Source organism: Rutidosis leptorrhynchoides, chromosome 3, assembly GCF_046630445.1.
Source record: "Rutidosis leptorrhynchoides isolate AG116_Rl617_1_P2 chromosome 3, CSIRO_AGI_Rlap_v1, whole genome shotgun sequence".
Lineage (NCBI taxonomy): Eukaryota > Viridiplantae > Streptophyta > Magnoliopsida > Asterales > Asteraceae > Rutidosis > Rutidosis leptorrhynchoides.
Window position 1 is genome coordinate 146,205,978 of NC_092335.1, and position 72,089 is coordinate 146,278,066.

Here is a 72,089-nt window from a genome sequence, read left to right on the forward strand (position 1 = left end):
CCTTTAGGTTAACGATCTTGTTGAATGTTGTTAACCCATTGTTTATTATAACAAATGAGATGTTAAATTGTTATATTATCATGATATTATGATATATAATATATCTTAGTATGATATATATACAGTTAAATGTCGTTACAACGATAATCGTTACATATATGTCTTGTTTCGAAATCATTAAGTTAGTAGTCTTATTTTTACATATGTATTTCATTGTTAATACACTTAATAATATATTTACTTATCAATTAACATAATTAACCAAGTGTATCAATATCTTAATATGATTCATATGTACCTAGTAAGACGTTGTTATAACGATAATCGTTATATATATCGTTTTCGAGTTTCTTAAATTAATAGTCTCATTTTTATGTATATAACTCATTGTTAAAATACCTAATGAGATACATACTTATAATAAAATCATGTTAACTATATATATAACCATATATATGTCATCGTATAGTTTTTACAAGTTTTAACGTTCGTGAATCACCGGTCAACTTGGGTGGTCAATTGTCTATATGAAACCTATTTCAATTAATCAAGTCTTAACAAGTTTGATTGCTTAACATGTTGGAAACACTTAATCATGTAAGTAACAATTTCATTTAATATATATATAAACATGGAAAAGTTCGGGTCACTACAGTACCTACCCGTTAAATAAATTTCGTCCCAAAATTTTAAGCAGTTGGAGGTGTTGACGTATCTTCTGAAAATATATGCGGGTATTTCTTCTTCATCTGATCTTCACGCTCCCAGGTGAACTCGGGTCCTCTACGAGCATTCCATCGAACCTTAACAATCGGTATCTTGTTTTGTTTAAGTCTCTTAACCTCACGATCCATTTTCGACGGGTTCTTCAATGAATTGAAGTTTTTCATTGATTTGGATTTCGTCCAACGGAATAGTGAGATCTTCTTTAGCAAAACATTTCTTCAAATTTGAGACGTGGAAAGTGTTATGTACAGCCGCGAGTTGTTGAGGTAGCTCCAGTTGGTAAGCTACTGGTCCGACACGATCTATAATCTTGAATGGTCCAATGTACCTTGGATTTAGTTTCCCCCGTTTACCGAATCGAACAACGCCTTTCCAAGGTGAAACCTTAAGCATGACCATTTCTCCAATTTCAAACTCTATATCTTTTCTTTTACTGTCCGCGTAGCTCTTTTGTCGACTCTGGGCGGTTTTCAATCTTTGTTGAATTTGGATGATTTTATCGGTAGTTTCTTGTATTATCTCCGAACCCGTAATCTGTCTATCCCCCACTTCACTCCAACAAATCGGAGACCTGCACTTTCTACCATAAAGTGCTTCAAACGGTGCCATCTCAATGCTTGAACGGTAGATGTCGATCCCAACTGTTTCCGAAATCAATAACACAAGCTCGTAGCATGTCTTCAAGCGTTTGTATCGTCCTTTTGCTCTGCCCATCAGTTTGTGGATGATAGGCAGTACTCATGTCTAGACGAGTTCCCAATGCTTGCTGTAATGTTTGCCAGAATCTTGAAATAAACCTGCCATCCCTATCAGAGATAATAGAGATTGGTATTCCATGTCTGGAGACGACTTCCTTCAAATACAGTCGTGCTAACTTCTCCATCTTGTCATCTTCTCTTATTGGCAGGAAGTGTGCTGACTTGGTGAGACGATCAACTATTACTCAAATAGTATCATAACCACTTGCAGTCATTGGCAATTTAGTAATGAAATCCATGGTAATGTTTTCCCATTTCTATTCCAGGATTTCAGGTTGTTGTAGTAGACCTGATGGTTTCTGATGTTCAGCTTTGACCTTAGAACAAGTCAAACATTCTCCTACATATTTAGCAATATCGGCTTTCATACCTGGCCACCAAAAATGTTTCTTAAGATCCTTGTACATCTTTCCCGTTCCAGGATGTATTGAGTATCTGGTTTTATGAGCTTCTTTAAGTACCATTTCTCTCATATCTCCAAATTTTGGTACCCAAATTCTTTCAGCCCTATACCGGGTTCCGTCTTCCCAAATATTAAGATGCTTCTCCGATCCTTTGGGTATTTCATCCTTTAAATTTCCCTCTTTTAAAACTCCTTGTTGCGCCTCCTTTATTTGAGTAGTAAGGTTAGTGTGAATCATTATATTCATAGATTTTACTCGAATGGGTTCTCTGTCCTTTCTGCTCAAGGCGTCGGCTACCACATTTGCCTTCCCCGGGTGGTAACGAATCTCAAAGTCGTAATCATTCAACAATTCAATCCACCTACGCTGCCTCATATTCAGTTGTTTCTGATTAAATATGTGTTGAAGACTTTTGTGGTCGGTATATATAATACTTTTGACCCCATATAAGTAGTGCCTCCAAGTCTTTAATGCAAAAACAACCGCGCCTAATTCCAAATCATGCATCGTATAATTTTACTCGTGAATCTTCAATTGTCTAGATGCATAAGCAATCACCTTCGTCCGTTGCATTAATACACAACCGAGACCTTGCTTTGATGCGTCACAATAAATCACAAAATCATCATTCCCTTCAGGCAATGACAATATAGGTGCCGTAGTTAGCTTTTTCTTCAATAATTGAAACGCCTTCTCTTGTTCATCCTTCCATTAAAATTTCTTCCCTTTATGTGTTAATGCAGTCAAGGGTTTTGCTATTTTGGAGAAATCTTGGATGAATCTTCTGTAGTAACCAGCCAATCCTAAAAATTAACGTATATGCTTCGGAGTTTTTGGGGTTTCCCACTTTTCAACGGTTTCGATCTTTGCCGAGTCCACCTGGATACCTTCTTTGTTCACTATGTGACCGAGGAATTGAACTTCTTCCAACCAAAATGCACACTTTGAAAACTTAGCGTACAGTTTTTCTTTCCTCAATACTTCTAGCACATTTCTCAAATGTTCTTCGTGCTCTTGATCATTCTTTGAGTAAATAAGTATGTCATCGATGAAAACAATGACAAACTTGTCAAGATATGGCCCACACACTCGGTTTATAAGGTCCATGAACACAGCTGGTGCGTTAGTCAATCCAAACGGCATAACCATAAACTCGTAATGACCATAACGCGTCCTAAAAGCAGTTTTTGGAATATCATCCTCCTTTACTCGCATTTGATGATATCCAGAACGTAAATCAATCTTCGAATAAACCGACGAGCCTTGTAGTTGATCAAATAAGTCGTCAATTCTCGGCAGTGGATAACGGTTTTTGATGTTAAGTTTGTTCAACTCTCTGTAGTCAATACACAACCTAAATGTACCATCCTTCTTCTTGACAAACAAAACAGGAGCTCCCCATGGTGATGTGCTTGGTCGAATGAAACCACGTTCTAATAGTTCTTGCAGTTGGCTTTGCAGTTCTTTCATCTCGCTGGGTGCGAGTCTATAAGGAGCACGAGCTATTGGTGCAGCTCCTGGTACAAGATCTATTTGAAATTCAACAGATCGATGTGGAGGTAGTCCCGGTAATTCTTTCAGAAATACATCGGGAAATTCTTTTGCGACGGGAACATCATTGATGCTCTTTTCTTCAGTTTGTACTTTCTCGACGTGTGCTAGAACAGCATAGCAACCTTTTCTTATTAGTTTTTGTGCCTTCAAATTACTAATAAGATGTAGCTTCATGTTGCCCTTTTCTCCGTACACCATTAAGGGTTCTCCTTCTTCTCGTACAATGCGAATTGCATTTTTATAACATACGATCTCTGCTTTCACCTTCTTCAGCCAGTCCATGCCAACTATTACATCAAAACTCCCTAACTCTACTGGTATCAAATCAATCTTAAATATTTCGCTACCCAATTTAATTTCTCAATTTCGGCATATATTATCTGCTGAAATTAATTTACCGTTTTCTAATTTGAGTAAAAATTTACTATCCAACGGCGTCAATGGACAACTTAATTTAGCACAAAAATCTCTACTCATATAGCTTCTATCCGCACCCGAATCAAATAAAACGTAAGCAGATTTATTGTCAATAAGAAACGTACCCGTAACAAGCTCCGGGTCTTCCTGTGCCTCTGCCGCATTAATATTGAAAACTCTTCCGCAGCCTTGTCCATTCGTGTTCTCCTGGTTTGGGCAATTTCTAATAATGTGGCCCGGTTTTCCACATTTATAACAAACTACATTGGCATAACTTGCTCCAACACTACTTGCTCCGCCATTACTCGTTCCGACACCATTTGTTCCTTTCGTTCTGTTAACTCCTGGTCCGTAGACCTCACACTTTGCTGCGCTATGACCATTTCTTTTACACTTGTTGCAAAATTTGGTGCAGAACCCCGAGTGATACTTTTCACACCTTTGGCATAGCTGCTTCTGATTGTTGTTGTTGTTGCGGTTGTTATTGTTGTTGGGATGATTGTTGTAGTTGTTGTTGTTGTTGTTGTTGTTGTTGTTGTTGTTGTTGTTGTTGTTGGGCCGTTTGTTGTAGTTGCGATTGATGTTGCGATTGTTGGGATAATTGTTGCGATTATTATTGTAATTGCTGTTGTTGTATTGGTGATTCTTATCACCGTTTTCCTCCCACTTTCTTTTGAATTGCTTCACATTGGCCTCTTCAGCCGTCTGTTCTTTAATTCTTTCCTCAATCTGGTTCACTAGTTTGTGAGCCATTCTACATGCCTGTTGTATGGAGGCGGGCTCGTGTGAACTTATATCTTCTTGGATTCTTTCCGGTAATCCTTTCACAAACGCGTCGATCTTCTCTTCCTCATCTTCGAACGCTCCCGGACACAATAGGCACAATTCTGTGAATCGTCTTTCGTACGTGGTAATATCAAATCCTTGGGTTCGTAACCCTCTAAGTTCTGTCTTGAGCTTATTGACCTCGGTTCTGGGACGGTAATTCTCGTTCATCAAGTGCTTGAATGCTGACCACGGTAGTGCGTAAGCATCATCTTGTCCCACTTGCTCTAGATAGGTATTCCACCATGTTAACGCAGAACCTGTGAAGGTATGCGTAGCGTACTTCACTTTGTCCTCTTCAGTACACTTACTTATGGCAAATACCGATTCGACCTTCTCGGTCCACCGTTTCAATCCGATCGGTCCTTCGGTTCCATCAAATTCCAAAGGTTTGCAGGCAGTGAATTCTTTGTAGGTGCATCCTACACGATTTCCTGTACTGCGAGATCCAAGGTTATTGTTGGTATGTAGTGCAGCCTGTACTGTGGCTATGTTTGAAGCTAGAAAAGTACGGAATTCCTCTTCATTCATATTCACGGTGTGTCGAGTAGTCAGTGCCATTTCCTTAAAAATAGTCAAATGGAACAAGTTAATCATACAGAATATTAAGAGTAGTTAATAGTATTTCGTAGCATAATATGAACTCATTTATAAAAGCTTTTTCTTCATATTAGCGTTTTATAAGTTTAAATTCGGGTAGTACCTACCCGTTAAGTTCATACTTAGTAGCTAATATACAATTCAACTACTACAATTCTATATGAAAAACTGATTATAATAATATTTCGCGTTCAAACTTTTATACAATATTTTACAAACTTACAATACCGCTTATTTTACATAAAGCATGAAATATAGCACACAATAACTTTGATACAAGATAGTTGTGAAGATAATTCTAGCTAGTACACAAGTCGTTCTGCAAAGGCAATAAAGACACGTAATTCATACGTCCAGAAACAAGTCATGCATTCTGGTTTTACTAGGACTACTTCCCATCCTTGGTCTTGTGGAACATAACCGTTATGGCCGTTGATAAGACAGCGTGTTGTAATGTCGTCAAAGGGACAAGGGTTACGTAATGACCAACAGTCTCGTAATAACCTAAAAACCTCATTTCTTACCCCAATTACCGACTCCGTCACTTGTGGGAACATTTTGTTTAATAGTTGTAGCCCGATGTTCTTTTTCTCACTTTGGTGAGAAGCGAACATTACTAACCCGAAAGCATAGCATGCTTCTTTATGTTGCATGTTAGCCGCTTTTTCTAAATCATGAAGTCCTATATTCGGATACATTGAGTCAAAATAATTTCTTAACCCGTTGCGTAAAATAGCATTTGGGTTCCCCGCAATATATGCGTCAAAGTAAACACATCGTAACTTATGGGTTTCCCAATGTGATATCCCCCATCTTTCAAACGAAAGTCTCTTATAAACCAAGACATTCTTGGAACGTTCTTCGAATGTCTTACAAACTGATTTCGCCGTAAATAGTTGTGCCGAAAAATTCTGACCGACTCTAGACAAGATTTCATCAATCATGTCTCCGAGTAGGTCTCTTAAAATATTGGGTTGTCTATCCATTTTGTGTTTTTATACTGTAAAATAGACAAGAGTTAGATTTATAAAAAAAATACTTATTAATACAAGCAATTTTTACATATATCATAAAGCATAAGCACACTATATTACATATATTACACCACACGAATACAACTATCTTATTCCGACTCGCTCGTTTCTTCTTCTTCGGTTTTGGTTCGTTTTGCCAAGTTTCTAGGGATATATGATGTTCCCCTAATACGAGCTGTCATTTTCCACAACGGTTTAGAAAAACCTGGTGGTTTAGAGGTTCCCGGGTCATTGTTACAACTTAAGGGCTTCGGGGGTTGACGATACATATAAAGTTCATCGGGGTTGGAATTAGATTTCTATATTTTTATGCCCTTTCCCTTATTATTTTCTTTTGCCTTTTTAAATTCAGTTGGGGTAATTTCTATAACATCATCGGAATTCTCGTCGGAATCCGATTCATCGGAGAATTGGTAATCCTACCAATATTTTGCTTCCTTGGCGGAAACACCATTGACCATAATTAACCTTGGTCGGTTTGTTGAGGATTTTCTTTTACTTAACCGTTTTATTATTTCCCCCACCGGTTCTATTTCCTCCTCCGGTTCCTCCTCTTCTGGTTCTGATTCTTCTTCCGGTTCTGATTCTTCTTCCGGTTCTTCTTCGGGAACTTGTGAATCAGTCCAATATATATTCGACTCTTCGTTATTATTAGGTGAGTCAATGGGATTTGTACTACAGTTAGACATCTATCACACAATATCAAACATGTTAAGAGATTAATATATCACATAATATATACATGTTAATAATATATAGTTTCCAACAAAAATGTTAAGCAATCATTTTTAAAGAAAACACGGTCGAAGTCCAGACTCACTAATGCATCCTAACAAACTCGATAAGACACACTAATGCAAATTTCTGGTTCTCTAAGACCAATGCTCGGATACCAACTGACATGTCCCGTTCTTATTGATTAAAAACGTTCCAGATTAATTGATTTCGTTGCGAGGTTTTGACCTCTATATGAGACGTTTTTCAAAGAATGCATTCATTTTTAAAACAAACCATAACCTTTATTTCATAAATAAAGGTTTAAAAAGCTTTACGTAGATTATCAAATAATGATAATCTAAAATATCCTGTTTACACACGACCATTACATAATGGTTTACAATACAAATATGTTACATCGAAATCAGTTTCTTGAATGCAGTTTTTACACAATATCATACAAACATGGACTCCAAATCTTGTCCTTATTTTAGTATGCAACAGCGGAAGCTCTTAGTATTCACCTGAGAATAAACATGCTTTAAACGTCAACAAAAATGTTGGTGAGTTATAGGTTTAACCTATATATATCAAATCGTAACAATAGACCACAAGATTTCATATTTCAATACACATCCCATACATAGAGATAAAAATCATTCATATGGTGAACACCTGGTAACCGACATTAACAAGATGCATATATAAGAATATCCCCATCATTCCGGGACACCCTTCGGATATGATATAAATTTCGAAGTACTAAAGCATCCGGTACTTTGGATGGGGTTTGTTAGGCCCAATAGATCTATCTTTAGGATTCGCGTCAATTAGGGTGTCTGTTCCCTAATTCTTAGATTACCAGACTTAATAAAATGGGGCATATTCGATTTCGATAATTCAACCATAGAATGTAGTTTCACGTACTTGTGTCTATTTTGTAAATCATTTATAAAACCTGCATGTATTCTCATCCCAAAAATATTAGATTTTAAAAGTGGGACTATAACTCACTTTCACATATTTTTACTTCATCGGGAAGTAACACTTAGCCACTGGTTGATTCACAAACCTATAACAATATATACATATATATCAAAGTATGTTCAAAATATATTTACAACACTTTTAATATATTTTGATGTTTTAAGTTTATTAAGTCAGCTGTCCTCGTTAGTAACCTACAACTAGTTGTCCACAGTTAGATGTACAGAAATAAATCGATAAATATTATCTTGAATCAATCCACGACCCAATGTATACGTATCTCAGTATTGATCACAACTCAAACTATATATATTTTGGAATCAACCTCAACCCTGTATAGCTAACTCCAACATTCACATATAGAGTGTCTATGGTTGTTCCGAAATATATATAGATGTGTCGACATGATAGGTCGAAACATTGTATACGTGTCTATGGTATCTCAAGATTACATAATATACAATACAAGTTGATTAAGTTATGGTTGGAATAGATTTGTTGCCAATTTTCACGTAGCTAAAATGAGAAAAATTATCCAATCTTGTTTTACCCATAACTTCTTCATTTTAAATCCGTTTTGAGTGAATCAAATTGCTATGGTTTCATATTGAACTCTATTTTATGAATATAAACAGAAAAAGTATAGGTTTATAGTCGGAAAAACAAGTTATAAGTCATTTTTGTAAAGGTAGTCATTTCAGTCGAAAGAACGACGTCTAGATGACCATTTTAGAAAACATACTTTCACTTTGAGTTTAACCATAATTTTTGGATATAGTTTCATGTTCATAATAAAAATCATTTTCCCAGAATAACAACTTTTAAATCAAAGTTTATCATAGTTTTTAATTAACTAACCCAAAACAGCCCGCGGTGTTACTACGACGGCGTAAATCCGGTTTTACGGTGTTTTTCGTGTTTCCAGGTTTTAAATCATTAAGTTAGCATATCATATAGATATAGAACATGTGTTTAGTTGATTTTAAAAGTCAAGTTAGAAGGATTAACTTTTATTTGCGAACAAGTTTAGAATTAACTAAACTATGTTCTAGTGATTACAAGTTTAAACCTTCGAATAAGATAGCTTTATATGTATGAATCGAATGATGTTATGAACATCATTACTACCTCAAGTTCCTTGGATAAACCTACTAGAAATGAGAAAAATAAATCTAGCTTCAAAGGATCCTTGGATGGCTTGAAAGTTCTTGAAGCAGAATCATGACACGAAAACAATTTCAAGTAAGATTTCCACTCGAAATAAGATTGTTATAGTTATAGAAATTGAATTAAATTTTGAATATGATTATTACCTTGTATTAGAAAGATAACCTACTGTAATTAACAAAGGTTTCTTGATCTTGGATGATTACTTGGAATGGATTTAGAAAACTTGGAAGTAAACTTGCAATCTTGGAAGTATTCTTGATTTTATGAAACTAGAACTTTTGGAATTTATGAAGAACACTTAGAAATTGAAGATAGAACTTGAGAGAGATCAATTAGATGAAGAAAATTGAAGAATGAAAGTGTTTGTAGGTGTTTTTGGTCGTTGGTGTATGGATTAGATATAAAGGATATGTAATTTTGTTTTCATGTAAATAAGTCATGAATGATTACTCATATTTTTGTAATTTTATGAGATATTTCATGCTATTTGCCAAATGATGGTTCCCACATGTGTTAGGTGACTCACATGGGCTGCTAAGAGCTGATCATTGGAGTGTATATACCAATAGTACATACATCTAAAAGCTGTGTATTGTACGAGTACGAATACGGGTGCATACGAGTAGAATTGTTGATGAAACTGAACAAGGATGTAATTGTAAGCATTTTTGTTAAGTAGAAGTATTTTGATAAGTGTCTTGAAGTCTTTCAAAAGTGTATGAATACATATTAAAACACTACATGTATATACATTTTAACTGAGTCGTTAAGTCATCGTTAGTCGTTACATGTAAATGTTGTTTTGAAACCTTTAGGTTAACGATCTTGTTGAATGTTGTTAACCCATTGTTTATTATAACAAATGAGATGTTAAATTGTTATATTATCATGATATTATGATATATAATATATTTTAGTATGATATATATACAGTTAAATGTCGTTACAACGATAATCGTTACATATATGTCTCGTTTCGAAATCATTAAGTTAGTAGTCTTATTTTTACATATGTATTTCATTGTTAATACACTTAATAATATATTTACTTATCATTTAACATAATTAACCAAGTGTGTCAATATCTTAATATGATTCATATGTACCTTGTAAGACGTTGTTATAACGATAATCGTTATATATATCGTTTTCGAGTTTCTTAAATTAATAGTCTCATTTTTATGTATATAACTCATTGTTAAAATACCTAATGAGATACATACTTATAATAAAATCATGTTAACTATATATATAACCATATATATGTCATCGTATAGTTTTTACAAGTTTTAACGTTCGTGAATCACCGGTCAACTTGGGTGGTCAATTGTCTATATGAAACCTATTTCAATTAATCAAGTCTTAACAAGTTTGATTGCTTAACATGTTGGAAACACTTAATCATGTAAGTAAAAATTTCATTTAATATATATATAAACTTGGAAAAGTTCGGGTCACTACAGAAACTCTGACGAGAATGGTGCGTGATTTACAAGCTATACTTACTACACCAACAGCATCATCAACCTCAGCACCAACAACACTTGTAGCACCGACAGCAACAGTACCACCATCAGCAGCACCAGCAGCATAACCAGTACCAACAACAACAACATCATCACACGTTTCAACCTCGCAATCTATACCTCAAGCATAATCATTCGCAAAGCCAACTACAAGAACTATTAGAACGTGGTTTCATTCGACCAAGCACATCACCATGGGGAGCTCCTGTTTTGTTTGTCAAGAAGAAGGATGGTACATTTAGGTTGTGTATTAACTACAGAGAGTTGAATAAACTTACCATCAAAAACTGTTATCCACTGCCGAGAATTGATGACTTATTTGATCAACTACAAGGCTCGTCGGTTTATTCGAAAATCGATTTACGTTCTGGATATCATCAAATGCGAGTAAAGGAGGTTGATATTCCAAAAACTGCTTTTAGGACGCGTTATAGTCATTACGAGTTTATGGTTATGCCGTTTGGATTGACTAACGCACCAGCTGTGTTCATGGAACTTATGAACCGAGTTTGTGGGCCATATCTTGACAAGTTTGTCATTGTTTTCATCGATGACATACTTATTTACTCAAAGAATGATCAAGAGCACGAAGAACATTTGAGAAAAGTGGTAGAAGTATTGAGGAAAGAAAAACTGTACGCTAAGTTTTCAAAGTGTGCATTTTGGTTGGAAGAAGTTCAATTCCTCGGTCACATAGTGAACAAAGAAGGTATCCAGGTGGACCCGGCAAAGATCGAAACCGTTGAAAAGTGGGAAGACCCAAAAACTCCGAAGCATATACGTCAATTTTTAGGATTGGCTGGTTACTACAGAAGATTCATCCAAGATTTCTCCAAAATAGCAAAACCCTTGACTGCATTAACGCATAAAGGGAAGAAATTTGAATGGAAGGATGAACAAGAGAAGGCGTTTCAGTTATTGAAGAAAAAGCTAACTACGGCACCTATATTGTCATTGCCTGAAGGGAATGATGATTTTGTGATTTCTTGTGACGCATCAAAGCAAGGTCTCAGTTGTGTATTAATGCAACGAACGAAGGTGATTGCTTATGCGTCTAGACAATTGAAGATTCACGAGCAAAATTTTACGACTCACGATTTGGAATTGGGTGCTGTTGTTTTTGCATTAAAGACTTGGAGGCATTATTTATATGGGGTCAAAAGTATTATATATACCGACCACAAAAGTCTCCAACATATATTTAATCAGAAGCAACTGAATATGAGACAACGCAGGTGGATTGAACTGTTGAATGATTATGATTTTGAGATTCGATACCACCCGGGGAAGGCGAATGTGGTAGCCGACGCTTTGAGTAGAAAGGACAGAGAACCTATACGGGTAAAAGCTATGAATATAATTATTCGTACTAACCTTACTACTCAAATAAAGGAGGCGCAACAGGGGGTTGTAAAAGAAGGAAAGATGAAGAATGAGATACCCAAAGGATCAGAGAAACATATTAATATCCGGGAAGACGGAACCCGATATAGGGCTGATAGAATTTGGGTACCAAGGTTTGGAGATATGAGAGAAATGGTACTTAAAGAAGCACATAAAACCAGATATTCAATACATCCCGGAGCGGGGAAGATGTATAAAGATCTCAAGAAACACTTTTGGTGGCCGGGTATGAAAGTCGATATTGCTAAATATGTAGGAGAATGTTTGACGTGTTCTAAGGTCAAAGCTGAACATCAGAAACCATCAGGTCTACTACAAAAACCTAAAATCCCGGAATGGAAATGGGAAAACATTACCATGGATTTCATTACTAAATTACCAAGGACTGCAAGTGGTTATGATACTATTTGTGTAATAGTTGATCATCTCACCAAGTCAGCACACTTCCTGCCAATGAGAGAAGATGACAAAATGGAGAAGTTAGCGCGATTGTATTTGAAGGACGTTGTCTCCAGACATGGAATACCCGTCTCTATTATCTCTGATAGGGATGGTAGATTTGTTTCAAGGTTCTGGCAGACATTGCAACAAGCATTGGGGACTCGTCTAGACATGAGTACTGCCTATCATCCACAAACTGATGGGCAGAGCAAAAAGACGATACAAACGCTTGAAGACATGCTAAGAGCATGTGTTATTGATTTCGAAAATAGTTGGGATCGACACCTACCGTTAGCAGAATTTTCCTACAACAACAGTTATCATTCTAGTATTGAGATGGCGCCATTTGAGGCACTTTATGGTAGAAAGTGCAGGTCTTCGATTTGTTGGAATGAAGTGGGGGATAGACAGATTACGGGTCCGGAGATAATACAAGAAACTACTGAGAAAATCATCCAAATTCAACAACGATTGAAAACCGCTCAGAGTCGACAAAAGAGCTACGCGGACAGTAAAAGAAAAGATATAGAGTTTGAAATTGGAGATATGGTCATGCTTAAGGTTTCACCTTGGAAAGGCGTTGTTCGATTTGGTAAACGGGGGAAACTAAATCCAAGGTACATTGGACCATTCAAGATTATAGATCGTGTCGGACCAGTAGCTTACCAACTAGAGCTACCTCAACAACTCGCGGCTGTACATAACACTTTTCACGTCTCGAATTTGAAGAAATGTTTTGCTAAAGAAGATCTTACTATTTCGTTGGACGAAATCCAAATCAATGAAAAACTTCAATTCATTGAAGAACCCGTCGAAATAATGGATCGTGAGGTTAAGAGACTTAAGCAAAACAAGATACCGATTGTTAAGGTTCGATGGAATGCTCGTAGAGGACCCGAGTTCACCTGGGAGCGTGAAGATCAGATGAAGAAGAAATATCCGCATCTATTTCCAGAAGATTCGTCAACACCTTCAACAGCTTAAAATTTCGGGACGAAATTTATTTAACGGGTAGGTACTGTAGTGACCCGAACTTTTCCATGTTTATATATATTAATTGAGATTGATATTTACATTACTAAATGTTTCCAACGTGTTAAGCAATCAAACTTGTTAAGACTTGATTAATTGAAATAGGTTTCATATAGACAATTGACCACTCAAGTTGACCGGTGATTCACGAACGTTAAAACTTGTAAAAAAACTATACAATGACATATATATGGTTATATATATAGTTAACATGATTTTATGATAAGTAAGTATCTCATTAGGTATTTTAACAATGAGTTATATACATAAAATTGAGTTTATTGAATTAAGAAACTCGAAACGATATATATAACGATTATCGTTATAACAACGTCTTACTAGGTACATATGAATCATATTAAGATATTGATACACTTGGTTAATTATGTTAAATGATAAGTAAATATATCATTAAATGTATTAACAATGAACTACATATGTAAAAATAAGACTACTAACTTAATGATTTCGAAACGAGACATATATGTAACGATTATCGTTGTAACGACATTTAACTGTATATATATATATATCATATTAAGATATATTATAGATCATAATATCATGATAATGTAACAATTTAACATCTCATTTGATATAATAAACAATGGGTTAACAACATTTAACAAGATCGTTAACCTAAAGGTTTCAAAACAACATTTACATGTAACGACTAACGATGACTTAACGACTCAGTTAAAATGTATATACATGTAGTGTTTTAATATGTATTCATACACTTTTGAAAGACTTCAAGACACTTATCAAAATACTTCTACTTAACAAAAATGCTTACAATTACATCCTCGTTCAGTTTCATCAACAATTCTACTCGTATGCACCCGTATTCGTACTCGTACAATACACAGCTTTTAGATGTATGTACTATTGGTATATACACTCCAATGATCAGCTCTTAGCAGCCCATGTGAGTCACCTAACACATGTGGGAACCATCATTTGGCAACTAGCATGAAATATCTCATAAAATTACAAAAATATGAGTAATCATTCATGACTTATTTACATGAAAACAAAATTACATATCCTTTATATCTAATCCATATACAAATGACCAAAAACACCTATAAACACTTTCATTCTTCAATTTTCTTCATCTAATTGATCTCTCTCAAGTTCCATCTTCAAGTTCTAAGTGTTCTTTATAAATTCCATAAGTATAGTTTCATAAAAATCAAGAATACTTCCAAGTTTGCAAGTCTACTTCCAAGCTTTCTAATCCATTCCAAGTAATCATCTAAGATCAAGGAACCTTTGTTATTTACAGTAGGTTATCTTTCTAATTCAAGGTAATATTCATATTCAAACTTTGATTCAATTTCTACAACTATAACAATCTTATTTCGAGTGAAAATCTTACTTGAACTGTTTTCGTGTCATGATTCTGCTTCAAGAACTTTCAAGCCATTCAAGGATCCTTTGAAGCTAGATCTATTTTTCTCATTTCCGGTAGTTTTATCCAGAAAACTTGAGGTAGTAATGATTTTCATAACATCATTCGATTCATACATATAAAGCTATCTTATTTGAAGGTTTAAACTTGTAATCACTAGAACATAGTTTAGTTAATTCTAAACTTGTTCGCAAACAAAAGTTAATACTTCTAACTTGACTTTTAAAATCAACTAAACACTTGTTCTATATCTATATGATATGCTAACTTAATGATTTAAAACCTGGAAACACGATGAACACCATAAAATCGGATATACGCCGTCGTAGTGAAACCGGGGGCTGTTTTGGTTTGGATAATTAAAAACTATGATAAACTTTGATTTACAAGTTGTTCTTCTGGGAAAATGATTTTTTATATGAACATGAAACTATATCCAAAAGTCTTGGTTAAACTCAAAGTGAAAGTATGTTTTTCAAAATGGTCATCAAGATGTCGTTCTTTCGACGGAAATGACTACCTCTTTAGTAATTGACATGTAACTTAAATTCCTAACTATAAACCTATACTTTTTCTGTTTGGATTCTTAAATTAGAGTTCAATATGAAACCATAGCAATTTTATTCACTCAAAACGGATTTAAAATGAAGAAGTTATGGGTAAAACAAGATTGGATATTTTTGATCTTTTAGCTACGGGAAATGTTTAACAAATCTATACAAATCATATCCTAGCTAACTTATATTGTATTATACATGTATTCTAATATATTATGTAATCTTGGGATACCATAGACACGTATGCAAATGTTTTGACATATCATATCGACCCATGTATATATATTATTTGGAACAACCATAGACACTCTATATGCAGTAATGTTGGAGTTAGCTATACAGGGTTGAGGTTGATTCCGAAAATATATATACTTTGAGTTGTGATCTAGCCTGAGACGTGTATACACTGGGTCGTGGATTGATTCAAGATAATATATCGATTTATTTCTGTACATCTAACTGTGGACAACTAGTTGTAGGTTACTAACGAGGACAGCTGAATTAATTCACTCAAATCTTTAAAACATAATAAAAATGGTTGTAATTATATTTTGATCATACTTTGATATATATGTACATATTTGTATAGGTTCGTGAATCGATCCGTGGCCAAGTCTTATTTTCGAGGAAGGAAATATCTGTGAAAGTGAGTTATAGTCCCACTTTTAAAATCTAATATTTTTGGGATGAGAATACATGCAGGTTTTATAAATGATTTACAAAATAGACACAAGTACGTGAAACTACATTCTATGGTTGAATTATCGAAATCGAATATGCCCCTTATTATTAAGTCTGGTAATCTAAGAATTAGGGAACAGACACCCTAATTGACGCGAATCCTAAAGATAGATCTATTGGGCCTAACAAACCCCATCCAAAGTACCGGATGCTTTAGTACTTCGAAATTTATATCATATCCGAAGGGTGTCCCGGAATGATGGGGATATTCTTATATATGCATCTTGTTAATGTCGGTTACCAGGTGTTCACCATATGAATGATTTTTATCTCTATGTATGGGATGTGTATTGAAATATGAAATCTTGTGGTCTATTGTTACAATTTGATATATATAGGTTAAACCTATAACTCACCAACATTTTTGTTGACGTTTAAAGCATGTTTATTCTCAGGTGAATATTAAGAGCTTCCGCTGTTGCATACTAAAATAAGGACAAGATTTGGAGTCCATGTTTGTATGATATTTGTGTAAAAACTGCATTCAAGAAACATATGTCGATGTAATATATTTCTATTGTAAACCATTATGTAATGGTCGTGTGTAAACAGTATATTTTAGATTATCATTATTTGATAATCTACGTAATGTTTTTTTTAAAACCTTTATTGATAAAATAAAGGTTATGGTTGTTTTAAAAATGAATGCAGTCTTTGAAAAACGTCTCATATAGAGGTCAAAACCTCGCAACGAAATCAATTAATATGGAACGTTTATAATCAATATGAACGGGACATTTCATCTGCCCCTTGGACCCCGCCAGGGGTTGCCACCCCTTGGACCCCGCTATCGGGGGCGCTGCCCCCGAACCCCCGTCATAATCAAGATAAGTTCAAACAATTGTGCACTCCACACTTTTCCCAAAATTGTTCGATATTTAACAAGGTTATTTTGGTTAACAAATTAATCCCATTACAATTAAATCATATTGGTGACACAAATCACCATTAATGAATATATCTTGATATGATATATATACTTAAAATGTCGTTACAACGATAATCGTTACATATATGTCCATATATATATCAACATATAGTTTTTACAAGTTTTAACGTTCGTGAATCGCCGGTCAACTTGGGTGGTCAATTGTCTACATGAAACTCATTTCAAATAATCAAGTCTTAACAAGTTTGATTGCTTAACATGTTGGAAACATTTAATCATGCAAATACAGTTTTCATTTAATATATAATCATAGAATAATTATGGAAAAGTTCGGGTCACTACACTAACAGCCAGCCAAAAGTTGGACTCGAACAATCAGATACGACGGTGCTAACACCCAATCAATGAGAGTTGTTAGAGACATTAGACATTAATAATGGACAGTTTAACTATTACGGAGTAACTATTATATTTAAGGAGTAGATCCTCACACATCACTTTTTGATCCATATACACATAATTACTTATTTTACTCTTAATTATACTAAAATAATAATAATATAAGTTCAACTTCCTAAATTAATCCAGGAGTATAACTGTAAATTTATATGACAAAAGTGTATATGGATCAAAAATGATGTGTGAGAATCAACTCCCATATACTTATACTCATAACTATAATTGTTTCATTACACTATCATATAAGTAATTAGCATGTACAATTAAAACATAAAACAAAAAAACAACAAATGTTTTTTTGAACAGCAGTTTGGGATAATCCATGGGAACTAAACCATTCACGCGACCATCTCCCGCAGTTGCATAACTCGCTCCCAACTGCTATTCTAGAGAAAATCTGGATCAATTCGAAGAAATAGCCGGTATAACCTCCCTTCCCGCTACCCACACAACGCGATAGAATTAGAGATGAATGCAATGGGGCTATTTATTAGTAATTTTTTCATTTTACTAAATCGCCATAAAAATATAGATGAAAATATAAGTTTTTAATGATTTGTATCAAATAATAGTAAGCAACTAGTAAAAAAATACCTCATGCGTTGTTGCAGGGAGTTATTTCGCTCGATAACTTGAACATTGTTTTAGTAGCATGGATGAGGCGCGCATTGTAGCGTAAAATCGTTCGTAGCAATACATGGTTCTCCTATATAAATTAAACAACTTTTTCGTTAGTTTATAATTACATTACACGTACCGAAAATTAGTTATCCCCTTACCCCAATTTAATACCCCATAAAATTATTATTTTCAACTTCACAATTTTATCACATTCTTTTTACATACTTTTTCGTATTATATGAATATGAATGAAGTAAGAGTTTAAAATAATTTCACCTAATTGATCTTATCTATTTATTGATTTGAGCTATTAATTTAGGTCAGAATTAAGTGGACCATTAATTTGGAATAAAACTTTTTAAATTGTGAAAGATGGAGTATAGATTATTAAATGAGAATTAAAAAAAATTTAAAAAAAATTACATATTAAAAACCATTTTTCTTTCCCGCCACTCCACACAGGATGTACCTTACCACTTGTCTTGAATAATAAATTGTGTAAGCTCTATTTCAAATTCGACCGTTCAAGGAACGGTCATATGTCATTATTACTCTCGCTAACTTATAGGAAAGAAGAATAGATTTAAGTCCAACACATATAAATAAAAAATTAGCCCTCTCTTGAGACTCGTTCTATCAACCTCAATACACGACAAATGTAGCCGACGTTTTGAACGATATCATGTTCTAATGATATATTATGAATATCCTATTATCCTATACATGCATCGAGCTGGAGATAATTTACTCCTTACAATAAGTTTTGCTTGCGTTTGCTTTTATAAATAAAGCCTTGTATATAAATAACAAAATAAACGGATAACAATGATTTACATGGATAATGTTATAAAAATAATAATTGGATGATAATTTTATTATTATTATAATATATTGCATAGTATATTTTTTTGGTTATAAATAGGTGTGTTGAGTTAGAGTTTAGAGTGTGTATTTTTTGGTTAAACATAAACTCTCTCTCTCTCTCTCTATAGATTTCAAATGCCACCAAACTCTCATTGTACATTTTTCTATAAATAAAAACCAATTACTCATACCTTTGTTCAACCCTTGTTTTCTCCGTTTTATAGTATCTCTATCTCTATATACCTTCTACAGTCAAGAACCACTAAAGGTAGTTATAAGCCTACTGAATTATAACACGTTATCAGCACGATTATCTCAACATTTATACTAAATATGGTTGGCTCTGCCACCTAACTAATATATGGTCGGTTATACCACCTAAATGATATATGGTCGACACTGTCGCCTAATTTACATTTATGTTATCTAACATTTATTTATGTATACTAACATTTACATTTATGTTCACTAACATTTATATTTATGTTATATATGGCCGGTTATACCGCCTGAATTATATTTTCTGTAATCTAACTCTTATTAACTTCACTAACATTTATATTTATGTTAATAAGACCTCATGATTGTACGCAACACGTCATTTGACAACACGGTACTTTATGTACGCAACACGTCATTTGACAACATGGTACCATGGGTCGAGATTAATTCCGATCAATACGAATACGATGGGGTCTTTATATGTTATCTAACATTTATGATTACTTATGCAATTAATCATTATTTATTTCATGCATACTAATGTTTATTCTTAAATTTATAATCTTAAAAGTTAAAATAAAAAAAAAGTAGTTTGTATTTTTATTAAAAGTAAATCTTAAAAGTTAAAATAGAAAAAGTAGTTTGTATTTTTATTAAAAGTAAATCTTAAAAGTTAAAATAGAAAAAGTAGTTTGTATTTTTATTAAAAGTAAATCTTAAAAGTTAAAAATAGAAAAAGTAGTTTGTATTTTTATTAAAAGTAAATCTTAAAATTTAAAAATAGAAAAAGTAGTTTGTATTTTTATTAAAATGAAATCTTAAAGGTTAAAATAAGAAAAATATATTATAATGATATATATTATAACTTAATATATATTATAATAATATCATTAATAATATAATATGAACCTATATTCCTTTATGATATTATTATTTGTAATCATACCATTATTCATTTGTTTGCTACTTATGAATCTAAACTAATTCTAATTTCATGTTGCTATTTGTCTATGAAAAATAAATAAATTATTATGATTATGATTATGATTTATGTTGTTCATCTTTCTGAAAATAGAAAATGTCAAACTTATCAAAGCTTGAGTTTGATGCCTTAGACGTATCGGGAACAAACTACACATCATGGGTTATGGACGTAGAAATAAATCTTGGATCATTGGGTATTCTAGAAACTTTAAAAGAAAATAATACTTGTTCCGATCAAGATAAATTAAAAGCAATTGCTTTTATTCGCAAACATATTGATACCACCTTAAAACATATGTTTCTCACTATCAAAGATCCACATGTTTTATGGGAAAGTATCAAGAGTAGATTCGATAATCAAAAGGAAATATTACTCCCGGCTGCGAGGGAAGAATGGAGAAATCTAAGGTTCCAAGATTTCAAAAAGGTAAGTGAATACAGCTCGGCCATGTTCAAGATCCGTTCAAAACTTCAATTTTGTGGTCAAGAAATAAGTGATGCTGATATGATGGAGAAAACTTTCTCCACAATGCATTCTGCAAACATAACTGTGCAAGAAAATTTAAGATTGCAAAATTATAAAACTTTTTCCAAACTTCAAACTTATCTCTTAGTTGCAGAAGTTAATAAAGAATTACTGATGAAAAATCAAGAATCTCGTCCTACCGGTGCTCTAGCATTTTCTGAAGCTAATGCTATTAACAATAATAATAATAAAAGAAGAAATGCACATGGACGAGGGCGTGGACAAGGTCGTAGCCATATTGGCCAAAATCATCATCATGGAAATTACCATAACAATAATAAAAATCATAACTATGTTCGAAATCACCCTTATGGTAATGGTCGTGGTGGTGGTCGTGGTCGTGGTGGTTGTGGTCGTGGACAAAGAAATAATAATCCACAAAATTATAAAATCCAAACACCATACAATCCCACAAATCACAATGTTGAAGAAGGCTCTTCAAAGAATGTTGAAGATTCTTGTTACCGATGTGGTAAAATTGGCCACTGGTCTAAAAACTGCCGAACAAATCAGCATTCCGTTAATCGGTATCAAGAATCCCTAAAGGGAAAAGGAAAAGAAGCAAATCTTGTAGATGACCTTGATACAAAAATCACTGAGCCAACTTATGACCACTTTAATGAATAAATTTCTAATATCTATATATAGATATAGATATCCTATTATATGTTCTCGTTAAATAAATGGTTGTAGATTTTCAATCTACACCATATCTAGTTTACTACATATTTCCTTATTATGTGCTATCGTTTGTAACATGTTTTGAATGTAATATATTGATGAATTATGTACTCATTATTTGTTTCTCATATTTTTTTTTTTGAAGTTCATGATGTATACTGCCGGAGTAAAAAATCAGTCAAATGGTGGAGATATTTGTATTGCAGACAGTGGTGCCACTCACACCATACTCAAATCTAAAAAGTATTTCACAGACTTGAAAGCAACGGAAGGAACTATACATACTATATCAGGTCCTGTGGACTTAATAAAAGGAATGGGAAAGGCAAAATTCATGTTACCAAATGGTACGAATTTTCTGATAAATAACGCCTTATTTTCTCCCATGTCAAAGAGAAATTTGTTAAGTTTCTCCGACATATACCAAAATGGATATGATTATCAGTCAGTGACAAAAGAAAATGAAAAATATTTAAGTATCACTGATAAGAATCGTGTAATTGAAAAACTACCAAGACTTCATTCTGGTTTACATTATACACATATAAATGTACCTGAAGTAAATGTGGTAGTTAAAGAAAAATCATGTGATCCTGTAATGATCAGTTTGTGGCATGAGAGATTAGGCCACCCAGGATCAACAATGATGAAAAGAATAATACAAAATACACATGGACATCCATTGGCGGATCAAAGGATCCCTCATGATGCACTTATCCCATGTACATCATGCTCACTTGGAAAATTGATAATAAGACCATCACCTCTTAAGGTTGAAAAAGAATCACCAATGTTTCTTGAAAGAATTCAAGGTGATATATGTGGACCAATTCATCCACCATGTGGACCATTTAGATATTTTATGGTCCTAATAGACGCATCTAGTAGATGGTCTCATGTTTGTCTATTATCAAGTAGAAACATGGCATTTGCAAAATTTCTTGCTCAAATTATTAAATTGAGAGCACATTTTCCTGATTATACTATTAAAAGGGTAAGGCTGGATAATGCTGGTGAGTTTACATCTCAAGCATTTAATGATTTTTGCATGTCTATTGGGATTGTTGTTGAACATCCTGTTGCTCATGTGCATACACAAAATGGTTTAGCTGAATCACTAATTAAACGATTGCAGTTAATAGCTAGACCATTGATAATGAGAACAAAACTCCCAGTATCTGTATGGGGCCATGCAATTTTGCATGCTGCATCATTGATTCGCATTAGACCAAACGCAAGTCATACATATTCTCCTTTGCAACTTGCTTTTGGCCATCAGCCAAATATTTCCCACCTTAGAACATTTGGTTGTGCGGTTTATGTCCCTATCGCACCACCACAACGCACTAAAATGGGTCCTCAAAGAAGGATGGGAATATATGTTGGATATGAAACATCTTCAATAATAAGATATATTGAACCCATGACGGGTGATGTTTTTACAGCACGTTTTGCTGATTGTCACTTTAATGAAATATTATTCCCTAGATTAGGGGGAGAAATAAAAAATAAAGAAAATGATGTTTCATGGTGTGAACCTCAATTAATGTATCTTGATCCTCGCACAAAAGAATGCGAGATCGAAGTTCAAAAAATAATGCATATGCAAGAACTTGCGAATAAATTGCCTGATGCATTTACAGATACAAAAAGAGTGACTAAATCATATATACCAGCAGTAAATGCTCCAGCTCGAATTGAAATTCCAAAAGCTGACAATAAAATCACTCATGAGTCTTTGCCACGCCTGAAACGTGGTAGACCAATTGGTTCCAAAGATAAAAATCCTCGAAAAAGAAAATCAGCTGATAATGAGGTAAAAGAAAGTGTTCAAGAAGAACCACAAATCAATACTCCTTCTGCAGAGGAGATTGATGATGTCAATACAGAAATTGCAATCAATTATGCACATTCAAAAATAGTATGGAACCGGAATGAAATGAAAAATCTTGATGAGATATTTTCATATAATGTTGCATATTACATCATGAATGATGATGATGATCCAGAACCAAAATCTGTCATGGAATGTCAAAATAGACATGATTGGGATCATTGGAAAGGAGCAATACGAGCTGAAATTGAATCGCTCAATAAAAGAAAAGTTTTCGGATCTATTTTGCTCACACCTAAAGATGTGAAACCTGTAGGGTATAGATGGATTTTTGTGCGAAAAAGAAATGAGAAAAATGAAATTACAAGGTATAAAGCTAGACTTGTAGCTCAAGGTTTTTCTCAAAGACCGGGAATTGATTATGAGGAAACTTATTCTCCTGTTATGGATGCAATTACTTTTAGATACTTAATCAGCCTGGCAGTTTCTAAAAATTTAGAAATGCATCTCATGGATGTTGTGACTGCTTATCTTTATGGATCACTTGATAGTGATATATATATGAAGATACCTGAAGGATTTAAGGTATCAGAAGCAACCAATGCAAAACCCAAAGAAATGTACTCAATCAAGTTACAAAGGTCTTTATATGGGTTGAAACAATCGGGTCGCATGTGGTATAAACGATTAAGTGATTACTTGATAAGCAAAGGGTATACCAATAATCTTATTTGCCCATGTGTTTTCATTAAGAAAACAACATCTGGATATGTGATCATAGCTGTTTATGTTGATGATCTTAATATCATAGGTACAAATAAAGAGATCCATGAAGCCATTCAACTTCTAAAGAAAGAATTTGAAATGAAAGATCTCGGAAAAACCAAGTATTGCCTTGGTTTACAAATTGAACATATGCCTAATGGTTTACTTGTACATCAAACAACATATACTGAAAAGATTTTAAAACGTTTTAATATGGACAAGGCAAAACCATTAAGTACTCCTATGGTTGTTAGATCACTTAATGTTGACACTGATCCATTTCGTCCCTGTGAAGATCATGAAGATATCCTGGGACCAGAAGTACCATATCTTAGTGCAATTGGAGCTCTTATGTATCTTACAAATTGTACAAGACCTGACATTTCTTTTGCAGTTAATTTGTTGGCAAGGTTCAGCTCAGCTCCTACCAAAAGACACTGGAATGGGATCAAACACATATTTCGATACCTTCGAGGAACTACTGATTTAGGATTATTTTATTCTAACGAATCAAAACAAGATTTGGTTGGTTATGCAGATGCAGGTTATTTATCTGATCCACATAAAGCTAAATCTCAAAATGGATATGTATTCCTAAATGGAGGTACCGCAATATCATGGCGTTCTCAAAAACAAACACTTGTTGCAACATCATCAAATCATGCTGAAGTAATTGCATTACATGAAGCTACTCGGGAATGTTTTTGGTTGAGATCAATGACACAACTCATTACTGATTCTTGTGGACTAGAACGGGATAAAAGTCCAACAACTATCTATGAAGATAATGTAGCTTGCATAACACAGATGAAAGAAGGGTATATCAAAAGTGACCGAACAAAACACATACCTCCTAGATTCTTCTCATACACTCAAAATCTCATTAAGGACAACCAGATTGAAATGAGATATGTTCAGTCCAGCAAAAACTCTGCTGACCTTTTCACCAAAGCACTTTCAACTGCTATTTTCAGAACACACGTTCATAATATTGGCATGAGGCATGTTCAGAAGATGTAACAACTCAGGCGTTGCCTACTTGAGGGGGAGTCAACTCTATGCTGCACTCTTTTTCCCTTAGTTAAAGTTTTATCCCAAAGGGTTTTCTTTAGCAAGGTTTTTAACGAGGCAGTACTAGTTATTCTCTAATAAAATTGTCATCCAAGGGGGAGTGTTATAAAAATAATAATTGGATGATAATTTTATTATTATTATAATATATTGCATAGTATATTTTTTTGGTTATAAATAGGTGTGTTGAGTTAGAGTTTAGAGTGTGTATTTTTTGGTTAAACATAAACTCTCTCTCTCTCTCTATAGATTTCAAATGCCACCAAACTCTCATTGTACATTTTTCTATAAATAAAAACCAATTACTCATACCTTTGTTCAACCCTTGTTTTCTCCGTTTTATAGTATCTCTATCTCTATATACCTTCTACAGTCAAGAACCACTAAAGGTAGTTATAAGCCTACTGAATTATAACAGATAATATAATATTGAATAGCTTTGATTGATTAGGTGACATCTAATTATGTTTGTATGTAATATAATACTTGAATAGCTTTGATTGATTAGGTATTTAGGTAACATCCAATTATGTTTGTATGTATCTAGAGTTGGTGATGCGTACATTAGTTAATTGACGGGTATACTTTACTATGATACTATATATGTCTTTTTTTGAACAGCTGTTACGATCACTCAGGAGGACTTAACCACCCACGCGTTCATCTCCTACACAGTTAGACCCGCCCTCCAACTGCGTGCCCAGAAGGAAACCCGCACTAATTTCATACGGGTCATGGACGATAAACCCCTCCCCACCCCAATCCCCCCCCCCACCCCCCCACCCACCAACGCGATGTAGGAAAGGTGTCATGGGTGGAACTTCATGGCAGGGATGACATTGTGGGTTAATGTGTAACCAACAGGGGTCGAACTTCTGACCTCCCTTAAAGGAGGCAGGCCACCAACCGTCGGACCACATCACAACTTCATGATACTATATATGTCTATATACGAGTACTATGGGGTACTGTTTTATTAATAACAAAACGATTCTTTTGCCCATCACTTGCCACTCATTTAATTGCAACATGTTACTCGGCAAGTATCAATATTTATTTGAATAATTCTAGGATCACTCAAGGTTCACTAAATTTTATCCAAGAAATTACAAAATAATAAAAAAATAAACATATAATTTCTTTTATAAGATCTGTCATGCAAGTTAGCTCGATCTCTTTCCACTTAAAGGTAGCCTAAATATCATATTTCTTGCACTTCGATTAATTAAGATCATAATCATCATGTCTTCTCAAAGCAATATAAATAAGATTAACTCCAAAGAAGAAGAAGAGGAAGTAGCTGCTAAAGAACTAATTTGGAAATATATTTTTGGTTTCACTCCATTGGCTCTACTCAAGTGTGCAATTGAGCTCGGAATACCGGATATCCACGAAAACCGTGAAACACCAATGACGCTAGCCGAGCTCGTTACAGAGTTGGGGTGTGCACAACCTTCATCTCTGTATCGGATTATGAGGTTTTTGATCCACTTCAAGATATTTCAAGAAATATCGATATCTGAAACGTGTGTCGGGTACGTCCAAACCCCATTATCTCGCCTTCTAACGAGACATGGAAAGCATAGTATGGTCGATTTAGTGCTTCTAGAGAATACTCAAGTAATGAATGCTCCATTTCAAAAGCTAAGTGGTTGGGTTTTAGGCAACAACAAATTACCATTGAGGTGGCAAACGATAATCTTGATCTATGGGGTTATTGTGCTGCGAATCCTGAACATAGCAAACTTTTTAATGGTGCGATGGCGTGTGATGCTCGGGTGGCGGTAGCAGCTGTGATTAAAGATTGTCCTGAGGTGTTCGAGGGGTTGAGTAGTTTGGTGGATGTTGGTGGTGGTGATGGGACGGCTCTACGAACAATTGTGGAGGCTTGTCCATGGATCAAAGATACTAACTATGATCTTCCTCATGTTGTATCGGTAGATCCTTCATTTGCGGGTGTCGAACACGTTGGAGGCGATATGTTTGATCATGTTCCAAAAGCGGATGCGGTTTATTTGATGGTTAGTCCATCAATTATTTTCTTCTAGCAACACATACATCATTTTTCGATTTCTTATTCTCTATTGAACTGAAACAAGAAACTAAATCCACCAACCACTGGAGATGAAAAAATCTCCAATCACAGAAGTTAAAATAAGCACCAAAACAATACAAGATCCTTACAACGATTCACACACAATCAATCTCACAGTAATCTCTCACAAGCTATCAAAGAGATAACTATGAATACAGAGAACGAAAGATATGAAACCCTAGAATGAATTTCACACAGTTACAGAGATGAACGAATGAATCAGATAATGAAAAAATAAATTAGATAACTTAAATAATAACTTAATTTCTTTTCTGGTCCCTCAAGTTCCAAATAGCTGTTCAGCAACAAAGTCTTCCTTTTAATACTTTGACCACCAAACTATCTTTCAGAAAATGACTGCAAGGACCCTGCAATTATTCTTAACCCAGAAATAAGAAGAAATACAAAAAACATATGATCTTACATGTTTAGATTATGAATATGTATATAAATTTAACATCTATCCGTCCCAAAATAACTGTCTTGTTTGACTTTTCAAAGTATTTTTTTTTTGAAAATTTGACTTAAAATTTATATATTTGTGCTATATAATATTTGATGAAAATTATATGAATAGATACGGTTTTGAAATATATTTTCATTGGTATAACTTCCATCAAATGTTATTTAACACACACAAAAATCTTTAAAGTCAAATTTGTACAAAAAAGACTAAAAACCTCAAAGCGGAATAGTGATTTTTGGAGGGAGTGAGTAGTATCATAGTTCTACTTTCTTTTCTTGCCAAAGATAAAATAAATGTGTGATTTGTGATTTGATACGACAGAAAGTACTACATGATTGGACGGATGAACAATGCATTAAAATTCTCAGAAAATGTATAGAGGCTATTCCTAAAGATGGAAAGGTGATAATTGTGGATGCAATTGTGGGGCGTGATGAAGATCATGAGTTTAAAGAAGTAGGTTTGATGATGGATATGGTTATGATGGCTCATACAAGTGATGGGAAAGAAAGAACATTGGATGAATGGGTGTATGTGTTGCATGAGTCAGGATTCACTCATTACACTGTAAAACATATTCAAGCTTATCAATCCGTTATTGAACTCTATCCTTAGAATTAATCATATTCTCCTTCATGTTTTGTATGTATGTTCAGATCGATCCAAGTTGAATTATCATTAAAGTCGAACTGATTTTACTTGTTAACATTTATGTTTTGTAAGTGTATAACTTTATGTGTTATAATAAAAGACTTGAGCTGCATCTTGTTAACATCTCCTGGCAATGGGATAGGTTTGGGTATAAATGGGTAAGATGTTTCAGACAGGTCGAATGGGTTGGGTCAAAACCAAGTCGGGTTCGGTCTAGACCCATTTTTTCCTTAAATTTGTGGGAATATTAGGTAGGGGTCATCTTCGTTTTTGTTGTTAGTTTCTTTTTGTGTTTTGATCGTTTGTTTTGGCCATCGTCGTGTTTGTGGTTGTTTACACCCATCTTTAGGCTTTGAGGTTGGCTTTGGATGGTCTCGTTTTGCCTTTTTGGTTGGTAGCATTGTTTGCTCGTTTTGTTTTTTGGATCCATCCAGCTCACCTTTAGATAGTTTTCCTAAGCTCTTTTGTTATTGTAGGGTTGTTTTCTAGTGGCGAGGCGTGTCGGGCCTTGTCTTGTATCATTTTTTGATTGGCTCTTTCATTGTTTTTAAAATTTAAGTTTTTGGGTTAAAAATGTACCTTTTTAGGGTATATTAGTGACATTGAAAAAACTTTGACCCTTTCATACTTGGAAAAGAAAAAAAGAAGACCGAGTATATTCTTTCAATACAGATTACTATGTACAAATGGATAGATGATCGTACTACCAATATACAGTATTCTTCAGTACTCTTCATAACATTCGTTTCAAAACAGCTTGTTGTTCATTACAATGTAATACAGTTGAAACACCCAGATACTTATTCTAGGTTGGCCGAAACTCTAAGGCGCGTACTATAAGCCCTGACATTGTTCCCTCGTAAGCTATGAGTTGCAAGTGCATAGGAATTATGTTCTTACCACTCTTATTATTATAATTTGAGTTCAACTTCCACACCATAACTTCCATCCATCCATCTTTTCTCTGTTCTGGAAACCAATTAGCACAATCATGTTGATTATATGGAGGTGGGGATCTGAAATAGATAAACTTAGTCGGCTTGTTTTTCTTATGGAGTATATTCCGTACTTTCACGGGACTAAACAGCCCGCGACATTTATCTGAAAGCTTGAACACAAGGTAACATCCATATTCTGTAAATGGAGACAACTTTTCAATTTCAATCTTGTACTTGATCCTAAACACTTGCTCTCGTAGTAGCTTTGCCACATCTTCAAATCTGTACGTTCGGTATTTCATGAGATAAGTTATATTTTTTCAGGACGAATAAATTTAATTTAATAACTAAGATGGTGCATGAGTGATGAACTTTTTGTTGCACACTTATGAATGTAGCCTTACATCTTTCTAAATGTTCAACAGATGAACAGTTACTTCAACAAGAATTACTGAAAATTGTTAAGATCGTTGTCGTCCACAACGATCTAATATTGCAGAGCACATAATGAATGAAGTTAGATGACCGAAAGCCTGTTATCAATTGCATTGGCATTGGGGGAGGCTAAAGGGAGGTTATTCGTACACCACCAAAATATTGGTTTTGAGCATTTTTTATTTCTTACATTTAATTTTAAGAAAACACATACTAAAGAGTTCAAATCGGATGAGGCAAAAAGGCAAACCTTGACTTATCTGAAGGTTCAAACTGAAAGGACTTCATTCTAGGAGGGTTGTACAAAAACTCCTTTGCAGAAAGCATAAGACGTTTCTTTACGTTCCCTGACCCTCCCTTTAATTTCTCGCTTTCTTTCTTATTCACCTGTAATTAAAAAAGTAAATGCATATTGACAACATGTAATACAGAAAGTGAGAATGGTACTAGTGCATTGACTCCATTGAGCACCATTCTCAAATAAATAAACATATAGGGGAAACCAAAGAATATTATCAGGCATACAGTACCTTGTCCATTGCTTTAAACTCGATGCCTTGAACATAGATTGAACGGCTTTCACAATAGCATCGTGAGAAGCTTTCTAGTAAAACCTCAAAAACAGCATCTTGTTTCTGTTTCAAGAAGTGGAACAATTCAATCATCATCCACCCACTGTCATCATCTTTGTGTGTTGCAAAATACGCATGAAATGTTTTATCCCCCATTTTGTACTTGAGGTTCACATATGTCAGTTTTCTAGTAACTATTATTGGATCACAGAATTTGAAGACCAAACGAACCCCATAAGTAACATCCGAAGATAAAACGTTGGTATCTATCTTTATTTGGATCTTCAAATTTGATATATCCATCATCTTTGCCACTTTAGGAAATCTGCATGCCATTACAAACTTTAAAAAAACCAAGCATCATCTTTTATCCCCTTCAAAAAAAAAAAAAAAAAAAAAAAAAAAAAGATATAGTATAGATGTATATGGTAGCAGAGAGAAACAGCAGAACCTTGTAAATGACTTTTCAATGGATCTGCACTTATGTGATCTACGGTCTCCATACGAAAACATTGTTGCTGATATCAATGCATTAACCCTACCAGTACTGCTTAGTGAAAGCCACTGTTTTATTATACATATATAACAGAACCAAAACATTAAGGATTATACATTTGTTTATATGAATCAGATCAGCATTTTAAAAAATTGTTTTAGATTAGACCAAAATATCACAGCCCAGGTGAAATACGCAAAATAAAGTAAAAAAAAGGTATTACCACTTTCTGATTTTGAATGAAGATTCCTTCGGATAACAATTTGTAGAGTTCTTTTTTCCGTTCAGAAGAGTACAGCTCGGGGAAATCTGACATACCGATGATTTCTTTATAGTTTCCAGGCAGTTGAGGTTCCCAAATTTCATCGTCCTCCTATACATACATATATTAAAGTTAACCAATTGCTTGATAATTTATCCGAATGATAATTCTTTTTCAGCATACATGCACTGAAAGAATATATGATAAATAAACGCTTACCTGGAATTCTAATGCTTTCTTAAGTTGTTTTACAACCTCAGTTGCCTCTGGTCGGTCATCGCAATCGTTGCACAAACATTGATACGCAATATCTGCAAATGTAGCGAGTGAACTTGGCACAATTTGATTCTTTAATCCCCCAAACACAATTTCATCGGTTTTTCCTTCTAGATATTTCCTTTTAGCCAAAGGGACTAATGGTTCACTGTGATTCACATATCCCTCAACCCATGCTAGTCTCCCACATAATATCTCGAATAAAATCACCCCAAATGAATATATAACAGATTTTTCGGTTAACAGACCCTGTTTGGCGTACTCTGGGTCAATGTAGCAGTAACCATCAGCGCTGACATGTTCCATGTCCAACTGTAATGAATCTAATAAGAACATCTCCAGAACAGAAATTTTTGCCTTCCAATTATCTTTTGTTTCGACTTTGGAGGTAGCCTTCCAATCGACATTTAGTAGAATGCTACTGCTTTTGATGTCCCTGAGTGCAACCTTATTTAGCGTCACATCATGCTTGTGAAAGAATTCTAATCCGGTAGCAACGGCAATGCATATTTCAAGCCGTTTCATCCAGTTAAGACTAGCATCTCTCAAATACATATCAAGACTACTATTAGGCACATCCGGGTAAACGATAATGGTTTCATTCATGTTGTTACAGTAGCCTACAAGACCAATGATATTCTCATGCTTACACTTGAGAAGAATATCAAGTTCCGTCCTAAACTGACGATCTCCTTGACCAGATTTGCTATTCCACCGCTTTGCAACAATGGATGTGCGTATATTAGCATGTGGTAGTTGTCCTTTGAATGCCTTCCAGTCTTTTCCCTTTCTAACACAACTCTCTTGATTGAAGTTTTGTGTTGCAAATTCGATGTCTTCAAGTGAAATTTGGAGCTTGTTCATGAGGTTTTCCTGTGAATCATGAGAGTTCCAGTCAACTTCATTATTAAAGTACATGAGGTCTGTTGGAGATAATCGTTTCATGGTTGTCCCACGTAAGAAATTAAAAGAAACAAATGTGTGTATATAAGCTTAGCGGAACGTCCCTCTATCACTAATTGGTTTTAGAGTACTAAGATATTAGTTTTAGAGTACTAAGGACTTATGGGCTTATATGCAGGACATGTTGGTTGGGCTATCAATCCAACAAATGGTATCAAAGCCACGATTGTAGCTCAATGTGTGGCTGGCGCATCGTGACAACGGAGGTTCAAACCGAGATGACTGTGGACGTGTTTGTGGAAGAGGTCGGGGGTCTGTGAAAAAGTCGAGATCGTATTGAACGTGTTTGTGGGAGTCGTGTGGACAAACCGATTAAATGGTGATTGTAGGAGATAATCCGTTAATGAGTGTCCTAGATAGGAAATTCAAAGAAACAAATGTGTGCATATAAGTCTGGGGGAACCTACCTCTATAATTGGTTTTAGTCTACTAAGGGACATATGGGCTTATGTGCATGACATATTGACATGTTTGGGCTATCGATCCAAAAAGGTCGGTTATTGAAGTTCATAACGATGAAGTGGACGTCTGGGGGATTGGGAACATATCTGACATCCTCGTGAGTCTTTGGATACCTAGGCTCAACGCTATAAAATTTGGGAGGATAAACTAGGACGTGAGCCACATAAAAGTTGGTTGGTTGAAATGGAAGTGAAAATAGATAGTATCATTCATCTCATAGATAATACAACTGAACTTTAAAGACTAAACATGCCAATTTAAAACCTTTTAGAGAATTAACCAATAGAACGATAGTTGATCGGTTAAATTCAATATCTATATAGTCTAATAAACCTCTAAAATGATGATGTCATCATTAAGCTTAAATTTTATAATGATGATGTCATAATTATATATTAATTTAATTTAAAATATAATACAATATCTTTTATAAAAGGAAATATTAATCTCTCCTAAATTGTAATTTTATTTTTCTAAAAAAATGTAAAAGGCATTTATTATTATTAATTATTATTACTATTATTGAAATTATAAATATAAATACTCAATTTGAGCGAACTTTATGTTTGTAAAATCAACGACAAGTTTCTTAGTCGTAATCCGTGGTTCCACGAGGCATAAACTAAATGACTTTAACATTTACATTCTCTTAATATGTAAAACATTTTATTAAACTGTTTCGTTTAAACAAACCCGTGTTTTCACGGGTCATTTCACTAGTTCATCCTAAAAGACCAAAATGAGTTACCAAAAATAAGCTCTATTATTACTAAGTAGATTAAGTCAAATACATATAGGCTTATGTTTTCTAAATGAACATGCACGTGAAAGCGAAGAAAGAAAGTTATATTCTAAAAATATTGAGTTACCTGAAAGTCCAATGCTTTCTCCAGTTCCTTAATGACAGTTTCCATTTCCGGACGCTTGGCTTGAGTTTCTCCCAAACATTCACATGCAATATTTAAAAATGTATCTAAAGAATCTTGATTTGGTCCTGTATTTTTAGAAAACACATCAGTTTCTTCTTGTGAAAGGATAGGATCCATCATTTCTTTTATGTTTCCTTCACTGAAGCGGCGGCATGCAATGGGTGCAAGCCCTTTGTCATTTTCAACTATGTAATCAGGATCATATGCACACCTCCCACAAAAAATCTCAAATAGAACCACCCCAAAAGCGTAAATATCTGATTCTATTTTTAGCTTACCCGTCCTTTGATATCTAGGATCCCAATACACTTTTGTATCATTAGCAAGAGGAGTGCTAGAATCTTGATTATCTGGGTGTAATTTGAAGAGTCCATAGTAGGCAATCTTTGCCTCTAACTTCGCCTCCGACTTCTTGAACAGAAGAATATTCGCACTCTTTATGTCACCATGTATTATCTTATGTTTGCTGTCCATCTTGGTGTGAAGATGATTTAGTCCACGTGCAATTTCAAGGCAAATCTGTAGACGTAGCTTCCATGTCAGTTTACTCCTTATATTATGATCGCTTCTCAAATAGCCATTCAATTTCTGGGATGCTTATAACGAGTACTTATAACGAGTACGCAATTCAATTTCTGCAAGGAAATCTTGTTTTTCTTGCCCATGTTTTCTACCAGAGATGACATTCAATGCCACAGTGATGCGTTTACTTAGCTCTTCCCCAGTATTATTCTTCTCCCCTATTGAAGAGGAATTCCTACTTTCAAATTGATCAAGTTCTGCTTTGTACACGGTATTATATGTGTCTAACCCAACACGATACTTTTCTGCAAAATTCTCGGTGGCTCGAACTATATCACCGTGTTGAAACCTTAAGAGTACCATGGTCTCTCCCTGCAACAGTGTGTTATATAGTTTGTTTAAGTTAGTTTGTAGTAAATAGAAATAAGTAAAATCTAATTATAATAACCATATATATATATATATATATATATATATATATATATATATATATATATATATATATATATATATATATATATATATATATATATTTACAGTCGCAGCAGAACAAGTTTATAGTAAACAGCAAACAGTTTCATCAAAACATGTCGGGTGATAACAAATAACCGCATGAATTGATTTTCGTTATTATTAACTTACAAAAAGAAGTACTTACTTGAAAGTTTAATGCTTTATGAAGTTCTTCGATGACAGTTTCCATTGTTGGACGCTTGGCTTGAGTTTCTGCCAAGCATTGGTAGGCGACTTTCGAAAATGTGTCGAAAGAATCTTGATTAGGACCTCTATTTAGAGTGAACGTTTGTTCATCATCTTCTTCTATCATCTTAGGATCTATTAATTCCTTTAGAGTTTTCTCGTTGAATCGTCGTCGTGCAATAGGTGCAAGCCCCTTAACATTTTCCTCAATGAAATGTGAATCATATGCCAACCTCCCGGATAGTATTTCAAACAGAACTACCCCGAAGGAATAAACATCAGATTCTTTTTTATACCTGCCTGTACTCATATACTCTGGATCCAAATACACCTCTGTACCTACAGCATGTTTAGTTAGGATAGTGCTCGCTAACTGATTTGTCGGGTGGAATTTTGAGAGACCAAAATCAGCAATTTTGGCATTCCAACTTTCATCCAATAAGATATTTGCACTTTTAATATCTCTGTGTATTATTCTTGGTTTTCCCTCCCTGTTGGTGTGAAGGTACTCCAACCCCTTTGCAATATCAAGACAGATTTGTAATCGATGACACCAATTAAGATTAACCTTCCTTTCAGCACTTGCCAAATAATCATCGAGGCTCCCATTAGTAAGGTATTCGTACACAAGAATCATTTCTTTATTTTGGCGGGAAAATCCAAGAAGAGAGACGATGTTGCAATGATTACAACTAGTAAGCAATTCAAGTTCTGCCAAAAACCCTTGTTCTCCTTGATCATCTTGTCTATTCATTATTCTTTTTATTGCTACTGTGCTACGTCGTTTGGGCCGTGCACCTTTTTTATTCTCTTCTTTTGATGACAAACTTTGGACATCATGGTGTTCAAGATCTGCTTTATACACCATCCCATAACCTCCTGACCCAATACAATAGACCTTGTCAAAATTGTTGGTGGCAGTAATTATATCAGCTAGTTGTATCATCATGCGTTCCAAGTTTCCCCTCTACAGAAATTACTAGGTTAAATGAAATGAGAAGTGTTGTAACTTATACATGCAAGTATGTATTATACAAAATTGAGCAACAAAAATTTCCTTTATACCTTGTTCATCCACTCTAGAATTTCATTAAATGGACAGAATAGGTACTAGTAACAGAATAATTATGTTATCAAAACAGGAGAGTAATTATTTCCACTTGAAATTTATTAAAATATTCAATATAATAATTATCCCCCCATACCCTGCATGTGCGGGATTGGGTATCGTTGTTGTTGTATTCAATATAATTATGTTCAACAAAGCAGGATAGTAAGAATTATAATATAGGGTTACTAAGAATAATATCATTTACTCTCTCCGTCCCATAATAAGTGTCATGTTTTGACTTTTCAAAGTCAATCTTTTTCATCTTTGACCTCAAATATCTTTATTTGTGTTATATAATAGTTAATGAAACTCATACCAATAAACAGAACATTTAGAAACCAATCCAGCCATAAAATTTTCATTCTGACAGTGAAAAGTTAAAACATGACAATTATTATGGGACGGATGGAGTATGTGTTACATGTTGATGCACCAAAAATGTATCCTAACACGTGTACACGAGTTCATGAAGTCATTTACAATGTTGAAGTGAATGTTTCAAGACAATATTTGAATCAACTAGCTTCAAACCTATAACCTTTTTGATTTGGTAAAATACTTACTGTATTTAGTATTTTCAGTGATGGTGAAAGTAGTAAAAATAAACCACACAATTATGAAGTTGAAAATCATCTCTAATCAGTTTTATATATCCACAAACACCTGTATAAAAGATATATATATATATATAGTTTACCTTTAAGATGGCGGATGGTGTAGCCTCATCAACATTTGTTTGGTGTTCCCTTAAAACCATATTTTCCTGTTTCCATTGATGTTCTATCGCCTCCTCCAGTTTTTTGACAACTTGATCCATAGTAGGACGTCGCATTTGTTCCTCCAAGCAGCGATATGCTATCTCTGAGAATATTTTCAATGATTGTAATTCCATTTGGTCCCTTAGACCCTTATCAATTATCTCATCCAACTTTTCATCTGCAAGACAGCGTTTAGCCAGTTCAAGTAGAGACTGATGTACTCCACCATCTTTAATCAAAAAAGATTTTCTTCCACAAAGGACTTCAAATAACATCACCCCAAATGAATAAACATCATATCTTGGTGTCACAGTAGTGGCATCTATACATGTTGGGTCTCTGTAGTTTGAGGTATCAAAGTGGTGAGACGAAAGAAGGCGATGTCTCCAACCTCCAGGAAATTTCGTGGAATGTTCAAAACCAAATATCTTGGGTTCCCAATTTTCATCTAATAAAATTTTAGAGCTGTTAATGTCACAATGTATGACATCATAATGAACGTAATCCAACGCTTGTGCAACACCTAAACAGATTTTCAGCCTTTGGATCCATGTTAATTTAGTTGCATCAGTAAGATGCCGATCTAGATGTCCATGAACTGTACGCTCGTAAATGATGATCTTCTCGCCATTTTCATCACAAAATCCAGCAATAGAGACAATATTTTTATGCTTGAGACTATCAAGCATGTAAATTTCCGTCCAGAACCCAGCTATTTGCTCATATGTATAGCCTACCCTTCGTGCAATGATATCAGTCAACTTTCCGGATAGCCACATTTTCCCATTGTAATACATTCCCAATTCATCTTTCTGAATGAAATTTTCATCAGAAAAGTTTCTGGTTGCAGAGACAATCTCTTGAAGTCCGATCTGTAAGTGATCATGTTGATTAACTGTGAAGATGCGAAACAAAGAAGCCAGAAGAAGACTTTATCATGCCTACATGGGGGATACCTCACATATTGAGAGAGATCCCGGTTGTAAGGCTTTGCTTGACATATGGGTTACCCGGCGGGTGCCCTGGTCCAGCCTATTTATTGGTATTTGAGTGTAATTCATTTTGCTCTGTCATTTTACAAATATATATTGACCTTAATCTTTAAAAATGCACCTACAATTTTAATAAAGATATTTCTATGTAGTTGGACTAAACCAGTCGAATGATTGGATATAACCACGTTATATTCCCGTGTTTGTTTGCATGCCTCACATTATCTTTACGCGTATGGTTTATTCATTCAATGTTTGCTTTTGTTAAGAACGATTATTATTAAGGTTAAGAAGTACTGTAGTTCTTAAACTTTATTATTGCTAGTACTCAAATTAAAAGGATTCAAATCTCAATACTTTTTCATTTGAATTACGCTTTTTAGCAGGGTATTGATTCTCCGTAGATCAAAACGAATATTTTTGACACTTGGCTGCGGATTAATTAATTAATTAAGCAGAGTCTCAAACTCGAGAGTGTTAAGCAAATATTAACTTACGAGGGGTTGTAATGCTGTTTCAATTTCTTGTAATACGGTATCGATCGTTGGGCGTTCTTCTGGATCATATAACAGACATTGATATGCAATACGTGAAAACCTTTTCATCGAGTCTGTGTTCATGTAATTGCTCAAATTAGGATTGATAATCTGATTAAGCTTTCCTTCTCTATAGTACCTCAGGAATGATTGAAGTAAATATCGATCTTCCGTCTCTTCAATAGGCTTGAAGCACAACCTCCCACACAAGACTTCAAACAGTACGACGCCAAATGAATAAACGTCGGATGCCTTTGTCAATACTCCGGTTTGTGCGTATTCGGGATCAATGTACCCTAGTGTGCCGACGATAATTGTACTGAGAAAAGAATCGCCTGTGTTGTTGGCAAGAGAAAGACCGAAATCCGTGATCATTGCTTTCCCGTTGTTATCTATGAGAATATTAGAACTCTTAACATCTCTATGAATGACTCGGAGATGTTCTTCAGCACGGTTGTGGAGATAATCCAAACCGCGTGCTGCGTCTACACAGATATTTAGTCTTTGCTTCCATGTTAGTGGAAGTGGAGACCCTGAATGCACAACCGTATTTATTAGGTACTTATCAAGGCCTCCGCGATGGGCATATTCATAAACAAGGATTCTTTCAGGGCCTTCATCGCAGAAACCGACAAGGGAAACGAGGTTTGGATGTTTAAGACGAGAGAGGATTTGAATCTCCATTAAGAACTCTTTATGCCCCTGACCAGTAAGGTTACTGTCTAGTCGCTTAACAGCGACAGTAGTGGTATGTTTCCCAGAGAGTGCAAGCTCTCCTTTATAAACGCTGCCATATCCTCCCCTCCCGATAATACTTGTGAAGTCATTGGTGGCCACTTTAATAACTGCGAAGGGTAATCTGAGGTGCTCTAACTCCAAAACAGACGCCATCTAATAATTAAAACGATGAAGAAATTAATTGGATGATCGGAGAAATTATATATATGATAGTGAGAAAATTTAAAGTGCCTGGGGATGAACAAACATGAGGCTCACATGAACAAACATGAGACTGGACTTCTATATTACAAGAAAAAATATTAAAATAAAATAAATGCAAGGTCTCTTTCTTTTTCGTATTTTTAAATTTTGGATGCGATCCAAAACTTCTACTTTATTAAAGTACGCAATTATTATTACAGTAGTAGGTAGAAAGAAGCCTACCTCACATTAGTTTACAAAATTCTACCAGTCAAAATTGTTGTTTTTCATTCAGTGGTCCCTTTGATGGTGTGTGTTTGTGTGAAAGCACGTGCTTTTTGTTTAACTTTTGATTTAATTATATATATATATATATATATATATATATATATATATATATATATATATATATATATATATATATTATTATAAAGCATGTGCCATAAATCCTACGTGTCATCTTCTCAATTAATCTAAATTAAATTGTCCTACGTGTCAGTCTATTATTTAATCTGAATTACATAATTCTACGTATCATTCTATTATTTAAGATAATTACCATATATAGATTATTAAATTTAATATTTTAATATACAGATTATATTTATCTAAAATATTATTTATTACCATATATTACTATTAATTATTATATTGCAATTGATACTCCGTATATATAGATTTTATTACGTTTTAAATTCCAAAAATACAACAATAGATTGTTATACTACACCTTAAGCCCTTAGACAATGAAAAAAATGTCATAAGGACCTAGATGAAAGATATTAATGGTGAGAAAAAAAAATTGTAGACACTAAGTTACTAACACCACTCAAAAATCACTTTTTAAATTTGTCAACACTACGGGCTCAAAAGAACTTTCAAAATTCGTACCACGGAATCTTAAACTCAAGAATTTTTTAAAATTTGTCAACACCATGGGCTCTTAAAATCAAAAGAATTTTTAAAATTTGTTAAAATCACGGACTCTTAAATAATTCTTATACTTTTTCTTTTTTTAGTATCATTATTTATATACCAATATCAATTGGAAATTACATTTTTCATGGTTTTTTATATACACGTGCAACGCACGGGCTTAAAAACCTAGTATATATATATATATATATATATATATATATATATATATATATATATATATATATATATATATATATATATATCACGATAAAATTCATTATGTTTGGTGGACCCACTAAGGAGGTATGAAGTTTGAACAAAATTGATATGAGTAAGACGACACACAGTGTTGAGTTAGGCCAACGTGATCATCTCTAAACTTTTTTTTTTTCGCTGGTAGTCCCATGAATTGTATTTTGTAACACGGATCGTCTCTCCGTCTAACGGACATCAAAAATCTCTGTTAAATTCAGTGATGCGCCAGGCACATGAGGGTATTTTAGTCATTTAATCCTTACTTTATTATTTATTTAAAAGCCTAATTTCTTTTTTTTTCTTTTTTATTTCTCATTTTGACTTCTTATCTATGGATCACTTTCACCACCCCAAACAATATTTCACATTTTCACATACCCTAATACCCTAAACGAATCAAATTAGAGACGCAATCACAAACACTATATTACCAAATCACACACAATTTGGTAAGTATAAAAATTCAACACTTGTAACAAAACAAAATGAGGTAGTAAATTACAGTTCAAATTTCATTTCCTCATCCTGCTCCATTTCAAAATTTCAATTCATCATCTTCTAATTTCAATTCATCATCATGCTCCATTTCAAATATAAATATGGCGTTATAAATTACAAAACAAAATTCAACACTACTCACCTGGAATATACTTGATACAGAAATGTTTTATCAACCTTCTTCTTCTTCTTCAAATAATAAACTTAAAAACACTAAGACTTGATACTATGAATGATTGAACAAACATCAGCTACACACACATCACAGATCACCTGCAACATCAAAAACAAAAACTAACCTCATCTTCTTCACCGCCATCTTGTTCCTCACTTGCAACACCAACGGCGGCGGTAGCGTTAACCGAAAACGAACCTAACCGGAAACTTCATTGGAAAAGACATAATCACGCGGATCAAACCTCACCGCCGACGCTGTTTCTATCTTCTCCGCCACCCTTGATTCACCAAGTACCTCCGCCGGAATAACTTTAATCGTACTCGTCTCCGTCTATTAGCAGCAGGAATTTGTTCAATCGCCACTCGTACCATCATCCCTGTTCAATCGCATCACGATTCCGTCCATGGCGGTCGGATTTGATTCTTTAGCGACTGGAATCTGGTCAATCTCCGGCAGCAGCAGGTTTTATCGCACCAGGTTTTATGTTTGGTGCAGCTACCCGACTCCCACCAGTAAAGTTCATGAGGGTTTTTAATTGATTTTAGAGTTTCTGTTTATGTTAAGGTTTGAATGGATTACTCAAATGAAAAAATTAATTTAGGATGTTAGGGTTAGAAGGGATTGTATGATTTTAATCTTGTCATTGCAGTATTGATTTCCCTATTTGTTTTAGGTTTTTTGTGTTTTTGTGAAGGAGTGAAAGTGACAGGGGAGGTATGAAATTTTGTGAAGTGAAATAACAATTTTACCCTCGCGTGTGGCACATAGTTGGATTCAACGGAGAAATTTAAAATAACAATTCAGGGACTATTCATAAAAAATTATTAGGAAACATCTGCGCAATTTAAGGTAAACCACATGGATGATCCGGGTTTCAGAATCTGTCAGAAAAAGTGATCAAAATTCAAACTTGGGAAGACCGAATTTCAAAAAGGTTGTCACATGGCCTTACCCGAACATGGCAAGCTCAGGTTCATGGTGACATGTCAAAACCCAAACTTTGGAAGGCCGAATATACCGATTACAAATCTCATTAATGCTGGTATTGGATCTACAAACACACCACAAAAACATACAACAACATTACCAAATCCCACAAAAGAATTATATGTCTCCGTCTATTAGAACTCTTAATATCTCTATGAATGAATCGATAATGTTCTCCACCATGGGTGTGAAAAAAATCCAAACTGTGACGACCCTGAAATTTCCGACCAAATTTAAACTTAATCTTACTATGATTCCGACACGATAAGCAAAGTCTGTTAAATCGAGTCTCAAAATTCTGAAATTTATATTTATGAAATCAATTGACCTTTGACTGTGTTCGACGATTCACAAACAAATATTTGTAAATAAATATGTACAGGTGTATACATATATAAATGTAAGTATTGGGAATAATAAAAATGTAATAAGTCATTAGGAATTAAATATATATAAAAAATTAGAATAAATAAATTATTATTATGATATATATATATATATATATATATATATATATATATATATATATATATATATATATATATATATATATATATATATATATTATGAGTCTATATATGATTCCTAATAAATAAGATATATAAATATTAACTATTCAATAAATGACAATATATAATAAAATAATAATATAATATTATATTAAATTACAAGTTGGAATAACACTGATACATTAACATTATTATCATTACTTTCATTATAATTATTATTGCTAATATTAATATTTGCATTAGTAATATTATTACTTCTAATATAAAATATGTATATGTATATAAAATATAATATGTTTAAATTGTATTATTATTATTATTATTATTATTATTATTATTATTATTATTATTATTATTAATATTATTGTTATCATTTTAAAATTATTATAACTAGTATTATGATTATTAGTATCAATAATAAGATTATCATCATCATTTTATTATCATTATTATCAACTAAATTATTAATATATTCATTATCATATTATATTATTACTTATCATTTAATAGTCTATTAACAATAATATTATTATCATTAATATTATTAAATATTAGTACTATTATTAATATTATTAATATATTTACTAATTATCAAAAACTTATGAATTATATATTATATATATACATATAAATATATATATATATAAATAGATACATAAAAATTAGATAATCATAAATTTATATATACAAAATACGATTTATACAGATATATAATTATCAAAACAGCAATTTATATATATAACTAATTTATATAATGATATATTTGAGAAAATATGTATTTCTGTTTTCCTTCACAATCAAACTGTGTTTGATTTATGCCTTCTGTCCACTATTTTGTTAAACATCATATTCAGGTAGTACAAATGAGATTCGATCCATATAGCAATTCCAAAATCTGTTAGGAGTCTTAATTAACTTTTAATTTTTTTTATTTATTTACTCCTGCTCCTGATTCATTTTTTGTCGACCCTATAATGATATAAAACGAGTAATCAGCTCCACATTATGGATAAAACCTTCGATTATTCCATCACTGTTATCAACCAATAATTATAACTGTTAATATCAACTGCAATTCGATTTTGAAACAGAAAAAAAAATAAAGAAAGAACGGGTTCTGCCCTGTTCTTGAGAAATTTTCCAAAAAGCACGATTTTGAAATCAACCTCAAAATGTGTAAATGCAGTTTTATTAGGAATGTTTTACTCTAACTATCTAGAAAGTTACAGCTTCCAATTTTTAGTATCGAGTTCGAATTTCTGAGTCAAACTTGATATTTAAAAAGTTAAACTTTTTGTTCTTGGACAAATTCGTAATCGTTTTGATGTATTATGTTAAACTGATGATCCAGAAAGATTCTAGGTTTGATTTAGAGTATATTTCATTCATAAATCGTAACCTAAAACGCCTTAAAAATTCCAATTTGATTTTGAGTTCTTATGTTCTTCCCGAAGTCTGTACAGGATTATTTGGTTTCAATTCTTTTGTTTCTGTTAATTAAAACGTCCTCAACTTATTTGTTTTCATTTAAATTTCGAATTCAAAATCAAAGTTTGGCAGTCATGTTATGATTCAATGAAAATTCCTGCCGATTGTGAAGAAGATGATGAAATTTGAAACGAGTTTAAATAAATATAAGTTAGCACTAATAACATAAAAACATTGATGGTGGAACGGGTAGGTGTGTTAGCGGTGAATGAGAGGTCATGGGTTCGAGCCCGGCCGATGCCATTTTTTTTTTAAAAAAGAACCCTTTTCTTTTAAGGTATAACTTCTATTTATTATTAATATTATTATTATTATTAATTATTAATGTGTTGTTGTTGTTGTTGTTATTATTATTTTAGAGTACTAATATTTATTATTAAGACTAATATCATGACGTTTATTATAAACACTAACATAAATTATATTATTATCACTATAATTATTTAGTATTATTATTATTATTACCAATATTAATATATGTATTATTGTTATTATAATTATGCTCATTATTATTATTATCATCATTATTATGAACATAATACAAATTATTATTATAAATATTATTATTAGTATCATATTACAAATTGTTAGTATTATTATTGTTATTAACAACAAAAGTATTAGTACTTATAATATCATTATTATTGTTAATATGATTATGAGTATGGTTAAAATTAAAATTATTACCATAATTAACAAAATAGATATCTTTATAATTATTATTATTATTAAGGATTAAGTATCATTATCAAAAGTTAATATTTTCATGATCATTATTATCAAATTATTCATTTTATTAAAAACTACTGATATTATCATTGTTATGAGATTGATTATTGAACACTATCATTTATACAATTATTAATAGAATTACAAATAATACTATCATTTTTATTAATATTAGTATTATTAATATTATTATTTCAAATATTACCTTAGTATTACTAAAGTACTGTTTTAACAAACAAATAATATATATATATATATATATATATATATATATATATATATATATATATATATATATATATATATATATGTATATATTTATTTATTTATTTATTACATGTAACATAACGAAATTTAATATTTTTATATAAAATGAATCTAAGTTATTAATATAAAAATTATATCACAAATAATATATATATATATATATATATATATATATATATATATATATATATATATATATATATATATATATATATATATATATATATATATATATATATATATATATATATATATATTGTTCGATTACAAGTATATGTTTTAATATATATACGAATGATATAGGTTCGTGAATCCGAGACCAACCCAACACTTGTTCATTGATGTCATATGTATTTTTACTACAAAATACATTATGTGAGTTTCATTTGCTCTATTTTTAAATGCTTTTGCAATATAAATTTTTGAGACTGAGAATACATGCGCTGCTTTTATAATTGTTTTACGGAATAGACAAAAGTACTTAAAATTTACATTCTATGGTTGGATTATTAAACTGAATATCGCCCTTCAAGTCTGGTAACCTAAGAATTTAGGGAAATAGCCCCTGATTGACGCGAATCCTAAAGATAGATCTATGGACCTTGGCAAGTCCCATTCGGGGTACGAATGCTTTAGTACTTCGAGATTATTATTATTATACATATGAGAGGTTCTGTTTGGAGATATTCTATGCATTAAAGTTAACGTCGGTTACCAGGTGTTCAATCCATATGAATGATTTTTATCTCTATGCCATGTGAAATGCCTGATATGAGATTAAGTTTATGATAAATTGGAATATGAAATCTTGTGGTCTATTAAAATATTGAAATGGTTGTTACGATAAACTAATGAACTCACCAACCTTTTGGTTGACACTTTAAAGCATGTTTATTCTCAGGTATGAAAGAAATCTTCCGCTGTGTATTTTCTCATTTTAGAGATATTACTGGGAGTCATTCATGGCATATTTCAAAAGATGTTGCATTCGATTCGTTGAGTTCATCAAGAACATTATTAAGTCATTTATAGTTGGATATATTATGAAATGATATGCATGCTGTCAACTTTCGATGTGATAAAAGTTTGTCTTTTAAAAAAAACGAATGCAATGTTTGTAAAATGTATCATATAGAGGTCAAGTACCTCGCGATGTAACCAAATGTAATGTATTCGTTCAGATGGATTAGGACGGGTCATTTCAGTTGGTATTAGAGCGGTGGTCTTAGCGAACCAGGTCTTGCATTAGTGTGTCTAACTGATAGTTGTTTAGATGAATTAGTGAGTCTGGACTTCGACCGTGTCTGCATGTCAAAAAGTTTTGCTTATCATTTCTTGTCGTAAATTATCTGCTCATCATTCTTAGAGAATTATCTGCTTATCATTCTTAGTCTAGACACATCATACTGCAATGATTGCATGAATAGTGTATAGACAAAATTCATATCTTAGCGTATCTGCTAATTCATATCTTAGCGTATCTATTATTGTTACCTTTGCCTGACAAATTCCGTAGATTCCTCCGTAACTTATGGGATTTTAGTATTATATATGCATATGTAAATTATGTATTGCAGGGTACTAATCTACATCCTATAATCTATTTCTTATCGAAAATCCTTCATCTGATCGTACGAGATGAATCCCTCAACCAGTTCGAATTCCTCGGATTCCGACAGTTATTCCGATATGGATTTTCACTCGAGCTCCGAAAGCAGTGTGACCGGAATGGATCAACCAATCAGCCATCCCCAATTCATCTGATGGGTTCGTAGTCTACTAAATCATTGGAGACAAGAAGAAGACGATCCTTTCCACCAACCTAATTCACCTCTTGGTGAAGAACCCAAATATAGTGACCCGTCCTAATCCATCTAGACGAAGTCTTCAACAGTTGGTCCCATTGCGAGGTTCTGACCTCTATATGCCATGAACAACTCCATGTTATATGAGCAAATGCACAGCGGAAGATTTCTTTCATACTTGAGAATAAACATGCTTTAAAGTGTCAACCAAAGGGTTGGCGAGTTCATAAGTTTATCATAAAAAAATAAAATTCATCATTTTGATAGACCACAAGATTTAAATCCTGCATGGTACAAATGGGCCTGAATCCTATACTCACCTGTAATGTACATGCGATATCTTTTTAATACAGTACACCTTTCTCGTGTACGAAATCATCTTTCATAAATCTTAGTAACCGTACACATATCTTGTGCATAAAAATAACATACACATAACCTGTGTATAAAATCATTATCTCGATACATAACATTCACATTGCTTTCATAGCTTGGCTTGGTAACCGACCTTAACATATAATGCGCATAATAATATCCCCAAAACAGAACATCTCGTCTGTATAATAATCGTATAAACTTCGAAGTACTAAACACCACGCCCACTAGCCCTTCCGTCTAGTGAACATTCTGGGTGGGGGTGTTAAACCTGGTAGCTACCTTTAGGATTCGCGTCAATTAGGCGTGCACTAAATCTCAAAATTAGTGTTGTTCCCTAATTCTTAGGTTACCAAGCAATAATAATCAGGAGGAAAATATTCTTATCAATTGTGGCAATTATCACGTCCACATAATTCAATGGTGGCAATTATCACGTCCACATAATTCATTCGAGGAATGTTTTGCTTGTGTCTATCTCGTCAAACATTTATAAAAGCATTTCATGTATTCGCAGTTCAAAATATATTTTAAAAGCATTTAATAAAGCAGTTGTAAAAGTAGCGCATGTATTCTCAGTCCCAAAAATGTAAAGAGTAAAAGGAAATCAAATGAACTCACTATACGATATTTTGTGGCAAAATATGCATACGACGGAACTGAACAATGCAGGGTTGACCTCGGATTCACGAACCTATATTATTTATATGTATATTAACACATATAATGGTAATCGAACAAATTTAGATATTATTATTATTAATTGATACTTTAGTAATTTGTACGTTTCATTAATAACTAAATTAACTATATTTATTTTTATATACTTTAAATAAATAATTAGTATTTATTATGAAAATATTAATTTTGCTATGCAATATGTTTTAAATATATTCTTATATAGCTATTTATTTTGGTAAAATATTATCAATAATAAAAATTTGTATCTTTTTATGATAATAATAATAATATTTAAAGTAATTAGATCTAGTAATGATACTGCTATTAGTAATAATAATAATTTTAAAAAAATAATATAAATGATAAGATAAAAATATTAGTTTTCATAAAAATAATATTTTTATATAATAATGGTACTTTTAATAAAAATGATGATTCTAATATAAATTTTAATAGTCATATTAATAATAATACTATATATTTTAATAATAATAATAATAATAATAATAATAATGATAATAATATTAATTATACTAATAATCTTATTTCTAATATTGGTAATAATAATAATTACGTAATAATAATCAATAATAAATAATAATAATAATAATAATAATAATAATAATAATAATAATAATAATAATAGCAATAAAAATAATAATGAAATAATAATAAGAGTATTAGTAAAAACTACCTCAAAGGAATAGTCCTTAAAAATGCCCAAATCCGGGTTTAAACCCGCGACGTCCCGCTAACCCAATAAAATCCTTAACCATTACTCCATTTGTGACTTCCTGGTTTATATTGAATACAAATTATATCAAACCCGAATATCGTGCTTCCTATTTCTTTCTCCTTCATCATTATTTCATAATCTTTACCATCATGATTATCATACCACATTCGTCATCAATCTTTACCATTATTATCCCTTATCAACTTATACTAATCCTATTATCATCATCGTACCCGTTTACCATCATCTTAAACTATAACCATAATTATATTACGATCATTATCATAATCATAATCATAATTACCCTTCATTATCATTAATGACTCAACTTCTAACATCATCATCATTTATTATCATGTTTACGGTATCAACAATTTACCTATATATTATGTACCATCAACCCCTGGTTTGTTATGGCCCAACAGAACACAGTTTTGGCCCAACACAATTAACAGCCTGCGGCCCAACCGTAAAATTTATTCGGCCCAACAGATAATAACTCTTCGGCCCAATGAAACAAAACTATAATAGCCCACTAGACAAAAAAATGGATCGGTAAGCAAGTTGTAGCAACCCGTTTCTACATCTGTATCTAGCTTGGATTCCTTTTTTTAATTGATTTTTAAAACACCAACATGCTACTCATTCTATACTTGTCGGCCACAATCAAGAATATAAAACAATCACACTAACTTTAATTTCTCATCATTCAATTTGTTGTAGATATATTATGTATCTCGTGAGATAACAGTTGAATGTGGGGTTCAACCTTAATCAAAGGTGTGACGATCGCTCCAAATCCATATGGACGAACACGTCATTCATTGATTTCATTGCGAGGTATTTGACCTCTATGTGATACATTTTGTAACATTGTATTCGTTTGAAAAGGTATTTCATAAATGAATATATAAATTCCAGGTTTTTAACATCTGATGATTCCTACGTATAGACAATCACCATTTAAATGGTTTACAATAATACATCTGTTGACAATACAGTCAAAATAAGATACATGGTAATGGTTTGGTGAATGCAAGTTTCTTGTATATAGCATGTATGACTCCAAGCACATATCTTGTATCACGTATAAGCAAACAGCGGAAGACTTCTAGAATCCTGAGAATAAACATGCTTCAAGTGTCAACACAAAGGTTGGTGAGTTCATAGTTTTAATATTACACATAATCCGTATATCAATGTGGATTACAAAAGTTCAGTTGTTTTATTCAAAACGTTTATCAATAGGTTTTACATAAAAGGTGGATCACAAGATTTCAGTTGTTTCATCCGAAACGTTTATCAATCGGTTCTACAAAATTGAGCACCCTGGTAACTAAACTTTAACGTTTATATAATTTGTACCCTTTGTATAATCATCTTAATAATACACGAAAACCAACGTGTACGCTTCTCAAATAGCATACGTCCGTTAAAAGGCTAGTGCTCTAGCTCGGACGGGGATATCAAGCCCTATGGATCCATATACTACTACTCGCGCCCACCATTTCTTATAACTGGCAGTTACTAGTTACCAAAGCTAAGGGATTTTCGGTTCAAACTCAGTGTAGAATTTAGTATGTACTTGTATCCATTGCGTTTAAAATAAAGTGCATGTATTCTCAGCCCAAAAATATATATTGCAAAAGCAATTAAAAAGGGAGCAAATGAAACTCACGCAAAATAAGTTTTAGCATTTGTATCCATTTAGTAATACAATTATAAAAGCATTGCATGTATTCTCAGCCCAAAAATGTAGAGAGTAAAAGGGATCTTATGAAACTCACCTTAGCAGCATATAAAGTCGTAACAGAGATAATAAACACTAGATTTGATTCATAAATATACCCCCGAACATTATCCATAACCTCCATGGCCATAACCCATAATTTCCTTAACTCTATCCCGCTTGAAAACATATTTTGAAAGTGACACGCTCATGACCTCGTCGTAGTATTTTATGTATAATACTAATAATAATACAAATACTACTAATAATAATAAGATTAATAATAATATTAATCTTAATAATAATAATAATAATAATAATAATAATAATAATAATATAATTAATAAATATAATACGGAGTAGGAATGAAATCATAAGCACAAAACATCGGCTTTTATAGATGTGGCCTGTCCAGGGTTGCCATGCGATCGCATGGCTGGACAGTGTAATTCCCATGCGATCGCATGGGAAGCTTTTCCAGCTCACATATGATTTTGTCATGACTCTTGTCGACATATTTATTTATATTATATTTATAATATATAATTTATATAATTAATTATATATTATATTAAATTCACGTGCATAGTTGACTTGTAATTTTTGTTCCGATAAGTCGTACGTCATCACTCGACTTATGTCCCGGTTCCGGTTTTTCGAATGTCCTTTCGTACCTTTAGAACACTTGCATTTTACGTTTCGTGTCACGTACCTTTGTCAAAATATAGCCTTAAATTATTCATAAACTATACCACTCATAGTATAACTTAAACTTTCAAATGTTTTGGTCATTTACTTCTATAAATCATCGTCTCGCTATTTGTTAAAATACATTTTAAAATAGTGTTTACTGTAGCAAAGTTACTGTAGCAAATTCAATTTTTACTGTAGCAAATTACTGTAGCAAATTCAATTTTACTGTAGCAAGTAGTGATTTTCGAAAACACTGTAGCATTTTGGGTACTGTAGCAATTTGAAAATACTGTAGCATACTGGTTCATCTTAAACGCTTTAGTTAACTTATCTAAATATCAATCGAATCAATAAACGAATGTTACTATCGCTTACTAAATAAATTAAAATTATATATATGTATATATCTTTTTAATATACATAAATCAATTTTTAAATACACATTGGAAGTTATTTATAAATAAATTTTAATAATAAATATTTCAACTTATCATATATATTTAAATAGATATTTAAATCAATAAGTTTAATGTATGGTATCAAATAATTAATACATTGTTACCTTTTCAAGTTATAGTATATATGTATCTATTTACATATAATTGTTCGCGAATCGTCGAAAACAACCGAAGGGTATTTAAATATATAAAAGTAGTTCAAAAATTTTGAGATTCAGTTTTACAGACTTTGCTTATCATGTCGGAAATGTTAATCATACAAAGATTATGTTTAAATTTGGTCAGAAATTTCCGGGTCATCACAAAAGGCTTTATCTAATTAATAAAAAAAACACACGTCCTTTTTAATGATCCAACTTGGCCGGCCATTGAATCCTTTTATTCCACTTGCTATAAAAAAAATCTCGTTCAATATATATATGTTATACATCATCTTGCTTGATTAATATACTGTGGTCCACACTCCTATAATCACTTCTTTATATCCCACTAATGGAAAAAAATTATCAAGTGGGAAGTTTAAGTAATATAAATATTCGATGGTGGTTGAATCAATTCGATCTTGATCAGAGAAAAGTGCTGCAGTAGTTTTCACCATACAACGATGAAAAAAAAAATTGTGGCGATTTTGTTTTGATCCGAAACAGAAACAAAAAAAATGATGAGTATGGATGTGGGTTAGCGATGATGGTGATACTAGATGATGATGGATGATGGTTTCGAAGAAGAAAGGAAAGAACTGGTTTGATTAATGGTTGTTCATGGTATTGTAATGGTGGTGGCGTATGTAGGAGAAGAAGAGAGAGAAGTGAGAGAAAGTGGAAGGTGGTGATGGTGCTGCAAAATCACAATTGTTGGGGTGGTTCATGGTTTTCCTTCCAAACAACAAAAAAATAAAAATAAAAGTGTTTAACATAAAAATTGATGGTGGTACACGGTTTAAAGATGGGAGGTTGTTCGAGGTTTGAAGATGAAGAGAGAGATAAGATGACGGTTGTCGAGTAGGTGCAACAAAACAGAAAGTATTCGGGTTACATGTATGGTTTGTATTGTAACCGAAGTAAACGGATACAAGTAGCAAGTTCACGTGGGTTGTGATGGTTCGTGGGTTTGGTGTTGAAGTGTGAAGATGACAGAAGCGGATGATAGTTTGTGAGTGTGTTTTCATTTATGTAAGTCTTGTATGCAATTATGTTCGGATATATATGTATATATATAATCCGTTAAATACTAATCAAAATATAGTTTATCAATAACTTTAAATCTCAATTACACCATTTAAGCAGTATACTTCTTTGTTATCTAGTAATGGTGGTCGACAAAGAATCTCGAGCAGGATGAAGGAAGGACAGGAAATAGTAATAGATAGGGACATAAAACAGATTCGTACGCTTTACAGATATTTATTTCTGACAGATTTTATTTTGTATCTGTGATTGAATTCAATTTCAAGCAGTGGAAGGACAATAAAGAAATATAAAGCTGAAGTTGATCTGCAACTGAATTTGTTTGTATCATTGATTGGATTCAAATTGTAATCAGGTAAGAATCAATTGAAGTTGCTTTGTAGCTAGATTGGGTCGACAGGGTTATGCAGTAACAAGATTTGAAGGACGATTGTGAAGTCGTCATGTAACAGAACGTAGACAGGATTCTTCAAACAAGAAGAAAAAAACAAAAAAAAAAATAAGTCAGATGTAACAAATTCGTACATTCTTCTGTTACTGATTCCTATCCAAGTTTGTTTTGTTCTTGTGATTAAATCTTGATTTGTACTAGATTAGAGCCCGGAAATCAAATTACTTACAGTAGGATTGTAACGTGAAACAGATTTTTGATTCTATGTTTGTTTTATTCCTTATTCAATTAATCTAAATTAATAATTGTATAATTAATACAATAATACTGATTCATGTAATATATCTGTATATATATATATATATATATATCTGTTTTTACATATTATGATTAATATTATTAATTAATAAATATAACTATAATAATACTTCTAATAATAATAATAAAGATTTATAATAATATACGAATAATCATAATAATATTATTTTTAATGAGTATGCTAATAATAACTATAAAATTTATGACAAGAATATTATTAATAATAATAATAATACTAATTATAATTATAATAATACTAATATTATGAATGATAATAATAATATTAGTAATAATAATACTATAACAATTTATTTATCAATTTCCTATCTATATGTAGTATATTGAAAATAATAATATTAAAAATACTGATTTTAATATTAATATTACTATTGATAATAATAATGAAAGTAATGATAATTATATTCAATCTTGATTTAATATATTACAATTTATTACTATTTACAAATTATATAATATATTGAATTTTTAATATTTAATATATATATATATATATATATATATATATATATATATATATATATATATATATATATATATATATATATATATATATATATATATATATATATATATATTACAACATATAATATTACAAATTATAAATTCCAATTACCATGTATATAAATACACACACATATCTATTTACAATTAATTGTTCGTGAATCGTCGGGAACAATCGAAGGTCAATTGAATATATGAAACAGTTCAAAATTTTTGTGACTCAACATTATAGACTTTGCTTATCGTGTCGAAATCATATAAGATCAAGTTTAAATTCGGTCGGAAATTTCCAGGTCGTCACAGTACCTACCCGTTAAAGAAATTTCGTCCCGAAATTTGAGTGAGGTCGTCATGGCTAACAATAAAAATATTTTTATGACGAATATGAGTTGATAAAATAGGGTTTTATCCTTATTGATAAATATAGATAAAACGGTTCGATTATGTGGAGCGTTCGAGTGAAGCTGTTGTAAAAGTTTGAGATAGAGATTTAACTTTTGATGTAGTCACGGTGGATTTCAGGAATTCAAGGAATGAAAATCTTCGAAATCTGTATAAGATTTGATTCTTTGGTAATTAAGAAAATTTAGGATCCTCTTCAATTAAATGAGGTAATCTACCTCGATTGCTATGTCTGATATTTCACTATAAATTCACCTTCTTTGTTTCCTTATTGTCACCATTCTCATCCTACTTTAAGTCCAACGAATATTGGTCCAGAATTCGTAGGTATAGAGTTTTGAATGACTATAATATTCTAAGCAGAAAGGAATGTATTAGCACGATTTGATTTGTCGAATTACTAGAATCTCTGAGGATAGAACTATCAAGAATATATCTGCTTGATGTGTTCAGAGGTTAATTAGAATGAAAGAGTTGTGTAACATGGCACATGATGATAGTATGATCTGTATATCATCACGTTCCATTAGAACTATCAGCATGACTTACTGTAATATAATCACGTTGGCCAAGTGTCATTATATTATACTAACTCATGCTCAACTTCTTAACATTTCTCCAGAATCCATTCATAATTTACTTAGATTTTACAGAATATTGAAAACTAAAACAGTTTTCAATATGATGTAATACAGATAGCGTGAAGAGGTATATAATTTTGGACGAGAATAATTATGAAAATATCTTCAGAAATATTGAAAATATTTATGATGATATTTTGGAATATCAGAGTTTCGAAGGTTGATGAAGAAAGATTTTCCGCAAGATTTTAAAATGAATAAGGAGCAAGATATTCTCTAAAGATTTCATCGGATCCAGAATTACATGGATTCTTTGAATATAGGGTTTGGTCCTTGTATTTGTCCTTGGTCTCCTTCATGGTTAACTCAATCCGTTTTTCAGTACTAAATTTTCTATTGAGCGTTCCCAACATTTCATTCTTTATTATCAAACTTTTGGCCATTTAGACCATCGACAATTTTGCTGTTTCCTCTACATTTAATGCTACCATATCTGAATCATCGGTTATCAATCCGAGGTGGTTTCAAGAGAATTTGTGTTTTTAGATGATTAAACGTTGATGGTAATCGTCAAGATACGAATGATTTTTTAGGATGAAATCAAGTGGCAAACTTATATATCAAAGTTATAATAAGGCTAATCCGAATGAAAGTCGAAGTTGATTTGCTGGAGCTGTGACAAAATTGACTAATTTTGGAAAGGTATTTTAACGTTATTTTCGGTAATAACACGCCAATGGATATGTCACAGTTTTGAATTCAAAGTATGGCTTTGAAAGATGTTGGAATCTAAAAGTGACATCTTCTGTTAAATCTTGACTTGGATTTTGATTGGTCAAAATTCGAATATGGAATTGAATTTGAATTAAAATAGTTGTTCTTTGGTGAACGAATATGTATATGTGCAGATTTGGGCAGTATTGCCAATGACTGCTGAATATGAATTGAAGAGTGTACAGTACAACTTATTAATATGAAATCTAAATATTTCTCGGGTATTACCTACCCGTTAAAATATTTTCACGATTAACAGTTTGTACACACAAAAAAAAATTTAATTACAATCTTTATGGAAATATACTTACATATATATTTTCTTCAGATGTAATCATGGAATTAATGAGTCAATATTAATCTCATCTGATTTACGATTAGAACTAGAGTACATAATCTCTAAAACATTAGAGATTACATAATCGCCGTGAAGAACGAAGATTAATGATGTAGAACGTCATATAGAACGATGATTATGCTCGAGGTACAGATTGCGATGTTGAGGCATGTGATGTTGAAACTTAGGTTGTTGATGGTACTTGTATTGATGTTGGTAGTACTGTTAGTGCCGGTGATGTTGTTGAAGCTGGTACGTTTTGCACCATATTTTCTAAGGCTACAACTCGGGCGCAAAGCTCGTTGACTTCTCCCATTACCCCAGAATGGTTGACGGTTGGAATGAGCGGATGAATAAGGTTGAAAATTTTGGATATCATATAATCATTGCGAGATATCCTGGAAATGAGGGTTAATATGTTGTTTCGGACAGGTTCGCCAGTAAGTGCTTCAGGATCTTCACCAAGAGGTGAATTTGGTTGGTGGAAAGGATCGCCTTCTTCTCGTCTCTATTGATTAAGTCGACTAAGAACCCATCCCCAATTCATCTAGAATTGGTGATGACTGATTTATTGATCCATTCCGGTTATACTGGTTTCGGAGCTCAAGTGTGTTTCCATATCGGAATAGCTGTCGGAATCCGAGGAACTTGAACTAGTGACGAGTTCCATTTCGTACGATTGAATAAAGAATTTTTGATATGAAATGAGTTCCGGCTATTGGATGGTATTCTAATTACATAGAATATCAATATATATAGAACAAAGGATTTTGTAGATTACGGAGGGATTTACAAAATATGTCAGAAAAAGTTTTATAGTAACAGATACGCTAAGATATGAATTAGTAGATACGCTAAGATATGAGTTTTGTCTATACACTAATCAATGCAGTAAGATGTGTCTAGACTAAGAATAATGAGCAGGTAATCTCCTAAGGATGATAAGCAGGTAATTTTCGAAATGAAACGATAAGCAAAACTTTTGACATGCAGACACGGTCGAAGTCCAGACTTAGTAATGCATCTAAACAACTATCAGTTAGACACACTAATGCAAGACCTGGTTCGCTAAGACCACCGCTATGATACCACCTATAGTGACCCGTCCTAATCCATCTGGACGAAGTCTTCAACAGTTGGTCCCATTGCGAGGTTCTGACCTCTATATGCCATGAACGACTCCATGTAATATGAGCAAATGCACAGTGGAAGATTTCTTTCATACCTGAGAATAAACATGCTTTAAAGTGTCAACCAAAAGGTTGGTGAATTCATAAGTTTATCATAAAACAATAAAATTCATCATTTTGATAGACCATAAGATTTAAATCCTGCATGGTACAAATGGGCCCAAATCCTATACCCACCTGTAATGTACATGCGATATCTTTTAAATACAGTACACCTTTCTTGTGTACGAAATCATCTTTCATAAATCTTAGTAACCGTACACATATCTTGTGCACAAAAATAACATACACATAACCTGTGTATAAAATCATTCTCTCGATACATAACATTTACATGGCTTTCACAGCTTGGCTTGGTAACTGACCTTAACATATAATGCGCATAATAATATCCCCAAAACAGAACATCTCGTCTGTATAATAATCGTATAAACTTTGAAGTACTAAACACCACACCCACTAGCCCTTCCGTCTAGTGAACATTCTGGGTGGGGGTGTTAAACCCGATAGCTTCCTTTAGGATTCGCGTCAATTAGGCGTGCACTAATTCTCAAAATTAGTGATGTTCCCTAATTCTTAGGTTACCAAGCAATAATAATCAGGGAAAAAATATTCATATCAATTGTGGCAATTATCACGTCCACATAATTCAATGGTGGCAATTATCACATCCACATAATTCATTCGAGGAATGTTTTGCTTGTGTCTATCTCGTCAAACATTTATAAAAGCATTTCATGTATTCGCAGTTCAAAATATATTTCAAAAGCATTTAATAAAGCAGTTGTAAAAGTAGCCCATGTATTCTCAGTCCCAAAAATGTAAAGAGTAAAAGGGAATCAAATGAACTCACTATACGATATTTTGTGGCAAAATATGCATACGACGGAACTGAACAATGCAGGGTTGACCTCGGATTCACGAACCTATATTATTTATATGTATATTAACACATATAATGGTAATCGAACAAATTTAGGTATTATTATTATTATTAATTGTTACTTTAGTAATTTGTACGTTTCATTAATAACTAAATTAACTATATTTATTTTTATATACTTTAAATAAATAATTAGTATTTATTATGAAAATATTAATTTTGCTATGCAATATGTTTTAAATATATTCTTATATAGCTATTTATTTTGGTAAAATATTATCAATAATAAAAATTTGTATCTTTTTATGATAATAATAATAATACTTAAAGTAATTAGATCTAGTAATGATACTGCTATTAGTAATAATAATAATTTTAAAAAATTAATATTAATGATAAGATAAAAATGTTAGTTTTAATAAAAATAATATTTTTAAATAATAATGGTACTTTTTAAAAAAATGATGATTCTAATATAAATTTTAATAGTCATATTAATAATAATACTATATATTTTAATAATAATAATAATGATAATAATATTAATTATACTAATAATCTTATTTCTAATATTGGTAATAATAATAACTATGTAATAACAATCAATAATAAATAATAATAATAATAATAATAATAGCAATAAAAATAATAATGAAATAATAATAAGAGTATTAGTAAAAACTACCTCAAAGGAGTAGTCCTTAAAAATGCCCAAGTCCGGGTTTAAACCCGCGACGTCCCGCTAACCCATTAAAATCCCTAACCATTACTCCATTTGTGACGTCCTGGTTTATATTGAATACAAATTATATTAAACCAGAATATTGTGCTTCATATTTCTTTCTCCTTCATCATTATTTCATAATCTTTACCATCATGATTATCATACCACATTCGTCATCAATCTTTACCATTATTATCCCTTATCAACTTATACTAATCCTATTATCATCATCGTACCCGTTTACCATCATCTTAAACTATAACCATAATTATATTACGATCATTATCATAATCATAATCATAATTACCCTTCATTATCATTAATGACTCAACTTCTAACATCATCATCATTTATTATCATGTTTACGGTATCAACAATTTACCTATATATTATGTACCATCAACCCCTGGTTTGTTATGGCCCAACAGAACACAATTTCGGCCCAACACAATTAACAGCCTGCGGCCCAACCGTAAAATTTATTCGGCCCAACAGATAATAACTCTTCGGCCCAATGAAACAAAACTATAACGGCCTACTAGACAAAAAAATGGATCGGTAAGCAAGTTGTAGCAACCCGTTTCTACATCTGTATCTAGCTTGGATTCCTTTTTCTTTAATTGATTTTTAAAACACCAACATGCTACTCATTCTATACTTGTCGGCCACAATCAAGAATATAAAACAATCACACTAACTTTAATTTCTCATCATTCAATTTGTTGTAGATATGTTATGTATCTCGTGAGATAAAAGTTGAATGTGGGGTTCAACCTTAATCAAAGGCTTTATCTAATTAATAAAAAAAATGCACGTCCTTTTTAATGATCCAACTTGGTCGACCATTGAATCCTTTTATTCCACTTGCTATAAAAAAAAATCTCGTTCAACATATATATGTTATACATCATCTTGCTTGATTAATATACTGTGGTCCACACTCCTATAATCACTTCTTTATATCCCACTAATGAAAAAAAATTATCAAGTGGGAAGTTTAAGTAATATAAATATTCGATGGTGGTTGAATCAATTCGATCTTGATCAGAGAAAAGTGCTACAGTAGTTTTCACCATACAACGATGAAAAAAAAAATTTGTGGCGATTTTGTATTGATCCGAAACAGAAACAAAAAAAAATGATGAGTATGGATGTGGGTTGGCGATGATGGTGATACTAGATGATGATGGATGATGGTTTCGAAGAAGAAAGGAAAGAACTGGTTCGATTAATGGTTGTTCATGATATTGTAATGGTGGTGGCGTATGTAGGAGAAGAAGAGAGAGAAGTGAGAGAAAGTGGAAGGTGGCGATGGTGCTGCAAAATCACAATTGTTGGGGTGGTTCATGGTTTTCCTTTCAAACAACAACAAAATAAAAATAAAAGTGTTTAACATAAAAATCGATGGTGGTACACGGTTTAAAGATGGGAGGTTGTTCGAGGTTTGAAGATGAAGAGAGAGATAAGATGACGGTTGTCGAGTAGGTGCAACAAAACAGAAAGTATTCGGGTTGTAGGTATGGTTTGAATTGTAACCGAAGTAAACGGATACAAGTAGCAAGTTCATGTGGGTTGTGATGGTTCGTGGGTTTGGTGTTGAAGTGTGAAGATGACAGAGGTGGATGATAGTTTGTGAGTGTGTTTTCATTTATGTAAGTCTTGTATGCAATTATGTTAGGATATATATGTATATATATAATCTGTTAGATAGGAATCAAAATACAGTTTATCAATAACTTTAAATCTCAATTACACAATTTAAGCAGTATACTTCTTTGTTATCTAGTAATGGTGGTCGACAAAGAATCTCGAGCAAGATGAAGGAAGGACAGGAAATAGTAATAGATAGGGACTTAAAACAGATTCGTACACTTTACAGATATTTATTTCTGACAGATTTTGTTTTGTATCTGTGATTGAATTCAATTTCGAGCAGTGGAAGGACAATAAAGAAATATAAAGCTGAAGTTGATCTGCAACTGAATTTGTTTGTATCATTGATTGGATTCAATTTGTAATCAGATAAGAATCAATTGAAGTTGTTTTGTAGCTAGATTGGGTCGACAGGGTTATGCAGTAACAAGATTTGAAGGACGATTGTGAAGTCGTCATGTAACAAAATGTAGACAGGATTCTTCAAACAAGAAGAAGAAAACAAAAAAAATAAGTCAGATGTAACAAATTCGTACATTCTTCTGTTACTGATTCCTATCCAAGTTTGTTTTGTTCTTGTGATTAAATCTTGATTTGTACTAGATTAGAGCTCGGAAATCAAATTACTTACAGTAGGATTGTAACGTGAAACAGATTTTTGATTCTATGTTTGTTTTATTCCTTATTCAATTAATCTAAATTAATAATTGTATAATTAATACAATAATACTGATTCATGTAATATATCTGTATATATATATATATATATCAGTATGTATATATATATATATATATATATATATATATATATATATATATATCCTTTTACATATTATGATTAATCTTATTAATTAATAAATATAACTATAATAATAATACTTCTAATAATAATAATAAAGATTTATAATAATATACTAATAATCATAATAATATTATTTTTAATGAGTATGCTAATAATAACTATAAAATTTATGACAAGAATATTATTAATAATAATAATACTAATCATAATTATAATAATACTAATATTATGAATGATAATATTAATATTAGTAATAATAATACTATAACAATTTATTTATCAACTTCCTATCTATATGTAGTATATTGAAAATAATAATATTAAAAATACTGATTTTAATATTAACATTACTATTGATAATAATAATGAAAGTAATGATAATTATATTCAATCTTGATTTAATATATTACAATTTATTACTATTTACCAATTATATAATATATTGAATTTTTAATATTTATTATATATATATATATATATATATATATATATATATATATTATATATATATATATATATATATATATATATATATATATATATATATTACAACATATAATGTTACAAATTATAAATTCCAAGTACCATGTATATATTTACACACACATATCTATTTACAATTAATTGTTCGTGAATCGTCGGGAACAATCGAAGGTCAATTGAATATATGAAACAGTTCAAAATTTTTGTGACTCAACATTATAGACTTTGCTTATCGTGTCGAATTCATATAAGATCAAGTTTAAATTCGGTCGGAAATTTCCAGGTCATCACAGTACCTACCCGTTAAAGAAATTTCGTCCTGAAATTTGAGTGAGGTCGTCATGGCTAACAATAAAAATGTTTTTATGACGAATATGAGTTGATAAAATAGGGTTTTATCCTTATTGATAAATATAGATAAAACGATTCGATTATGTGGAGCGTTCGAGTGAAGCTGTTGTAAAAGTTTGAGATAGAGATTTAACTTTTGATGTAGTCACGGTGGATTTCAGGAATTCAAGGAATGAAAATCTTCGAAATCTGTATAAGATTTGATTCTTTGGTAATTAAGAAAATTTAGGATCCTCTTTAATTAAATGAGGTAATCTGCCTCGATTGCTATGTCTGATATTTCACTATAAATTCACCTTCTTTGTTTCCTTATTGTCACCATTCTCATCCTACTTTAAGTCCAACAAATATTGGTCCAGAATTCGTAGGTATAGAGTTTTGAATGACTATAATATTCTAAGCAGAAAGGAATGTATTAGCACGATTTGATTTGTCGAATTACTAGAATCTCTGAGGATAGAACTATCAAGAATATATCTGCTTGATGTGTTCAGAGGTTAATTAGAATGAAAGAGTTGTGTAACATGGCACATGATGATAGTATGATCTGTATATCATCACGTTCCATTAGAACTATCAGCATGACTTACTGTAATATAATCACGTTGGCCAAGTGTCATTATATTATACTAACTCATGCTCAACTTCTTAACATTTCTCCAGAATCCATTCATAATTTACTTAGATTTTACAGAATATTGAAAACTAAAACAGTTTTCAATATGATGTAATACAGATAGCGTGAAGAGGTATATAATTTTGGACGAGAATAATTATGAAAATATCTTCAGAAATATTGAAAATATTTATGATGATATTTTGGAATATCAGAGTTTCGAAGGTTGATGAAGAAAGATTTTCCGCAAGATTTTAAAATGAATAAGGAGCAAGATATTCTCTAAAGATTTCATCGGATCCAGAATTACATGGATTCTTTGAATATAGGGTTTGGTCCTTGTATTTGTCCTTGGTCTCCTTCATGGTTAACTCAATCCATTTTTCAGTACTAAATTTTCTATTGAGCGTTCCCAACATTTCATTCTTTATTATCAAACTTTTGGCCATTTAGACCATCGACAATTTTGCTGTTTCCTCTGCATTTAATGCTACCATATCTGAATCATCGGTTATCAATCCGAGGTGGTTTCAAGAGAATTTGTGTTTTTAGATGATTAAACGTTGATGGTAATCGTCAAGATACGAATGATTGTTTAGAATGAAATCAAGTGGCAAACTTATATATCAAAGTTATAATAAGGCTAATCCGAATGAAAGTCGAAGTTGATTTGCTGGAGCTGTGACAAAATTGACTAATTTTGGAAAGGTATTGTAAAGTTATTTTCGGTAATAACACGCCAATGGATCTGTCACAGTTTTGAATTCAAAGTATGGCTTTGAAAGATGTTGGAATCTAAAAGTGACGTCTTCTGTTAAATCTTGACTTGGATTTTGATCGGTCAAAATCCGAATATGGAATTGAATTTGAATTAAAATAGTTGTTCTTTGGTGAATGAATATGTATATGTGCGGATTTGGGCAGTTTTGCCAATGACGGCTAAATCTGAATTGAAGAGTGTACAGTATAACTTATTAATGTGAAATCTAAATATTTCTCGGGTATTACCTACCCGTTAAAATATTTTCACGATTAACAGTTTGTACAGAAAAAAAAATATTTAATTACAATCTTTATGAAAATATACTTACATATATATTTTTTTCAGATGTAATCATGGATTTAATGAGTCAATATTAATCTCATCTGACTTACGATTAGAACTAGGGTACATAATCTCTAAAACATTAGAGATTACATAATCGCCGTGAAGAACGAAGATTAATGATGTAGAATATCATATAGAACGATGATTATGCTCGAGGTACAGATTGCGATGTTGAGGCATGTGATGTTGAAACTTGGGTTGTTGATGGTACTGGTATTGATGTTGGTAGTACTGTTGGTGCCGGTGATGTTGTTGAAGCTGGTACGTTTTGCACCATATTTTCCAAGGCAACAACTCGGGCGAAAGCTCGTTGACTTCTCCCATTACCCCATAATGGTTGACGGTTGGAACGAGCGGATGAATAAGGTTGAAAATTTTGGATATCATATAATCATTGCGAGATATCCTGGAAATGAGGGTTAATATGTTGTTTCGGACAGGTTCGCCGGTAAGTGCTTCAGGATCTTCACCAAGAGGTGAATTTGATTGGTGGAAAGGATCGCCTTCTTCTCGTCTCTATTGATTAAGTCGACTACGAACCCATCCCCAATTCATCCAGAATTAGTGATGACTGATTTATTGATCCATTTCGGTTATACTGCTTTCGGAGCTCAAGTGTGTTTCCATATCGGAATAGCTGTCGGAATTCGAGGAACTTGAACTAGTGACGAGTTCCATTTCGTACGATTGAATAAAGGATTTTTGATATGAAATGAGTTTCAGCTATCGGATGGTATTCTAATTACATAGAATATCTATATATATAGAACAAAGGATTTCGTAGATTACGGAGGGATTTACAGAATATGTCAGGCAAAGTTTTACAGTAACAGATACGCTAAGATATGAATTAGCAGATACGCTAAGATATGAGTTTTATCTATACATTAATCATGCAGTCAATGTAGTAAGATGTGTTTAGACTAAGAATAATGAGCAGGTAATCTCCTAAGGATGATAAGCAGGTAATTTTCGAAACGAAACGATAAGCAAAACTTTTGACATGCAGACATGGTCGAAGTCCAGACTTACTAATGCATCTAAACAACTATCAGTTAGACACACTAATGCAAGACCTGGTTCGCTAAGACCACCGCTATGATACCACCTATAGTGACCCGTCCTAATCCATCTGGACGAAGTCTTCAACAGTTGGTCCCATTGCGAGGTTCTGACCTCTATATGCCATGAACGACTCCATGTAATATGAGCAAATGCACAACGAAAGATTTCTTTCATACCTGAGAATAAACGTGCTTTAAAGTGTCAACCAAAAGGTTGGTGAGTTCATAAGTTTATCATAAAACAATAAAATTCATCATTTTGATAGACCACAAGATTTAAATCCTGCATGGTACAAATGGGCCCGAATCCTATACCCACCTGTAATGTACATGCGATATCTTTTAAATACAGTACACCTTTCTCGTGTACGAAATCATCTTTCATAAATCTTAGTAACCATACACATATCATGTGCACAAAAATAACATACACATAACCTGTGTATAAAATCATTCTCTCGATACATAACATTCACATTGCTTTCATAGCTTGGCTTGGTAACCGACCTTAACATATAATGCACATAATAATATCCCCAAAACAGAACATCTCGTCTGTATAATAATTGTATAAACTTCGAAGTACTAAATACCACGCCCACTAGCCCTTCCATCTAGTGAACATTCTGGGTGGGGGTGTTAAACCCGGTAACTACCTTTAGGATTCGCGTCAATTAGGCGTGCACTAATTCTCAAAATTAGTGATGTTCCCTAATTCTTAGGTTACCAAGCAATAATAATCAGGGGAAAAATATTCATATCAATTGTGGCAATTATCACGTCCACATAATTCAATGGTGGTAATTATCACGTCTACATAATTCATTAGAGGAATGTTTTGCTTGTGTCTATCTCGTCAAACATTTATAAAAGCATTTCATGTATTCGCAGTTCAAAATATATTTCAAAAGCATTTAATAAAGCAGTTGTAAAAGTAGCGCATGTATTCTCAGTCCCAAAAATGTAAAGAGTAAAAGGGAATCAAATGAACTCACTATACGATATTTTGTGGCAAAATATGCATACGACGGAACTGAACAATGTAGGTTTGACCTCGGATTCACGAACATATATTATTTATATGTATATTAACACATATAATGGTAATCGAACAAATTTAGGTATTATTATTATTATTATTATTATTATTATTATTATTAATTGTTACTTTAGTAATTTGTACGTTTCATTAATAACTAAATTAACTATATTTATTTTTTATATAATTTAAATAAATAATTAGTATTTATTATGAAAATATTAATTTTGCTATGCAATATGTTTTAAATATATTTTTATATAGCTATTTATTTTGGTAAAATATTATCAATAATAAAAATTTGTATCTTTTTATGATAATAATAATAATACTTAAAGTAATTTGATCTAGTAATGATACTGCTATTAGTAATAATAATAATTTAAAAAATAATAATATGAATGATAAGATAAAAATGTTAGTTTTCATAAAAATAATATTTTTAAATAATAATGGTACTTTCAATAAAAATGATGATTCTAATATAAATTTTATTAGTCATATTAATAATAATACTATATATTTTAACAATAATAATAATGATAATAATATTAATTATACTAATAATCTTATTTCTAATATTGGTAATAGTAATAATTACGTAATAACAATCAATAAATAATAATAATAATAATAATAATAATAATAATAATAATAATAATAATAATAATAATAATAATAATAATAATAATAATAATAATAATAGCAATAATAGTAATAATGAAATAATAATAAGAGTATTAGTAAAAACTACCTCAAAGGAGTAGTCCTTAAAAATGCCCAAGTCCGGGTTTAAACCATCGACGTCCCGCTAACCCAATAAAATCCTTAACCATTACTCCATTTGTGACTTCCTGGTTTTTATTGAATACAAATTATATTAAACCCGAATATCGTGCTTCCTATTTCTTTCTCCTTCATCATTATTTCATAATCTTTACCATCATGATTATCATACCACATTCGTCATCAATCTTTACCATTATTATCCCTTATCAACTTATACTAATCCTATTATCATCATCGTACCCGTTTACCATCATCTTAAACTATAACCATAATTATATTACGATCATTATCATAATCATAATCATAATTACCCTTCATTATCATTAATGACTCAACTTCTAACATCATTATCATTTATTATCATGTTTACGGTATCAAAAATTTACCTATATATTATGTACCATCAACCCCTGGTTTGTTATGGCCCAACAGAACACAGTTTCGGCCCAACACAATTAACAGCCTGCGGCCCAACCGTAAAATTTATTCGGCCCAACAGATAATAACTCTTCGGCCCAATGAAACAAAACTATAACGGCCCACTAGACAAAAAAATGGATCGGTAAGTAAGTTGTAGCAACCCATTTCTACATCTGTATCTAGCTTGGATTCCTTTTTCTTTAATTGATTTTTAAAACACCAACATGCTACTCATTATATACTTGTCGGCCACAATCAAGAATATAAAACAATCACACTAACTTTAATTTCTCATCATTCAATTTGTTGTAGATATGTTATGTATCTCGTGAGATAACAGTTGAATGTGGGGTTCAACCTTAATCAAAGGCTTTATCTAATTAATAAAAAAAACGCACGTCCATTTTAATGATCCAACTTGGTCGGCCATTGAATCCTTTTATTCCACTTGCTATAAAAAAAAATCTCGTTCAATATATATATGTTATACATCATCTTGCTTGATTAATATATGGTGGTCCACACTCCTATAATCACTTCTTTATATCCCACTAATGAAAAAAAATTATCAAGTGGGAAGTTTAAGTAATATAAATATTCGATGGTGGTTGAATCAATTCGATCTTGATCAGAGAAAAGTGCTACAGTAGTTTTCACCATACAACGATGAAAAAAAAAAATTTGTGGCGATTTTGTATTGATCCGAAACAGAAACAAAAAAAATGATGAGTATGGATGTGGGTTGGCGATGATGGTGATACTAGATGATGATGGATGATGGTTTCGAAGAAGAAAGGAAAGAACTGGTTCGATTAATGGTTGTTCATGATATTGTAATGGTGGTGGCGTATGTAGGAGAAGAAGAGAGAGAAGTGAGAGAAAGTGGAAGGTGGCGATGGTGCTGCAAAATCACAATTGTTGGGGTGGTTCATGGTTTTCCTTTCAAACAACAAAAAAATAAAAATAAAAGTGTTTAACATAAAAATCGATGGTGGTACACGGTTTAAAGATGGGAGGTTGTTCGAGGTTTGAAGATGAAGAGAGAGATAAGATGACGGTTGTCGAGTAGGTGCAACAAAACAGAAAGTATTCGGGTTGTAGGTATGGTTTGAATTGTAACCGAAGTAAACGGATACAAGTAGCAAGTTCACGTGGGTTGTGATGGTTCGTGGGTTTGGTGTTGAAGTGTGAAGATGACAGAGGCAGATGATAGTTTGTGAGTGTGTTTTCATTTATGTAAGTCTTGTATGCAATTATGTTAGGATATATATGTATATATATAATCCGTTAGATAGGAATCAAAATATAGTTTATCAATAACTTTAAATCTCAATTACACAATTTAAGCAGTATACTTCTTTGTTATCTAGTAATGGTGGTCGACAAAGAATCTCGAGCGGGATGAAGGAAGGACAGGAAACAGTAATAGATAGGGACTTAAAACAGATTTGTACGCTTTACAGATATTTATTTCTGACAGATTTTGTTTTGTATCTGTGATTGAATTAAATTTCGAGCAGTGGAAGGACAATAAAGAAATATAAAGCTGAAGTTGATCTGCAACTGAATTTGTTTATATCATTGATTGGATTCAATTTGTAATCAGGTAAGAATCAATTGAAGTTGTTTTGTAGCTAGATTGGATCGACAGGGTTATGCAGTAACAAGATTTGAAGGACGATTTTGAAGTCATCATGTAACAGAACGTAGACAGGATTCTTCAAACAAGAAGAAGAAAATGAAAAAAAATAAGTCAGATGTAACAAATTCGTACATTCTTCTGTTACTGATTCCTATCCAAGTTTGTTTTGTTCTTGTGATTAAATCTTGATTTGTACTAGGTTAGAGCCCGAAAATCAAATTACTTACAGTAGGATTGTAACGTGAAACAGATTTTTGATTCTATGTTTGTTTTATTCCTTATTCAATTAATCTAAATTAATAATTGTATAATTAATACAATAATACTGATTCATGTAATACATCTGTATATATATATATATATATATATATATATATATATATATATATATATATATATATATATATATATATATATATATATATGTTTTTACATATTATGATTAATCTTATTAATTAATAAATATAACTATAATAATAATACTTCTAATAATAATAATAAAGATTTATAATAATATACTAATAATCATAATAATATTATTTTTAATGAGTATGCTAATAATAACTATAAAATTTATGACAAGAATATTAATAATAATAATAATAATAATAATAATAATAATTATAATAATACTAATTATAATTATAATAATACTAATATTATGAATGATAATAATAATATTAGTAATAATAATACTATAACAATTTATTTATCAATTTCCTATCTATATGTAGTATATTGAAAATAATAATATTAAAAATACTGATTTTAATATTAATATTACTATTGATAATAACAATGAAAATAATGATAATTATATTCAATCTTGATTTAATATATTACAATTTATTACTATTTACCAATTATATAATATATTGAATTTTTAATATTTATTATATATATATATATATATATATATATATATATATATATATATATATATATATATATATATATATATATATATATATATATATATATATATATATATATATATATATATATATATATATATATATTACAACATATAATATTACAAATTATAGCTTCCAATTACCATGTATATATACACACACACATATCTATTTACAATTAATTGTTCGTGAATCATCGGGAACAATCGAAGGTCAATTGAATATATGAAACAGTTCAAAATATTTGTGACTCAACATTATAGACTTTGCTTATCGTGTCGAAATCATACCGGCGAACCTATCCGATACACCATTTTCAGCCTCATTTCCAGAATAGCTCGACACGATTATATTCTATCCACAATTCTAAACCTTATTCATTAGCTCGTTTCGACCGACAATCATCCCGGAGTAATACAAGAAGTCAACGAACTTCGCGCGCGAGTAATCAATTTGGAGAATATGGTGCAAAACGTAACAGCTTCAGCAACATCACCGGCATAAACAGTACCACCAACAACACAAGTTTCAACATCACATGCCCCAATATCTCATTCTGTACCTCGAGTATAATCATCGTTCTACGAACCATTCTACATTATTAATCTTCGTTCGACATGACGATTATATAATCTTTAATGTTTTAGAGATTATATATTCTTATTCTAACGGTAAATCAAATGAGTCTAATATCATATTGACTCATTAAATCCATGATTACATCTGAGAAAAATATATATGTAAGTATATTTTCATAAAGATTGTAATTAAAAATTCTTTTGTACAAACTGTTAATGGTGAAAATATTTTAACGGGTAGGTAATACCCTAGAAATATTTAAATTTCACATTAATAAGTTACACTGTACATTCTTCGAATCTGATTCAATAGTCATTTACTATCCTACTTACAACCACATAAGTACTGATAGTGCTCCAAATGAACATATATTTAGTATCAATATCCTTCCGATATGTAAAGTTTTCAGTTGCAATTGTTCTATTTCCAAGTGATATTCGTTAATAGTAAATAAGTGCGAAGACAAAAGACGAAAACAAATATTCGAAGACAAAAACATCCAAAAAGCTCAAATGTACAAGATACAATTCAAGTGGTTCAATTTAATAATGAGAAACGTCTAAAATTTGCAAGAGTACAAGTTACGAAACGAAAAGCACGAAGATTAAAGAATTGAAGAAAAAGTGCCACTAAAGCTGGAAAAGTACCACTAAAGCTATAGTGCACTCAAAAGTGCCACTAAAAGTGAGTTAAAGACTTGCACAGATTTTGGAAGTTAAGGAAAATAATTTTTGTGCAAATTACAAATCGCGAAATGCAAAGTACAAGATATTAAAGCGTACGAAAAGATGTTCGAAAATCCAGAACCGAGACATGAACCGAGCATCTACGCGCGACGCAACGGACCTAAAATTACAAGTCAACTATGCACAAGAATATAATATAATATATATATATAATTATATAAAATTATATATATTATATTATATAATAAATAAATAAGAGCCGCCCACGTTTAAAATGAAGAATGTGTCCTGTACAGGCTGGCCATGCGATCGCATGGCCTGGCCTCCTTAATCCCATGCGATCGCATGGCAGGGAAAGGCTGGCCACATCTATAAAAGGCGATGAATTTTGCAGTTTATGTACACCAATTTTTATCATACTCCCTCTGTAATATAATATATATATATATATATATATATATATATATATATATATATATATATATATATATATATATATATATATATATATATATATATATATATATATGTATATTGTATAGGTTAGTTTTATATTAGATTAGTTTGGGTTATGTGAAGGTTATTTTACGGGTTTTGAAGTCGAAGCTCTATCCATGTAACACTACGCGATAAATAATCAATGTAAGCTATGTTCTCCTTTTTAAATTAATGTCTCGTACTTAAGTTATTATTATGCTTATTTGAGCCAAAGTAATCGTGATGTTGGGCTAAATATTAAGATGGGGTAATTGGGCTTTGGACCATAATTGGGGTTTGGATAAAAGAACGACACTTGTGAAAATTAGACTATGGGCTATTAATGGGCTTTATATTAAATTAACGATACCTCGTTAATTTAATATAAAGGTTACAATTTGACGTATCTATATATGACCACATACGCTTAATTGGATACGATGGGTGGGATATTTATAAATATGAATTATTGTTCATTTGACCGGACACGGGGATGGAATAATAGTCAATGGACTCATTAAAATAGGGGTGGATTACATTCAAG

The 72,089-nt window shown here is 32.0% G+C and overlaps 1 protein-coding gene and 1 pseudogene across 1 annotated transcript; one reads left to right on the forward strand and one right to left on the reverse strand.

Annotated features, from left to right (window-relative positions):
* Positions 1-26,465: 26,465 nt before the first annotated feature.
* On the forward strand, positions 26,466-28,399 carry LOC139896888 (acetylserotonin O-methyltransferase-like; annotated as a pseudogene).
* A 5,966-nt stretch (positions 28,400-34,365) lies between these two features.
* Positions 34,366-39,277, reverse strand: LOC139900479 (uncharacterized). Its single transcript, XM_071883248.1, has 4 exons — positions 38,348-39,277; positions 36,798-37,730; positions 34,949-35,956; positions 34,366-34,662 (listed from the first exon to the last, which is right to left on the reverse strand). The coding sequence occupies exons 1-4, from the start codon at positions 39,275-39,277 to the stop codon at positions 34,366-34,368; spliced, it is 3,168 nt and encodes a 1,055-aa protein (XP_071739349.1).
* Between the last annotated feature and the right edge of the window lie 32,812 nt (positions 39,278-72,089).

Excerpts from the sequence above, each read along its gene's own strand:
- LOC139900479 (XM_071883248.1), bottom strand. The coding sequence starts at position 39,277 with ATGGCGTCTGTTTTGGAGTTAGAGCACCTCAGATTACCCTTCGCAGTT. Across the intron at positions 37,731-38,347 it reads AAACAGCATTACAACCCCTC|ATCGGACTTCAAGAGATTGT; the intron begins GTAAGTTAATAT and ends GATCACTTACAG. Across the intron at positions 35,957-36,797 it reads CACCATCCGCCATCTTAAAG|AGGGGAAACTTGGAACGCAT; the intron begins GTAAACTATATA and ends TAATTTCTGTAG.